We start from the raw sequence: 72089 nt of genomic DNA on the forward strand, positions 1-72089 counted from the left end.
AGTCAGAACAAGATCTTCCTCTTCTGAATCCATCTTGAGATTCATTGATTATATGTTCCATTATTACATTGAAGAGATTTTTTATTATAGGTGCATAGATTTTATAACCTGTATTTAGTATACTTATTCCCCTATAATTAGCACAATCATGTTTGTCTCCTTTTTTGTATATCGGATTAATTTAGGCGATTTTCCATTCTTCTGGAGTATAACCTGTTTTCCAACATATATTTATTAAATCTAAATAACGATATTTAAAAGAAATTGGTGCATATTTTATTAATTCGTTATTTATGTTATCTATGCCAGGAGCTTTTTTGTTTCTACAGTTTCTAATTGATGTTTCTAATTCTTCAAATGTTATAGGGTCTATATGTTCATCAATTTCTGTTAAATTTATTTCATCCTCTACATTATTCTCTTCTGTCCAAAGTTCTTGATAATGTTTTATCCATGTCTTTCCAGGTATTAAGTTTAACTTTAGGTTGTCTTTTTTCTGTTTATTTATATATTTCAAAATTTTATAGGCTTTATCTTGTCTCCCATGTACATCATGCTCTATATCGCTAATCTACTTGTCCCAACTTTGTTAAAAGAATAAAGACAAATGTGTAAAGCTTTACAATTTTAATTATAAAAAGATATAATGTGATGGGAATTTAACCCGACATTCTGTTCTTGTAAGACAAGAGTCGAACCTTTCTGCTGAACAGCATTAGCTGAATTATCATACAGCTGGAAAGGACATTTTAATGTTGCCATGCCCCCCAGTTTTAATCTACATTAAAATTTAGATCTTCTCTCAAAGTATGTGTGTGTTTGTGTGTGTGTCTAATGCCTACCCACTTCACTTGCGTGATTCGAGTGACGCATACTGCGGGTAGATGGCAGGACTTGTGACCCATTTTCAATTTGCACATCACTTCGGTGGGCCACGTTATACATTATATGTATCTGTGAAGAGTTACGTCGTGTACTAGGGTGAGTGTATGTTAAATGTTCTGGTAGGGAATGGGTGGGGATGATAATGGTGAGGAAGGGAGAAGGGGAATCCCGATGTCGGCACGTAGCCTACTCCTGTCCAATAGCACCAAGGGGATCGCCAGAGCTTAACGTCCCCGTCCGACAGACGAATCACTATCAATAGTGGCGTATATCATGCCTTCTCTTCATATGAACTGCAGAGAGATTTGGGATTTAACCCAGGCATATTGGTGCACAATTTAGTGATTAGAAGTTGTGCACTGCCATCTCTTCTAGTCCCGAGATAGAAATTTTAACAAGAACATTTCTGACCCACCGGGAATCGAACCCGGACCGGCTAGTCTGGAGGCAGACGCGCTACTACAGAGCTAACTCGGAGGAATCCTCTCTCAAACTAAGAGTCAAAGTTTCACAACTATACAGAACAACCGGTAATATAACTATTTTATAAATTCTAACTTTCAGTTTTTTGAAAGCACACTAGATGACAAAAGCTTCTCAACCCATATTTATTCTGCGTTTAATTTCCTCTCGAGTGTCATTTATACTTATTATTGTTCATCGAAGATATTTGAATGTTTCCATCTCTTCAAAGTATAAATTTTCCATTTTTATATTTCCATTTCGCACTATGTTCTGGTCACGAGACATAATGATACTTTGTCTTCTCAGGATATACTTCGAACCTATCTCTTTACATCATATATCATATTTAAACTTAAACTACCATCTAAATACTCCTTACGTGTTTCAGTACTGCAAAAAATGTGAAGGAATCCGTGGAAATGAGTTGCTATGGTCCCTAATGTTATTTTCTACTACTTTATGATTATGATGTTTTATCTGCTTTCCTTCCTCAACTATGTATGTAGCCCGGTTTTTCTTGAGGGTTCTTGCAATAACTGAGTTGCTTATATACAGGACATAATTTTATTTTTACTAACATTTTTAATATCAACCTGGCTATACCTTTGGATTAAAGGTCTAGAACCGGAAACACCGCTTGCTCCCCCTTCCAAGACTGGAGTTCGATGATACTGGCGTAAAATAAAAATCACTTTACTAGGTATAGGAGGGAAGAAAAGTAGTTCATCCATTTATGTAAACTAGGAAATATCGCAATTTGGAGTTTGATAATTTTCATTAGGTTTATGTTTAATCAAAATACAGTACAGTATTAACACTTAGTTTTTTTACTCACGAATTGAGCTATCCATTCGGACGTATTCATTTTGCAGTGTATATTGTACTGTTACACCACATTAGTGTACAATATAGAGAATGAAGTTAAATTGAAAAATAATCATAATATGGATATTTATACACATTTTTGAAAATGGAGGCCGTTCATTTCAGTTCTTTTGTCCATATTATCGCACTATAGACTATTGTACCTAATTCCAATTACCAGTTTCGTCCTTCGTATCAGTAACTCAAGTTGAAATAATTCTGTACCTACTCTATAAAAGAGTACCTTACGTACTGTAAATTTAATCTTCTTCTGCCCGATCCGAAAAGATGAAATTACTCAGAAATGCTATCTACTGTCCGTTCAAGTGGTTTTGTCGCAGGGTTGTAGAAAGGGGGAGGGGTTCACGTGACAATTATCTACTTAACGAGGCCCTTTTATTATTACTTAACGAGGACCATTCTTGCAAAACTTGCTAACTGCAAAATTTGCAAAATTGAGATTTTGGTGGATTCGTTAACATAAGGCACGCCTCTACATGATGTTAAAGGCATCTTAGTAAAATTGAATTATTTCTCTTCATTGTGTGTCAAAGTGTAATCATTGCACCTATAACCTACTTGTCTCCATTCTGTTTTTTGTGTCTCCTATAAAATTTAGTTTTTTCATTTAGCAAGTTCTGCAAAAACGGTCCTCGATTCATTCCTAACAGAGATTAATGTTTTCAGAAAATAGCTAAGACAGCCCAGCTACTAGACTTTACAGAGGGGCGAACAGAAGCAGGTGGGGGAAACCGGGATGCGGCGTAGGCAAACGGACGACAGTACCTGTGCGAAAATATGATTCAATATTGAAAGCTCTTTCGTCACTGGAAAACGCGAACATATTTCTGGAACGTACTATACTCACTAACTCAGTACTGCATACGCGGCCTTGGTCTGTGTGGTGGACGGTTGGCAGTTTACTAGTAGAGGGGGTGGGAGTGAAGTACATTAAAAAATTGAGGTATAATAATAATTGAAGTAAAAATAAAATGATGTTCCTGTATAAACAATACAATTGATGAAAAAGGTTTTGCATACTCTGTCTGATTCAAAATAATAAGCAAAGTTTTGTCCCCGAGAGCTTTCTGGTTTTGGAAATCTGTATTTAGGAATTATTATGAGTCACATCATTAGCTATGTTCGTAAATATGATCATATTACCCCATCCCTGGAAGCAATAGGTTGGCTTAAACTAGATAAGAAAAGAAATTTACATTCACTTCTCTTTCTCTTCGAAATCTTGAAATCTTCTATTCCTTCGTACCTGTCGTCTCGCTTCACTTACCTTTCTTCCCACCACAATCTGAACACACGCTCTCGCCATGAAACAATACTAACAATACCATCCCATCGCACCTCCTCATACTCATCCTCTTTCACAATAGCCCTGCCAAGACTCTGGAATTCGTTACCTGCTAGCATCAGGGACTGTCGAAATAAAATTCAATTCAAACGCAAACTTACTAGGCACTTGGTCAGTAATTGAGACTCGTTCAGACATGGTTTCTTGTAAATAGTTCTTTTAATCTACCACAAAATATCTCAATATCCGGTAATTTCATCACTATAGAATTTTGTTATTGTAGGTTTAATTTGTAATTTAGTAAATACAAAAATATTCTTTGTTCTTAACTTCTATGATAAAATGTCTAGCTTTCATTAATCAGGTATTCTTGTCGTACTTTAATTTTTATTGTAATTGTAATTGTAAATTTAATATTAATTGTAATCTTATTGTTCATGTTATAGTTGTAATCCCCTGGTAGAGGGGCAGAGAAGGCCTGACGGCCTTATCTCTACCAGGTTAAATAAATAAATCTAATCTAATCTAATCTAGCTATGAAGTCCAGGCTCCTGTTTTTCGTCTTCTATAACCAAAAATTCTTCTCGTTGCTCTGGTGTTATTTTTTGAGTTCATTCTATCCTACAACTTCTAAAGTTACAGTCTTACTTCAACCACTATTAAAAATACTTCCAATATAATACTACGACATTTCAACATGTAGCCTATTGAATTGAAGATTGTGTAATTTTCGTTAAACATACCTTGTGTAGCACTACGGCAATTCAACTTGTAGAAGAATTGAATTGAGAAGTGTCCAATTTTCTTTAAATACTCTATCATATTATGTGCTCTGGTGTCAGCTTTTCACGAGCAGCACTGTGGTAATGATATGAAGGGATTTCTGAAAACTTAATCATTCCATGACAATAACTAAAAAATGACGATTTTTGAGTTAACGCACATTGAACTGAGCCGACGAATTGGCAGCATAAATATACGGAATTTGAAATTTGTATTTTTTATTGATTTTCTGTAAAGAAACTTGCGTGTCCGCGAATATTTCTTCTCCATGTACGTACAGTGAGTAACAGAAATATTCGGGCATCCGTGAACTAACAATTCAATTTAAATATCCAAATCTTGTCAATTCTAAGAGTTCTAGTATTAAATTTAAAAAGTTATTTATGGATTTTATAAAAATTGGAAGATTGTAAATTTAAATTTATATACTATAATTGCCAATTATATTGTATAATTTTTAATTATAATTGTATTGTATAATTATTAATTTCAATTCAGGAATCCGCCCCTGAGCACGAGTTCTACTCTTGCAAGGGCGAGCTAAAGTTTCTCTGTATATTTTATAAATTATGTTACAATTATTAGCAAAATAATAATAATAATCATCATCATCATCATCCTTCACGAATTAGGTCTCTGTAGACCTGTTTCGGCCCCATCTAGCAGTCTTCTTAAAGGTCTTCCTGTTCGACGATGTCCTCTAGGTTTATATTGCATCATAATTTTTGGGATTCTTGAATTTTCCATTCTTCTTACATGATCTAGCCAATTGAATTTGTATCTGCTGATTTTTTCTTCTGCTGACTCTACTTCTAATTGTTCTAAAATTTCTTCATTCCTTTTTCGGTCTAAAAGAGTATATCCTGCTGTCCTCCTGAAAAATTTCATTTCCGTTGCTTTGATTCTGTTCATGTCTTTTTTCTTTAATGGCCAAATCTCGCTTCCGTATAAAGGGTTGGGTAATGCTAGTATTTTATATATTTATATTCTAATAGATTTTTGTACTAATTTAGCTTTTAATGTGCTGTTTATTATTCCTAGAATTTGTGTAAATTTGGTAATTTTCTTGTTCACATCTTTTTCATTTTGATAAGATATTTCACAACCCAGATAATTGAAATTTTGCACTTGTTCGAGGCATTGGTTATTGTGTATTATCTTACTTCTGACTGGGTCGTGTCCTAAAAATGCCATTACTTTTGATTTTTGTGCGGAAATTTCCATCCCAAAGTCTTTTAATAGCAAAATAATAAATAAATAAATAAATAAATAAATAAATAAATAAATAAATAAATAAGCAAATAAGTGACATATATTTACATATAAATATATAGAAATAAGCTTTTCTAATTTTTTCCCTAAAAGTATCGCATTTCATGTAAACATTTTCAACAGAACAATTCCAATTAACTTAATTTTCTTATAATTATTAAAACATAAAAGGAAACATTTGATTTCTAATACTAACAAAAATATTCGGACACTTTTTGAAAACAAAGAATACTATTCCAGCTCGCTATTATTAGTACATTGTAGGACCACCCTTCTGTTTAATAACCTCTTTCAATCGGCGTGGCATGCTATGTACTAATTTTTTTGTTATGTCTATAGGAATTTTCACCCATTATTCTTGAAGTCTTGCTTTTAGCTCTTCTTTAGAAGAAATAGCCCTTGATCCAACCCTCCTGTCAAGTTCTTCCCATAAATGTTCAATAGGGTTCAAATCCGGCGATTGTGGAGGAGGATGAAGCACTTTAGGGCATTTGTAGAGCAGAAATTCTTGTACAATAAAGGAGTTATGCTTGTGATCGTTGTTCAGGTAAAACATAAATTCCTTTTCAATTCCAAGCTTTTCTGCACTTTTCACTAAATTATGTTGCAGGAGGTGTAGATAGTCTTCCTTCTTCATGATATCCTCGATGAACACCAATTCACCAACCCCAGAAGTTGACATGCACCCCCATATCATCATATTTCCTCTACCATGTTTAACAGTAGCTCACAAATTCTTGGTTTTCATTTCCTCCTTAGGCTTTCTCCAGACCATTTGTCTAGCATCGCTGCCAAAAACATTGAATTTGCTCTCATCAGAAAAAAGAGCCTTTTCCCACCAATCTTCGCCTTTATTTTCATATTCCTTAGCAAACTGAAGTCGTTTACGTCTGTTCCTTTCGCAAACATAAGGCTTTTTTCGTGCTATTCTTCCGTTGTAGCCCCGTTTATGTATTGCCCTCTTAATTGTTTGGGCATGCACTTTTTTTCCCGTAGCCGATTCAATTTCAGAAGCTAACTTCGGGGCACTTATACGAGGGTTCTTTTTAATTTGTCTGATAATAAGAGATTCTTCTCTGTCTGTGAGGACTTCTCGGCGACCTGTTTGCTTTCTCAGCTCTATTCTGTCCTCGATTTTATATCTTATAATTATGTCAGACACTGTACTTCTCTTCATCTGAAGTAAATCTGCAATGTTTCGAATGGTTCTCCCTTTTTCGTGATGGAATATCACTAACTGCCTCTGATTAAATGTTGTTTGCTTACCTTTACGCCCCATTTTGTGTTCCGTCTTGCTGAAACGACAGCAGAAGTAAGACTAAGTACTCTCGCATGTTATTGAAACTCGGTACCTCCACCTACTGTGTAATGTAAGTTATCAACAGGGGTGTACAGAATAGGACTAACACGACTGTCCGAATATTTTTGTTACGCAGTAAATTGTATATTTGTTTATTTTTATATAAATACTAGCTTAAATTACCCGGCGTTGCCCGGGTTTTAAATTTCGGTCTATTTCTAAATAAACTGTTTGTTAGACTTATCGGAGACCTCGGCAAGGGAACTATATAAAACCAAAACGAACCATATTTACTTACGTTTTCTCCTCCCTAGTGACGAATATTAAAGAAAGTGCCACTAATATCCAAAGAAACTGACTAATCGAAATAATTCCATCTCACCTATGAATAGAGTTTTAACAACATTAAGACCTTTTGCTACAGGGATATTAAGATATTTAACATTGTGATTGATGATAATATTTATCGTACACGGCATTATGCATTATTAAGCCTTTCTGCCCACAATATATTTAATTTCCTTCAAGGCCAAACTACAATCTGTAACGGATGGATTCTATCAAATACATGGATTTTTTGCAGTAACGGAGACTATATTCATCAGAATTCACTCTCCTGGAGAAGGCAATGTAGAACACTACCACAACAGAAAATCATATTTTTCTATAAACGGCCAAGTTATTAGCGACTATAACTTATTAATAAGAGACGGGTTAACAGTAACTGTAAAATAGGCTCTATATTATTATTGCAATATTATAATATTATAATATTATCACAAATATTACTATAACTTATAATAATTGCTTAAAATCGAATGGCTATAATAGCAATACGTGGGATAAAAACATTATCTTCTTTCGTTTTTCCAGTTAATATTGCCACTCATATTACGTTTCGCATGAGTTTTTGACACAAATTCTTGTTAGTGCATAATTTTGGTGAGTCAATATTTCGCAATAGTAGGTCTACTATGGCTATTCATTATTAAATAAATTATGTGGTAGCAGTCCTTGTAGTTTGAAAGAATTCTAGAATTCAATTGGATAAAACAGTCTGCTCACTATCTACAAAACTGCATCGAGGAATTCATAATACGGTCCTGGACTGCGTAAAGATACTTATTGCATGAATTATCTAGTTTTAGCCTTCATGATGTGTAACAACAATGTAATTTAATTTCGTGTTAAAATTTCCAAGGCGTCGTGAAAGTCTATGTTGAATACAACAGACAATAATAAAGAACAATTGACTGTAGAAGATTTTGCATTTTAATATAGTACATGAATATTTGATCTATTTATTTTTATTTTTTATATATTTAATTAATTTAACTTCCATTTGCACAATTTTAATGTAGCCTATGTTCTTCTCCTGGTTATGAAGGTTAAATGTGCAAACTTTGGCACATATCGGTCAAAGCGTGTAGATTTGTATAGAGAACATAAACATACATACACATACATACATAATACATACATACATTTAATTTTATATATTAAGATATTAACATACCATTTCATTAGCAAGCTCTTTTTATGTCCATATTATGCAAATTGGTTTATTTGACGTAACCGCAAGCGTAATTTCTGCGTTTTTGCAAACATGTTTAGTAACATACACATAAACATTTGGAATATTAAGTGTCCGAATAATTCGTTATTTACTGTATATTATTGCTGCTATTACTACCATTGCTATTACCATCTCTCGTTAACACTATTACGACCTGCAACTATCACCACTAACAATGCCAATACGATTACCATAACCATCAGCTCAATCACATGCATCATACGCATTAATTAGTATCATTACCATCTACTTGAGCACAACATACCGCTATAAGCACAACCACCTGTAGCATTAACACTGTCATCATCTCTAGACTATAAAACCTTCTGCAGCTAGGACTATTGTCTGCAGTTATCACACTGATATTATGAAAATAAGATAAGCTACTTCAATTCAGTGTCAATCAAATCTGTAACATGACTGGAAGTTCCTAAGTTCGCTTTCTTGAGGGAAGATAATATACAGGGTTAGTTAAAAGTCCCGCACCACTTAAATAACTTTTGAAGCATGTGGTTCAGTGACATGAAACTTGGTATGTGGAGATAACCATATACAGTAGAACTTGGTTATAACGACATCCAAGGGACCTTAAAAATTATGTTGTTATAAACGAGTGTCGTAGTAACCGAGATTCATATTATCAATCTAGTGAGGTGGAAAACGAAAAATAACAAACTTAATTAGGCTTATTTTAGATTTATGTATTCACTTTTAAGTCTACCATGAACATAATGAACTACACGTACAATTATAAATACAGTATTCTGTATTAAAACAGTTTGTTCCGTACTCACATTACTTCTTTATTTAGGAGTCAAGTAATCAGGCATTTTACCCTGTTGTCTCCTATTTGCCCAATACACACTTTCTAAATTACGTTCTACGAGTATGTTCATAATTTCAGTTACAATTTCACTGCCCCCTCCTCTAGCTTCGATCCATTCTATTCAAATGCAGCAACAGTTTTATCCTTGCTCTTCCAAATCATTTGGACTGTGAAATTAACTAGGCCAAACTCACGACACAAGTACGCTTTTTTAATTCCATTCTCAATTTGATGAATTACTTTAACTTTTTCTTCCAATGTTAAAACTCTTCTTTTAGTTGCCATACTGCGTCCATTTAGTGAAACTTCCTATCGAAATTGATCGAAAGCAAGTACCGTTAATACCACATGAATTCGGGATGGTTACAATGGGGTGGGGAATCTGCCTGCATTTCAGGGGTATATGGCAGAAGGGGACAGTGAAGAATATGCCAGGTTACCAGATTTCAACAAAATATGTATATCTTAAAATACTTTGGTTCTAGAAAATCGTATTCCAAACCGAGGTTGAAAATGACGTTATATGCGAGGCAGACGCATATACGTTTGTTGTATTGAGCAAGGTAGAAAAGTTTATGTCTTATGGGGAATTAGTTGGGACCACAGAATATTTGACGTTATAGGCGAGGTGACGCACAAAACGAGGTCGCTATAACCAAGTTCTACTGTACTAAGAACTCAATAATGGTATTACCGAGTTTTTCCTACTTCCGGTTTAACCGGAAGTAACTCCAACTCTCTTATTTTAAATGGAACACCCAATATATATTTTTTATTTTTGAATAAGCTTCATTAAGAGCTTTTCAAAAAGTACCCACACTTGATACTTCTGTACAAATTCAGTGTTGCTAAATAAAAATGGAAGTGGTGCAAGATATTCCTAAAGCCTGGTTAAATCATTCCTTAAATGGTTTCTATGATCGAGTGACACATTGTAAAGCAGCTGAGGGCTACCAATTTGAACACATAATTTAGAAGGTGAGTTAGCTTTGTTTTGCTTTTGTTAAGGTAGGAGTATAAGGTGCTTAGGAAAATATTTGGGGCTAAGAGGGATGAAGTTACGGGAGAATGGAGAAAGTTACACAACGCAGAACTGCACGCATTGTATTCTTCACCTGACATAATTAGGAACATTAAATCCAGACGTTTGAGATGGGCAGGGCATGTAGCACGTATGGGCGAATCCAGGAATGCATATAGAGTGTTAGTTGGGAGACCGGAGGGAAAAAGACCTTTGGGGAGGCCGAGACGTAGATGGGAGGATAATATTAAAGTGGATTTGAGGGAGGTGGGATATTATGATAGGGACTGGATTAATCTTGCACAGGATAGGGACCGATGGAGGGCTTATGTGAGGGCGGCAATGCACCTTTGGGTTCCTTAAAAGCCATTTGTAAGTAAGTAAGGTAGGAGTATTTTATTATTTTAATATTCGATACACTTTTCTGTTTTATAAACTTAGCAACACTGAATTTGTACAGAAGTATCGAGTGTGGGTACTTTTTGAAAAGCTCTTAATGAGCACTATTCAAAAAATATATATTGGGTGTTCCATTTAAAATAAGATAGTTGGAGTTACTTCCGGTTGAACCGGAAGTAGAAAAAACTCGGTAATACCATTATTGAGTTCTTAGCATATGGTTATCCTCACATACCAAGTTCATATCATTGAACCGTATCCTTCAATAGTAATATGCGTTATAAGAGCGGTATGTTGAAGTTTTCATGTTCGAGGAAAATTTTGAAAAAGCGAAACGTAGTTGAGCTTTTTCAATTTCCGAGAATTGAAAGAAAACATACCGCTCGTGTATCGTACATTATTTTGTGCGAAGATCGTTTATTACATACCTGAAAGAGGAATTTCTAATTAGTTGCAATGAAATCTCCATCTTGGTTTCTGTTCAGTGACGGCAAATTTGCAAAACAAAAATATCTATCTTCAACATTGTTGCTTTAAAATGTTTTCTGTGTTTACTATGCTCCAGCAGGCCGTGATATACGTCTGTCTTTTTTTTCCCCCAGTCTATAAATGCGAACTTAAAACAAACGGTAAGGTTATGTAATGATTTATTTTTTATTTTAATATTTTAACAATATTATTTATATAACATATTGCAGTAATAACATCGGCAGGTTTGTTGATTTTTTCACGGCTTCCTTAATGTTACTTGCATCACGAACTCAGTAACTTTAGTGGAGTTGTAGAGTTTACTTAATTTTTGCAAATATTTAAAAACAATAATTAACAGTGCAATTTAGGTGAAATGGCAGTGGTAAGTTTCCAATTTATAATTATTACTATATTGAACGTCTCTAAAAAATAATGTGTTAAAAGCCTAAAGCAGTAAAATCAATATGTCACTTAAGTGGCAAGAAGAGGGAAATTGTTATGTGTGTTAGGTTGGGAATACTGAATGTGGAATTTTAGACTTACCGCGGATTGGTTTTGTGCGGAAAGCAAGCAAATACGGACGATCTCGCACAAAAGTTATTTTGGTGGTGCGTTTATTATTTTAATATTCGATACACTTTTCTGTTTTCTTGACTTAGTAACATTGAATTTGTACAGAAGTATCAAGTGTGGGTAATTTTTGAAAAGCTCTTAATGAGTACTGTTCAAAAATATAATATATTATGAACAACAAGTATTTTTCTCCCCACATATTAATTTTGAATATCACAGATATTATTCTGTAGGACAAATTAATAAAAATATATATAACAAGTGTTTAATTATCCACGCATAATGCGCAAACTAGACCTTTCTATGACTCATGGTTTCCAAGTAATATACAGTAGGCTACATATAAACGTGGATATTGGCGATGCGTGTGATACACACTGCCTCTCCTCACCTCAGCAAGCATATTCTTGCTTTAATTAATCACACTATATTCACGTTAATTGATGTGCAAGTCGCGAAAAATAGCGTTCCTCTTTTCATAACCATGCGCTAAGCAGCTGCGAGCTTACACAACGCAAGCTGTGACGTCAACAGCAGTGGTGCACAAAATTCCTTCGCTCGTATATTGATAATCATTTGATAATTTGAGTTGCGGTTTTAGTGCTGTCATCAATCCCTGTCATCTACAACTTTTCTGTTCAGTGTCCCTTTAATGCAAATAAGGTGAAAGACAGTGAAAAGAAAACTATACCTCGGAACAGAACTTCGATCTGAAGTAGAAACATTCTACAGGGACATAATTTTATTTTTACTTGCATTTTTATTGTACCTGCATTTCTGAATGTACTTCACTCTCACCTCTTCACTAATGTCCTTGCTCCCGTCAGACACACAAACTTACGGCCGCTGTTGCATTCGAAGTCTTCAAGCAGTGAAGTAAACACTGCAGTGTATAGTGTGTTTCAGAAATATGGTTGCGTTTTCTATAGAAGAAAGAACCTATATTAATAATATCGTACTAAAAATTATATTCAAGAAACGATAAATTAAATTTCAGAGAATATGCTTCAAAATGTTTTTAATAATATGCGTAAAGAATTGAAGCCTGCATTGTAATGAACGGCAACAATTTTCAGCAACTTGTTTAAAAATTCAGATTAGCTTATTTTTAATTGAGGTGGCTAGAAGCAAAGGAATTCTGGTGACATTTGTAATAACATGAGTGAAGTGCATCCAGTGTAAGTTAAAGTATCTAAAATTTTAGTGGCAAAGGGATATTTTAATCGCATCACACGTTAAAATTTAAATAAAAATTTCGCCGGTTTTACGAAAGCTTAAATATGTAAACCCCATTTTCTCTAAAGTAACTTAAGTGCACTTACAGCCCTTTACTTATGACCCCCTCAATTTAAATGCACTCTCTATATTGTATGTTAACATCAATAATTAATATGCTAAATAAAGTAGACATTACATAACGAACATAGCCGCCTAAAAAGTTGAGTTTTTGAAAAAAAAAATGTTACTACTCTACTGTATTTTGATAAATTCCGTAAAAGTGATGATCAAACTGAAAATTGTAATATCGCATTTCCCTACAACATAAATGGATACACTACTTTTCTCTCCTCCTATACCTAGTAAAATGATTTGTTTACATATTGCACTATTAACATCAAACTCCTGTAATGGAAGGGGGAAACAGTGTTTCCGAGTATAGCCAGGTTAATGTTAAAAATGTTGGTAAAAATAAAGTAATGTCCCTGTATTTTCTAAGCTATTATACATAGGTTGGATAAAAAGTAATGGCAACACTGCTGTCACGTGACGATGGTGCGTTCGAGAGCTGCCACCTGTGTGGACATGAACAAGGACTGTTAGATGAGTTAGTGTAGTGTGTAGAACGTTCATTTTCGTAGGGATAGTGCGAGCGCCCTAAGACCATCCTTACAAAACTAGAGCAACTTTCCTGGATCAAAATTGAAGTGACACGAGGTCGTAGTGCACAAGAATGTTTTCAGGGACTGCGTGAAGCATGTGGTGATGCAGCGGTGCCATATCGCACAGTTGCACGATGGGTTAAAGCGTTCCGGGAAGGCCTTGTTGCACCGGTACCAAAGGGAAGGTGACGACTTTCTTGGACGAATCGTCGCTATGGACGAAACCTGGACTCGCTCGTATGAACCTAATTTGAAACGCCAATCAAATGAATGGAAGCATCCCGGTTCTCCTCGTCCAAAGAAGTGGGCCCTACACAAAGCGTATGACATTGATGGGGTAATACTGCACCACTCTGTACCTCCAAGGCAGACGGAAAACGCGGACTACTGGAACATCCACCCAAGCCCCTACAGTCTCGGCTGCGCGAAACGAGGAAACCGGGGCAAATTGAACGCTGCGCTTGCCGCCATATTGTTGGAGAGCAGACAAATAATAGCAGTGCGTAAATCGCGCAATTTAACGCTGTGATGATCTAAAATTGACATATTATGGCCATTTTCGACGTTTAACGTAAAATTAGGACGAAATAAACATATTCAAAGTTTCATTGATATGTGTTAGAACATTAAAGAAAAGAAAATACGTATGCAGCAATTTATAGAAAACATACTGATACATCCATAAATAGGCCTACACAATACACATTAGAGATTGTATAATTTTACGATAATCAGCAAATTGTTAGGTTTCAGAGAATCTAAAATTATATTAACATATTAACTCTTAGATCACAAGACATAAATATATGCACCTTGATTACACAAGTTCTTATTATAATCAAATTCCTAAGTGAAATAAATATGCGATAATCAGTATAGACTTGTTAAGTTTTAGAGAATCAAAAATAAATCATATTACCGGTACTTTTAGACCACAGGACATAGGTAATCTGGCAAAATATAATTTGCGAAGGTAGCCAAATTACATCGAATTCATTCTTCAATTAATAAAGGGAATGCTATCAATTATAAAATGTATTGGTACCTAATACATTGCAAACAATAGGTAACGTGAAGGTGAAGACCTAAAAACTAAACAATCACTTTATGCAAGATAAAAAAACCACATACTTTTTATGTGTGGATTTTTTACATATTGTATTTTTATTTTGAATAAATAAAATAGATATATTATCATTGCTTGAGGAGTGATGGTACATAATTTTTATGCACATATGCAATATCAATAAGATGCCATTCCTTGCTTTTGTTAATAAAATATATCCGGCAAAATGTAAAAGAGTTATTTATAGGTGAACTCTGAATCATAAATTCACAAAGGAGGCTTAGCTATTATAGCTATTTATTTCTTATCTGTATATTTATTTATCCGTATATGGATCTTGAATGAAAGTTTATTATATTGCAGATAAATTCATTTACATAATAAAAACAAAAAGTTATCTTTCCACTAATGTTTTAACATCTGATGTGTAAGTCTAAATAATTCACTCAGTGGGATTTCTCTACAGTCTGATATACCTGTACTAACAATTAAGTATTCTTTATTGTCGTAAACTACTGATTGATTTTTAATGATATTGATATTGTAACAACAGAGATAATATTATATCGTACCTTTTGCAAACAGCTTGGAAAATTAAACAGGGATGGTATTATCGCCGCGCTCTCATGGTTAACATTCGGCAGGTCTTTGAGCGGCCTCATGCGTTCGGCAGGTCTTTGAAATTTAATTGTATTATTGTTTTCAATTTCTTGTGTCGCCGCTCCAATCACTCGCCTCAATTTCAATAATGCAACCAATAAGCTGCTTCAATTATTATTAAATGACACTTACTTGTCCAATCCACGTAGACTAAACCCGAGGTTGCAATGTCTTGTGCTGAGGACGAACATTAAGGTATGTGATTAAAATTATTTATTATTAAGAGTTAAGAAAGCCAGCGTACTCGTATATGAAATAATAATAATAATAATAATAATAATAATAATAATAATAATAATAATAGCCATTTAACAATGTAACAAACTAGTGCTTATTCTTATCGAGGAAGTAGACGTGACAACGTGACGCTTAGAGTGAAACCTACAGAGCAACGATCGGTCGGCAAAATTATTTTTTTAAACCACACCGCACGTTATTGTAGATGCCGACATGTTAAGCACGAGTCCGCGGCGATAATATATCATCTTTCAAAATTCTATTGCCATTACTTTCACACTATTCACTAAAAACACCCGAGACAAAACAAAGGACAAGTATGACAATCGTGTTTACCGCTCTATTTCTACCAGTAGCATGGCGGCGTAAACATGCGCAGACTGGTTTCAATTTTGGTCAGCACACCAGCGCTCTGTGTGAGTCTAGTATACTATTATAACGTCTTTGCATCCACCGTACTCACCCGATATGATCCATGCGATTACGATCTTTTCACCAAAGTGAAAGAACCCATGCGAGGAACCCGGTACAATACCAGAGATGAACTTATCCGTGCTTTAGGGCGGTCAATACGGAACATCAACAAAGATGGGCGCGCTGATGGTGTACGACGCCTTCCAAACATTTGGCAAAAGGTAATAAATAAGGGGGGCGACTATATAGAAGGTACGTAAATGTTGTACCACTGTGAATAAAGCCATGTCAGAAATATCGAACTGTTGCCATTACTTTTTATCCAACCCAAGTACATAAATTAAGTTTCACAAAACACTTGTTGGTACCTTACCAGATTAGTATTGATATCTAGCAATTTTGATAGTTTTTGAATTGTAATTGTAATTTAAAATACTGAAGTAAAGCGACGTAGCTTCATAGGCTAACACGTCGTGCCTGGATTTATCTTATCATGAGCAAAAAAATTTTGCATGTACATTTTTGCCAGAGTATGGGACCGGTGCTCACCCAGCATCGTGTTGAATTTGAAGTACAAGAAGAAGTGAAATCCAATTTCGCAACCCAGCTTCGTGAATCATAGTCTTCACCAAGCGTTACCCCAGTACTGGCTGAATGATCATCCAATTATTGTGAGGTTTTGGACGTGAGGACAACAGTGGTCTGGTTGGCCTTGGCCCTCCATGGGTTGTCGCGGAAAGGATTTTTTAATAGTGAAGCTGAAAAACATGCTTCCCCAATTAGTTTATTAATTTAAATTTTTATTTACGTATTCATGAAGTATGGAAAGAATTCAAATTTAAGCCTTCATTGAATTAAGCAATACGTTTAAAATCCAGCATTTTGATAGCCTTATATGTTACGATGAAAGAGTAATGGAACGGAGAAAAATTCTCTCCGGCGCCGGGATTTGAACCCGGGTTTTCAACTCTACGTGCTGATGCTTTATCCACTAAGCCACACCGGATACCCATTCCGGCGTCGGGCAGAATCGTCTCAGTTTAAGTTACAACTCTTGGGTTCCCTCTAGTGACCACCCTCTGCATTACGTCATAGATGTCTATGAACGTAGGACTGAAGTCCACACATGTGCTGAGGTGCACTCGTTATGAGTGACTAGTTGGCCGGGATCCGACGGAATAAGCGCCGTCTTAAATCACGAAGTATTTTTACGCATATCATATATATTATATATTATAATATATATAATATATACCTTTATATGTTTCCTCGCGAAATACATTTTATTAGAGTTCGTTATTCTTTGTGTACAAAAATGTTTCGTAACCTAAGTTGAGCGCCACATCAAAGCTCACCTCATGTAAATATGATGCTCGTTCGAAATTCAGCTTTGGTAGACTATACGTTATTTTACCTCTCTTGAAGTCATTTTACTTGCTTCACAACTTGAATACCGCACTCGTTCTTGTGTAAGCTTATGTATAACATTCAGCCTCTGCCTGGTCCGTTCTTGCAGGGAGAGAAAACGTTAAGCACGCAACCTGTCTGAAATACTAGTCGTACACATTAACATATATATGTCTGAAGTGATAAATGGTGTACATATACAGGGACATCATTTTATTTTTACTAACATTTTTAATATTAACCTGGCTATACCTTTCTATTAACGATTGAAACAGGAAACACCGTTTGCTACCCCTTCCACGACGGAGCTCGATGATACTGGCGTAAAATAAAAATCACTTTACTAGGTATGGTAGGGAAGAAAAGTAGTTCATCCATTTATGTAAACTAGGAAATATCGCAATTTTGAGTTTGATAATTTTCATTAGGTTTTTGTTTAATCAAAATACAGTACTGTATTAACACTTAGTGTTTTACACACGAATTGAGCTATCCATTCGGAAGTATTAATTATGCAGTGTATATTGTACTGTTACAGCACATTAGCGTACCAGGCTATATAGAGAATGAAGTTAAATTGAAAAATAATTATAATATGGATATTTAAACACATTTTAGAAAATGGTGGCCGTTCGATACAGGCTTCAGTTCTTTTGTGCATATTATCGCACTATAGACTATTGTACCTAATTCCAATTACCAGTTTCGTCCTTCGTACGAGTAACTCATGTTGAAATAATTCTGTACCTACTCTATAAAAGAGAGAGAAATGCTATCTACTGTCCGTTCAAGTGGTTTTGTCGCAGGGTTGTAGAAAGGGGGGGGGGATTCACATGACAGTTAATTACTTAAGCAGGCCCTTTTATTTAAGTTATTTTAAACACTTGAATAATATTACGTAGACTTCTAATTCCTAACAGAAATTAATGTTTTCAGAAGAGAGCTAAGATAGCCCAGCTACTATACTGCGAACAGAAGCAGGTGGGCGAAACCGGGATGCGACATAGGGAAACGGACGACAGTACCCGTACAAAAATATGATTCAATATTGAAAGCTCTTTCGTCACTGGAAAACGCGAACATATTTCTGAAACGTACTATACTCAGTAACTCAGTACTGCTTACGCGCCCTCGGCTCCGAGTCGTGAACGGTTGGAAGTTTACTAGTAGAAGGGGTGGGAGTGAAGTACATTCCAAAACTCAGGTACAATAAAAATTGAAGTAAAAATAAAATGATGTCACTGTATTCATCATAGTGAGACAAAAGTTTGACTAATTAATCCTGAGAATGGCTAAGGAATGATTAACATAAAGAAGGAAAATTGTTACATTAAAATAATAAAGAAAGTATTCTCTGCAAAAGTAATATTTGAAGAAAGATCATATTCTAGAGATGAAAAACAGAATTTTTTACAAACGACGTTTAAAGCAGTCAATATTTGACAGCTCCTTTACACTATAGAAACTAGAATACGATATTTTTACAACTTATATTATCATGTACAGTGTAGGCTTACATTGATCAAACATATTTACAATATTCTACACTATTTATAAAATAATAAGGCTACAGTATTATACAATAAAATACCCTGCATCGTAGTACATAATAGTGTAAATAACGTTTGTGCGAGATCATGCGTATTTGCTTGGTTTCCGCACAAAACCAATCCGCGGAAAGTCTAAAATTCCACATGCAGTATTCCCAACCGAACACACATAACAATTTCCCTCTTCTTACCGCTTAAGTGACATATTGATTTTACTGCTTTAGGCTTTTAACATATTATTTTTAGAGACGTTCAATATAGTAATAATTATAAATTGGAAACTGACCACTGCAATTTCACCTAAATTGCACTGTTAATTATTGTTTTTAAATATTTGCAAAAATTAAGTAAACTCTACAACTCCACTAAAGTTACTGAGTTCGTGATGCAAGTAACATTAAGGAAGCCGTGGAAAAATCAACAAACTTGCCGATGTTATTACTTCAATATGTTATATAAATAATATTGTAAAAAATATTAAAATGAAAAATAAATCATTACATAACCTTACTGTTTGTTTTAAGTTCGCATTTATAGATTGGGGGAAAAAAAAGACAGACGTATACCACGGCCTGCTGGAGTATAGTAAACACAGAAAACATTTTAAAGCAACAATGTTGAAGATAGATATTTTTGTTTTGCAAATTTTCCGTCATTGAACAGAAACCAAGATGGAGATTTCATTACAACTAATTAGAAAATCCTCTTTCAGGTATGTAATAAATGATCTTCGCACAAAATAATGTACGATACACGAGCGGTATGTTTTCTTTCAATTCTCGGAAATTAAAAAGCTCAACTACGTTTCGCTTTTTCAAACTTTTCCTCGAACATGAAAACTTCAACATACCACTCTTGTAACGCATATTACTATTGATCAATGTAGGCATACATTCTTTAAGATAGTGAAAATAGCGTATCCTACTCTTCATAGATAAATAATTTAAATTGCAAATACTACTGCAATTATTAAAGTGATCTGAATTTTGTTTGCCCAACTTGACCAAACAGGAATCGCGCAAGTAATCACTCACCAACTCACTGTCTTGCTAGAGGCACGCGCGTCGTCCACTTAAAACCTCCTGCAATACTTAATCTTGTAGTCTCGTGGGACAAAGTACGATCCCTAGTCATTACTTTACGAAGTAAAGGGATGAGTTGCTGGCACTCAAACAAGTGTTGAATAAGATATAATAATAATAACGAAATATGAATAAAGTTAATATATAATAACTCCATTCCTAATGTAACAGATATATCAATAATAACATAAAGATATATGTATAAATCCCACATATTAAATAATTTCGTACTTCCATCATTAAGGTAAATCCGTTATAAATGTGTGACAGTACGTATAGAATGTACCTCCGACTATGAACAAGAAAATCTATAGAATAAGTGGGATAGTAGAATTAACGAAGACGTTGCAGCACTAAGATTAGTACATCAAGGACTTGTCTTAGCAAAACAAGCTTTGGGGACACAACAAATTCAGTATCGCTCGTCAGGTTACTAAGGAAAGTACAACAGAAGAGCATCTTGAACGATAGTACCAGTAAGTGAAAATTTATGAGCGAAACCTACCGGACCATCGCATTCAATCGACTGAATTCCTGTGCAGCTGTAACGTTCCATCGTTGATTTGAGTTGTCCTTCCTTCCCTGGTATCCATGCATCACATTCCTCGACTGCACAGCTAACTGCACCGCGGTCATAAGGGGCTGCAATGGTCCATCGTTGAATGGTGTAGCTCTGCCTGGTTGCCATGCACCATCCCCTTCGACTAAAAAAAAGTATGAAAGTAACTATTTAACCATTGTATGAGAGCCGGAGAAGAGTGAATGAGAAAGTTAATCTGTTTTGCAACTTCGAAATAAGAGATCGAAGGAATATAAACCACAGCAAAAGTTACTTACTTATCCATACTACAGGTGACAAAGTACAGGATCGGTCATGCTCCAAGAGTAGCTTCCCGTCTTCACAGAGGTTACCCGAACAGCAATAGCCAGTCAATAGCCAGAGACAGCCAGTCAATAGCCAGAGACAGCCAGTCAATAGCTAGAGACAGCCAGTCAATAGCTAGAGACAGCCAGTCAATAGCCAGACAGCCAGTCAATAGCCAGAGAGAGCCAGTCAATAGCCAGGGACAGCCAGTCAATAGCCAGAGACTGCCAGTCAATAGCCTGACTGCCAGTCAATAGCCTGACTCAGCCAGTCAATAGCCAGAGACAGCCAGTCAATAGCCAGAGACAGCCAGTCTATAGCAAGACTCAGCCAGTCAATAGCCAGAGACTGCCAGTCAATAGCCAGACTCAGCCAGTGAATAGCCAGAGACTGCCAGTCAATAGCCAGACTCAGCCAGTCAATAACCAGAGACAGCCAGTCAATAGCCAGAGACAGCAAGTCAATAGCCAGAGACAGCAAGTCAATAGCCAGAGACTGCCAGTCAATAGCCTGACTCAGCCAGTCAATAGCCTGAGACAGCCAGTCAATAGCCAGAGACAGCCAGTCTATAGCCAGACTCAGCCAGTCAATAGCCAGAGACTGCCAGTCAATAGCCAGACTCAGCCAGTCAATAGCCAAAGACTGCCAGCCAATAGCCAGAGACAGCCTGTCAATAGCCAGAGACTGCCAGACAATAGCCAGACTCAGCCAGTCAATAGCCAGAGACTGCCAGCCAATAGCCAGACTAAGCCAGCCAATAGCCAGAGACAGCCAGTCAATAGCCAGAGACAGCCAGTCAATAGCTAGAGACAGCCAGTCAATAGCCAGAGATTGCCAGTCAATAGCCAGACAGCCAGTCAATAGCCAGAGACTGCCAGTCAATAGCCAGACTCAGCCAGTCAATAGCCAGAGACAGCCAGTCAATAGCCAGAGACAGCCAGTCAATAGCCAGAGACAGCCAGCCAATAGCCAGAGACTGCCAGTCAATAGCCAGACTCAGCCAGTCAATAGCCAGAGACTGCCAGTCGATAGCCAGACTCAGCCAGTCAATAGCCAGAGACAGCCAGTCAATAGCCAGACTCAGCCAGTCAATAGCCAGAGACTGCCAGTCAATAGCCAGACTCAGCCAGTCAATAGCCAGAGACTGCCAGTCAATAGCCAGAGTCAGCCAGTCAATAGCCAGAGACAGCCAGCCAATAGCCAGACTCAGCCAGTCAATAGCCAGAGACTGCCAGCCAATAGCCAGACTAAGCCAGCCAATAGCCAGAGACAGCCAGTCAATAGCCAGAGACAGCCAGTCAATAGCCAGAGATTGCCAGTCAATAGCCAGATAGCCAGTCAATAGCCAGACTCAGCCAGTCAATAGCCAGAGAAAGCCAGGCAATAGCCAGAGACAGCCAGTCAATAGCCAGAGACAGCCAGTCAATAGCCAGAGACTGCCAGTCAATAGCCAGACTCAGCCAGTCAATAGCCAGAGACTGCCATTCAATAGCCAGATTGCCAGTCAATAGCCGGACTCAGCCAGTCAATAGCCAGAGACAGCCAGTCAATAGCCATTGACAGCCAGTCAATAGCCAGACTCAGCCAGTCAATAGCCAGAGACTGCCAGTCAATAGCCAGACTCAGCCAGTCAATAGCCAGAGACAGCCCGTCAATAGCCAGACTCAGCCAGTCAATAGCCAGAGACTGTCAGTCAATAGCCAGAGACAGCCAGTCAATAGCTAGAGACAGCCAGTCAATAGCCAGACAGCCAGTCAATAGCTAGAGACAGGCAGTCAATAGCAAGAGACAGCCAGTCAATAGCTAGAGACAGCCAGTCAATAGCCAGACAGCCAGTCAATAGCCAGAGAGAGCCAGTCAATAGCCAGAGACAGCCAGTCAATAGCCAGAGACAGCCAGTCAATAGCCAGAGACTGCCAGTCAATAGCCAGACTCAGCCTGTCAATAGCCAGAGACAGCCAGTCAATAGCCAGAGACAGCCAGTCAATAGCCAGACTCAGCCAGTCAATAGCCAGAGACTTCCAGTCAATAGCCAGACAGCCAGTCAATAGCCAGAGACTGCCAGTCAATAGCCAGATTCAGCCAGTCAATAGCCAGAGACTGCCAGTCAATAGCCAGAGACAGCCAGTCAATAGCCAGATTCAGCCAGTCAATAGCCAGAGACAGCCAGTCAATAGCCAGAGACAGCCAGTCAATAGCCAGAGACAGCCAGTCAATAGCCAGAGACAGCGAGTCAATAGCCAGAGACAGCCAGTCTATAGCCAGAGACTGCCAGTCAATAGCCAGACTCAGCCTGTCAATAGCCAGAGACAGCCTGTCAATAGCCAGAGACTGCCAGTCAATAGCCAGACTCAGCCTGTCAATAGCCAGAGACAGCCAGTCAATAGCCAGAGACAGCCAGTCAATAGCCAGAGACAGCGAGTCAATAGCCAGAGACAGCGAGTCAATAGCCAGAGACAACCAGTCTATAGCCAGAGACTGCCAGTCAATAGCCAGACTCAGCCAGTCAATAGCCAGACTCAGCCAGTCAATAGCCAGAGACTGCCAGTCAATAGCCAGAGACAGCCAGTCTATAGCCAGACTCAGCCAGTCAATAGCCAGAGACAGCCAGTCAATAGCCAGAGACAGCCAGTCAATAGCCAGAGACAGCGAGTCAATAGCCAGAGACAGCGAGTCAATAGCCAGAGACAGCCACTCTATAGCCAGAGACTGCCAGTCAATAGCCAGATTGCCAGTCAATAGCCGGACTCAGCCAGTCAATAGCCAGAGACAGCCAGTCACTAGCCATTGACAGCCAGTCAATAGCCAGAGACAGCCAGTCAATAGCCAGACTCAGCCAGTCAATAGCCAGAGACTGTCAGTCAATAGCCAGAGACAGCCAGTCAATAGCTAGAGACAGCCAGTCAATAGCCAGACAGCCAGTCAATAGCTAGAGACAGCCAGTCAATAGCCAGAGACAGCCAGTCCATAGCTAGAGACAGCCAGTCAATAGCCAGACAGCCAGTCAATAGCCAGAGAGAGCCAGTCAATAGCCAGAGACAGCCAGTCAATAGCCAGAGACAGCCAGTCAATAGCCAGAGACAGCCAGTCAATAGCCAGAGACAGCGAGTCAATAGCCAGAGACAGCCATCAATAGCCAGAGACTGCCAGTCAATAGCCAGACTCAGCCTGTCAATAGCCAGAGACAGCCAGTCAATAGCCAGAGACAGCCAGTCAATAGCCAGACTCAGCCAGTCAATAGCCAGAGACTGCCAGTCAATAGCCAGACAGCCAGTCAATAGCCAGAGACTGCCAGTCAATAGCCAGACTCAGCCAGTCAATAGCCAGAGACTGCCAGGCAATAGCCAGAGACAGCCAGTCAATAGCCAGACTCAGCCAGTCAATAGCCAGAGACAGCCAGTCAATAGCCAGAGACAGCCAGTCAATAGCCAGAGACAGCGAGTCAATAGCCAGAGACAGCCAGTCTATAGCCAGAGACTGCCAGTCAATATCCAGACTCAGCCTGTCAATAGCCAGAGACAGCCAGTCAATAGCCAGAGACAGCCTGTCAATAGCCAGAGACTGCCAGTCAATAGCCAGACTCAGCCTGTCAATAGCCAGAGACAGCAAGTCAATAGCCAGAGACAGCGAGTCAATAGCCAGAGACAGCGAGTCAATAGCCAGAGACAGCCAGTCTATAGCCAGAGACTGCCAGTCAATAGCCAGACTCAGCCTGTCAATAGCCAGAGACAGCCAGTCAATAGCCAGAGACTGCCAGTCAATAGCCAGACAGCCAGTCAATAGCCAGAGACAGCCAGTCAATAGCCAGACTCAGCCAGTCAATAGCCAGACTCAGCCAGTCAATAGCCAGAGACTGCCAGTCAATAGCCAGACAGCCAGTCAATAGCCAGAGACTGCCAGTCAATAGCCAGACTCAGCCAGTCAATAGCCAGACTCAGACAGTCAATAGCCAGAGACAGCCAGTCAATAGCCAGACTCAGCCAGTCAATAGCCAGAGACTGCCAGTCAATAGCCAGACTCAGCCAGTCAATAGCCAGAGAGTGCCAGTCAATAGCCAGACAGCCAGTCAATAGCCAGAGACAGCCAGTCAATAGCCAGACTCAGCCAGTCAATAGCCAGAGACAGCCAGTCAATAGCCAGACTCAGCCAGTCAATAGCCAGAGACTGCCAGTCAATAGCCAGACAGCCAGTCAATAGCCAGAGACAGCCAGCCAGACTCAGCCAGTTAATAGCCAGAGACTGCCGGTCAATAGTCAGACAGCCAGTCAATAGCCAGATACAGCCAGTCAATAGCCAGACTCAGCCAGTCAATAGCCAGACTCAGCCAGTCAATAGCCAGAGACTGCCAGTCAATAGCCAGACTCAGCCAGTCAATAGCCAGACCCAGCCAGTCAATAGCCAGACAGCCAGTCAATAGCCAGAGACAGCCAGTCAATAGCCAGACAGCCAGTCAATAGCCAGAGACAGCCAGTCAATAGCCAGACTCAGCCAGTCAATAGCCAGAGACAGCCAGTCAATAGCCAGATTCAGCCAGTCAATAGCCAGAAACTGCCAGTCAATAGCCAGACAGCCAGTCAATAGCCAGAGACAGCCAGCCAGACTCAGCCAGTTAATAGCCAGAGACTGCCAGTCAATAGTCAGACAGCCAGTCAATAGCCAGATACAGCCAGTCAATAGCCAGACTCAGCCAGTCAATATCCAGACTCAGCCAGTCAATAGCCAGAGACTGCCAGTCAATAGCCAGACTCAGCCAGTCAATAGCCAGACCCAGCCAGTCAATAGCCAGAGACAGCCAGTCAATAGCCTGACTCAGCCAGTCAATAGCCAGAGACTGCCAGTCAATAGCCAGACTCAGCCAGTCAATAGCCAGAGACAGCCAGTCAATAGCCAGAGACTGCCAGTCTATAGCCAGACACTCCCAGTCAATAGCCAGACTCAGCCAGTCAATAGCCAGAGACTGCCTGTCTATAGCCAGAGACTGCCAGTCAATAGCCAGACTCAGCCAGTCAATAGCCAGAGACTGCCAGTCAATAGCCAGAGACAGCCAGTCAATAGCCAGACTCAGCCAGTCAATAGCCAGAGACAGCCAGTCAATAGCCAGAGACTGCCAGTCAATAGCCAGACTCAGCCAGTCAATAGCCAGAGACTGCCAGTCAATAGCCAGACTCAGCCAGTCAATAGCCAGAGACTGCCAGTCTATAGCCAGAGACTGCCAGTCAATAGCCAGACTCAGCCAGTCAATAGCCAGAGACAGCCAGTCAATAGCCAGAGACAGCCAGTCAATAGCCAGAGACAGCGAGTCAATAGCCAGAGACAGCGAGTCAATAGCCAGAGACAGCCAGTCTATAGCCAGAGACTGCCAGTCAATAGCCAGACTCAGCCTGTCAATAGCCAGAGACAGCCAGTCAATAGCCAGAGACTGCCAGTCAATAGCCAGACAGCCAGTCAATAGCCAGAGACAGCCAGTCAATAGCCAGACTCAGCCAGTCAATAGCCAGACTCAGCCAGTCAATAGCCAGAGACTGCCAGTCAATAGCCAGACAGCCAGTCAATAGCCAGAGACAGCCAGTCAATAGCCAGACTCAGCCAGTCAATAGCCAGAGACAGCCAGTCAATAGCCAGACTCAGCCAGTCAATAGCCAGAGACTGCCAGTCAATAGCCAGACAGCCAGTCAATAGCCAGAGACAGCCAGCCAGACTCAGCCAGTTAATAGCCAGAGACTGCCAGTCAATAGCCAGACAGCCAGTCAATAGCCAGATACAGCCAGTCAATAGCCAGACTCAGCCAGTCAATAGCCAGACTCAGCCAGTCAATAGCCAGAGACTGCCAGTCAATAGCCAGACTCAGCCAGTCAATAGCCAGACTCAGCCAGTCAATAGCCAGAGACAGCCAGTCAATAGCCAGACTCAGCCAGTCAATAGCCAGAGACTGCCAGTCAATAGCCAGACTCAGCCAGTCAATAGCCAGAGACTGCCAGTCAATAGCCAGACAGCCAGTCAATATCCAGAGACAGCCAGTCAATAGCCAGACTCAGCCAGTCAATAGCCAGAGACAGCCAGTCAATAGCCAGACTCAGCCAGTCAATAGCCAGAGACTGCCAGTCATTAGCCAGACAGCCAGTCAATAGCCAGAGACAGCCAGCCAGACTCAGCCAGTTAATAGCCAGAGACTGCCAGTCAATAGCCAGACAGCCAGTCAATAGCCAGAGACAGCCAGTCAATAGCCAGAGACAGCCAGTCAATAGCCAGACTTAGCCAGTCAATAGCCAGAGACTGCCAGTCAATAGCCAGACTCAGCCAGTCAATAGCCAGACTCAGCCAGTCAATAGCCAGAGACAGCCAGTCAATAGCCAGACTCAGCCAGTCAATAGCCAGAGACTGCCAGTCAATAGCCAGACTCAGCCAGTCAATAGCCAGAGACTGCCAGTCAATAGCCAGACTGCCAGTCAATAGCCAGAGACAGCCAGTCAATAGCCAGACTCAGCCAGTCAATAGCCAGAGACAGCCAGTCAATAGCCAGACTCAGCCAGTCAATAGCCAGAGACTGCCAGTCAATAGCCAGACAGCCAGTCAATAGCCAGAGACAGCCAGCCAGACTCAGCCAGTTAATAGCAAGAGTCTGCCAGTCAATAGCCAGACAGCCAGTCAATAGCCAGATACAGCCAGTCAATAGCCAGACTCAGCCAGTCAATAGCCAGAGACTGCCAGTCAATAGCCAGGGACAGCCAGTCAATAGCCAGAGACAGCCAGTCAATAGCCAGAGACAGCCAGTCAATAGCCAGAGACTGCCAGTCAATAGCCAGACAGCCAGTCAATAGCCAGAGACTTGCCAGTCAATAGCCAGACTCAGCCAGTCAATAGCCAGACTCAGCCAGTCAATAGCCAGACTCAGCCAGTCAATAGCTAGAGACTGCCAGTCAATAGCCAGACTCAGCCAGTCAATAGCCAGACTCAGCCAGTCAATAGCCAGAGACAGCCAGTCAATAGCCAGAGACAGCCAGTCAATAGCCAGACTCAGCCAGTCAATAGCCAGAGACTTGCCAGTCAATAGCCAGAGAGCCAGTCAATAGCCAGAGACAGCCAGCCAGACTCAGCCAGTTAATAGCCAGAGACTGCCAGTCAATAGCCAGACAGCCAGTCAATAGCCAGATACAGCCAGTCAATAGCCAGACTCAGCCAGTCAATAGCCAGACTCAGCCAGTCAATGGCCAGAGACTGCCAGTCAATAGCTAGACTCAGCCAGTCAATAGCCAGACTCAGCCAGTCAATAGCCAGACTCAGCCAGTCAATAGCCAGAGACAGCCAGTCAATAGCCAGACTCAGCCAGTCAATAGCCAGAGACAGCCAGTCAATAGCCAGAGACAGCCAGTCAATAGCCAGACTCAGCCAGTCAATAGCCAGACTCAGCCAGTCAATAGCCAGAGACTGCCAGTCAATAGCCAGACAGCCAGACAATAGCCAGAGACTGCCAGTCAATAGCCAGACAGCCAGTCAATAGCCAGACAGCCAGTCAATAGCCAGAGACTGCCAGTCAATAGCCAGACAGCCAGTCAATAGCCAGAGACAGCCAGTCAATAGCCAGAGACAGCCAGTCAATAGCCAGACTCAGCCAGTCGATATCCAGACAGTACCATGGAGTTGCCACTACGTCGTCAGATCTGAAAAGAAGGGAGAGTGGAAATTAGTTTCAAATTCTTAATATTCGCAAAACTTTGTTCCCGTAATAATATTTTGATTGTGCTATTATAGCAATGCATGATGTGAATTATAAAAGTAAACATATATCAGGTTGATAATTGTTGCTATTACAATAATTATTTATTCCTGTTATTAATAGTTTTACCTGAAGAGCGATACTGAACGCACCGTGTCGAGAGCTTGGCTTGCTTCAGCTGCTTCTGAAACAGCACTGTCATCCACTACCGGCTGATCTATATGTGAAAGCATTAAGGCCTCTATTTCTAAAATTTCTAGAACATCAGTATCGATAATCTCATCGTGTCAGATGCCATTTTTATCACTAACAGTGTCTGTATTTGAATTGGTAATTAGTGTTAAGTTTATTCATTTCCCACATTGAGCGGAAGAGAAGGCCTTATGGTTTTAATTCTGCCAGGCAAAATAAAACTACCTCCATTATCACTACTACATTCACTTTTCCACATGTTCAGTATATCTCACGTAGTTCTACCATTGTTATAAATGTGAAACTTCATATTTTCTTTGCTTTGTTTTTGTGAGCCGACGTCAGTCATGCGATATTTTTTCGTTCGTCTCATGGCTTCATATGATTATGCACTATCTAACCAGGGGAGACCAAGTTTATTTATTTATTATTTTACTAATAATTGTAACATAATAGTACATTATGCAACGAGCCTATAATGATAGTAATTAAGAATCGAATATGGATGTTTATGAAACGAGCGCAAGCGAGTTTCATTATTTTCATACGAGCTTCTTAATTACCATAATAGGCGAGTTTCATACCACTTTTTATGCTCGACCATATTTCTAACTTGAAATTACCGGTATTCAGATGTATACATTTTATTTGTAACTGACAAGATCGGAAGTAATTAGAACTCCTAGATATTTAAAAGAATCTACTTCCTCATATTTCTGTCCATTTATTATAATATCTTTATTACAAATGCCACTTGGTCTTATGTTTCTCATATATTTAGTTTTCTCTTTATTAATTTTTAACCCCATGTGCTCTGCTTCTGTTTGAATTTGGGTTACTATTTCATTTAGCACTCCAAGAGATCTACTCATGACCACAATATCATCTGCATAGGCCATGCACTGTCTGGTCCTATTAAATATGGTACCATTAAAATTTATATCAATGTTCCTAATGACTTTTTCAAGGCCGATATTAAACAGAATTGTAGATAAGGAGTCTCCTTGCCTCACCCCATTTACTGTTAAGAATTTATCAGATAGTTTTGTTTGTATCTTTACCTTATTATATGTTTTGGAGAGGGTTATTTTTGTTAAATTTACCAATTTGGTAGGGATACCAAATTCTCTCATAGCCTCCAGAATTTTAAATCGATTCATGTTATCAAAAGATTTTGTCTTTAGTGTAGATATTTTAAACCCATATTTTTTACAGCTGGTATTGAACTGATGTAACATTCTTTGCAGATCATCTTCGCATTCTGTTACCAATATTACATCATCAGCATAACATACCATTTTATTTCTCTACTTCCCATTTTATATCCTTTCTGAGTCTTTGTTTCTTTAATTATTTCTTCCATTACCGTAATAAAAAGTAAAGGACTCAATGAGTCTCCCTGACGAACACCTTTGTTAACACCTATTGCATTTGTTAGGTGATCGTTTACTTTGATCCTTACTGTATTGTCTGAATATATATTTAAAATAAGAGCAATCAGCCCATCTAGTACATTGTTTTTAGTTAAGATTTTTAAAATGGTATTTAACTGCAAAGAGTCAAATGCTTTTTCTAAATCGATACACATCTTTCCTATTATTAACATTAATTTCTCTGCATCTTTTTTTGTTTAGATTTATTTAGCCGGTCAGTATCTACAGTAGAAATCGTCTCTCTTTTCCAGTCGTTCATTTTACGTAATAGATAAATCGAAACCTGATACGCAGAGTTCCAGTACCCAGCATTCGTAAAGAGAACAAACTCCCGTGCAATAACTCCCGATACGATGTAAACAACTGGATACGTTAGAAGTGACTAGTGACGTAGACCGTTGCTTCAACCAAGAAATTCATGGTTGTAACTCGTGTAGAAGCGCCTCTGATAGGAATATTGAAAAAATATTTTTTATGACAGCTGTGTAAGAATATACAAAGCATTATTCCATTAAAAACTCGATTTTGAAAAATTGTAACATAGACCGTTATTCGGCCGAACGCTTCAATTGTACAATATTTTTTGACAAGTTTCAACTGTACTGTCAATATCCATCACAGTTTCACATCACAAGTAAGTTAAGAGAAAGTGAACTATTCGGGTTCGATTTCCTGAGAGGATATCAATGCAATACGGTATTTTCTATGCAACGGTAGGCGAGGGTGATTATTCCTAACAAAATATCCTCATGTCATTTTATTAGAACGATTCACCTTGACAGTAGTGAAGTGTACTTGGCAAGTTACTAACGAATATAGAATGTCAATACAGTCAAACCTCTCCTTACGGACACCCCCAAGATACGGACACTCCTCATATACGGACAGATTTTTATGTCCCAACTGAAATAATATAGAAGTAATGATAAATTTAACTCTCGTTTACGGACACTCTCAGACACGGACACGGACAGCTGTTTCACAGTCCTAAGCTTGCTTTACCTCCTGACTGCGGACAGAACGTGGATTTCAAGACATAATGTGTTACAAAAATGGAAAATTTAACTTTGAGAACTGTACATGAATTCCTTAACATGAAAGAAGACAATAAGTGTCTCGTAGGCTACCATTAGCTCAGCCGGCTACCTCTTGTTAGCTGAAAGCGTGGATAAACAAAGTCATAAAATTGAACCTGTCTGATGGGTCCAAAGTTACCGCGATCGTGAAATTATATTCGACACATGATAGAGTTAGTAGGATTATTCTCTTCACTTCAATCAGTTGTTCTGTTTCGAGAGGCATGGCACCTAACGAAAAGGTTAAGTTGAAAACTATAAATTACAGTATTGCGTAACTGTAGACCTAGAATAAAATTGCATGGCACAATACTGTATTTCCCTTTTTCGGTTTTATGTGCTGTAGTTCAAAGTTGCAAAGAATTAAACTACAGTAATACCTTTCATTTAAAGCGTGAAGGGATACATAATGCATATTATAAATTTACTGTTAGATTGGGGAGCCTCCCTCCCAATTAAGGACACCTCCCACATGCGGACAGATTGTTACGTCCCTTTGATGTCCGTAAATGAGAGGTTTCACTGTATAAGCCATTGATATTAATTGTAAACATATCTATTAACATAAAAATAACGATTTCTGTAGACAGCAAAGCAGGGAGCAGAGAATCCAAATATCTTTTTGTTTTAAATTTGTGCAAATCATTTACATAAATCTAATTGAATCGTACAATTTATAACTGATGGGAATACGAGGGAACATAGGGTTAACTTATTTCGTGACACTGCAATTCATATTCATGTATTATATTTCAAACAATAATAAAAAAAAACAAGACACACATAAGTATATATTAGGCTATAATAAAATTATGTTAAAGGATAAAATCATTAAGAAAGATTTAAAACATATAACTACGTAATCTTGTCATCTTTATGGCACCGTTTACTTTAAATATGGACGCCTCATAAAGTTTACATTTGCTTATAGTTTCTATTTCCACTATTTCCAATCGTATGCGTAACACTAATCTAACATAAATAATGCTGCCGTTAAGTTATGTCTTCCAACACTTGTTTGTTTTCCAGCAAATCACTTCGAATTCTTATAAACTTATTCTTAAATATTAAATTTACTCGTTCCAATCTTGTTGTATCTCAAATAGATTCTCTTTTGATATTATGAATGGTAAACTTATTCAGTGGTTTGAAGCACTGCACATTTGAAGAGAGGAAATAATGTATCTTGACTTTCCGCGGGACCTTCTCACTGTTGTCATCTCACATTTATCTGTCAAAGCCATAAAACTTAAAAAATTAGTGTTGTTGAAACAATAGGTGCTTGAAATAAACTCTTGTATTGAACTTGGCTTGAAACTTTGAAAATTTTCATAAAACTGCTGGAAATAAAAATTCAGAGCAGCAGAGACTGGTGTCCCGAAGAACTCTACTCCAAATAACACTTACCTCAAGTTCTGTTTGGTCGCCAATTTTCACTTAAATCCTCCAGAATCTGGACGTGCATCTGCAGCTTGGAAAGTCGATGACTTACCTATTCGGATATTGGTACGCCAACAATCACATAATAAAATAATGTAAGAGGCTGAAATTAAAGACTATGCAAATCTGGATAAAATTACAAATAAGGAAGCAAGTAATCTTAATGCTTTCACATAAAACGGCAACTCTTTGCAATTGAATTAGTATATCATTTAAACAACTGATGAAGTCGATGGTTCTGGGACATCGAAACAATCGAAATTGATTTCTCAGAGATTTTTATAAACAAACTCAAATTCTCTCGTCATAATTTACTTCCTATAAAAGTTCATCTTATAAAGAAATGAAAAGAAGAAACACATGCATGCTCGCTAATACACCATTTTTAACATTTAAAATACATCTTAATTACAAAAAATATAATACACTAGAACAATGGTTCCCAAACTTCTTTGATCTCGGATCCCTTTCGATTCTAATAAAGATTCACGGATCCTCAAATTAAATTAAATGCTAGATTAATACAGATATAAATATAATATGCCTCCATATTTATATTCTGTACGTATTTAACATCGACAGTATGTTTACAACCAGGCCTACATTAATTAACACGCATAGCCATGAGTTCACAAACATGAAGTAGTATTGTGACTTTTTATTTTTACTTTGCCACCACACACCCGTCAATTTTTTTTTATTTTATTAGGTTATTTTACGACGCTGTATCAACATCTAGGTTATTTAGCGTCTGAATGAAATTAAGGTGATAATGCCGGTGAAATGAGTCCGGGGTCCAGCATTACCCAGCATTTGCTCGTATTGGATTGAGGGAAAACCTCAACCAGCTAATTTGCCCCGACCGGGATTCGAACCCGGGCCACCTGATTTCGCGGCCAGACGCGCTGACCGTTACTCCACAGATGTGGACCACACCCGTCAACAATGTGACTTTTTATTTCTTAATAATTCACCCTACAACAATGGGTATTCCACTCAACACAGCAGTCGACTCGACGACAATGACAATACACGTGTATTATTGAGAAGTACAACATTGCACTCCTAATTTCAATTAATGTTCACAATGCACTATGTGCAGAACAATTCACAGTTGGCTTGCCTTGGCTAGTTCTTCCAACTCATTGTTCAAGTTCACTGCACATCGAACTCACGTCTTCCGGACGCGTCTCTCTCACCTTGACTCTGCCACAGTTACAGACTCACTCGAGTTCACTGCAGGTCGAACTCAAGTCCTCCGGATACGTTGCACTCGCCTGGACGCTGCCACAGTTACAGACTCACTCAAGTTCACTGCACATCGAACTCAGGTCCACCTTGCTCGCTGCTGAAGACTGAAAACTAACTTGTAGACTGATTCACGACTGACTGACTCCCTGTCGGCACTCATGGGTTATCTATTAAACCACATGTTCTTGAGTCTTCGATTCGTGTGCCTTTCAGAATCGTTGAGAGAACTCTGCTTTGAGATGCTTCCTTTGCTCTTCCCGCTCCGCGCCGTCGCCCAAGTTCTCCTCCCCTTGCTTCTTACCTCGCTATAGTGCCTATCGAAGCTCGAGTGCCCGTTTCCCCGCGCCTTCCTTCTCGCTAGATGCGCGCGCAACCCCCTGACCGGACCAGAATGTTCCAGACGGGTGCCACAGTATTAAATCTGCGTGTATTTTTTTCAGTACTTTCATGCATTTTTATAAAAAAAAATACCTTCCAATTCCTAATGTGGAGAATGGTGTTATTTCCTCGTCTCACAACTTTCTTTCAAGTTGGGGGAGATGGAAGAAAGTTGAATTCTCAGATCTGAGAATTTGTGGCATCCAGGTGATGACGGAATTTTTATTTTGTTGCTGCATATCGTGAAAATCCTACGTCACACAGTAGTCTAAAATCCATATTTAGGAGGAAAGAGTGATGGAACGGAGAAAAATTCTCTCCGGCGCCGGAATTTGAACCCGGGTTTTCAGCTCTACGTGCTGATGCTTTATCCACTAAGCCACGCCGGATACAACCCCGACGCCGGTTAGAATCGTCTCAGATTAAGCTCCATCTCTTGGGTTCCCTCTAGTGGCCGCCCTCTCCACTACGTCATAGATGTCTATGAACGCAGGACCGAAGTCCATACATGTGTTGAGGTGCACTCGAATGAGTGACTGGTTGGCCGGGATCCGACGGTATGGGCGCCGTCTTAAATCACAAAGTGATTTATTACGCATATCATATATATTTTGATGTACCGAAGTACATATGATATTTCCATGCAGATATTCTGCGTCATCATATGATGAAAGAGTGATGGAACGGAGAAAAATTCTCTCCGGCGCCGTTCCATCACTCTTTCATCATATGATGACGCAGAATATCTGCATGGAAATATCATATGTACTTCGGTACATCAAAATATACATATTTAGGAGGACAAATGTAGAAAAATGACATGTAAAAAGAATGAAATTAAAACCTTAAATTATTTTTCCTATATAACTGAGTAACACTAAATTGATTATCTTAATCAGCGGAGGTGGCTGCATAGCGAGATAAGAGGCCGGTAACATGCCACATTTCGCCACCCAGCATTCTTACTCAGCAAGCGCCGCGAGTCTGCCGTTTTCCTTGTGCTGTAACTCTGTTGTAAGTAGTCGATTCCATTCATATGTGGTACCAACGTGTCAAGTAGTTCTTTGGGTATGTAACACTGTTTTTGCTACATTTAATGTTATTGTAGTATGTCAAATTAGCATTAATGGACACGGGACAAAATATAAATATAACCATTGAGTGCACAATTTACTAAGGTAGAGAAAAAATAACCCCCTTTGGTTCGTCCAAAAATGATTTTTTTTTCACTTCCTCCAGTATTTACCTCTATTTTAAATCTAGTCTTAAGGTGCGCAGATTTGCGAAAGTAATAATTTATGAGCACTATTCTTTCGAGGTGCAGTAGTGCAATTTTTCTCGGTTGCAGTTATTTCAATATCTGTGAACCGAATCTGCTTCCGCAGTACAATTCAGGTAATTCAAGATGACAGCTTGTTAATTATGTATCAAATAGCCTGAGCTTCCTGAGTGCCCAATACCTAAAATGTTACATTTCCCCCCATAAGTTAATTTATCGTTGGAGAGGAAGAGGAGAAGGAATATGCGTTGGCTTAGTGAGCTACTTATTAAGTTAGGTTCTCATCGTGATAGTAATGAAAATTTATAGAAAACTTACTTCTGAAAAAAGTCATGGCTGCCCAGGAAGGCTTTTCCATTACAGCAAGTATGAGGTCGAAACAAAGACAATCCAGAGAATTAGAGCTTGTATACAAAACAGGTTTTCTACCTGTAACTACTTTATAAAGTTTTATAAAAATCTGTTAAGACAGAAGAAAAGTTACAAATTTTCTCTAAATGCATCCCCCTGTAAGGGGCACTTCTGCTTATCCCAACGTAAACAGACTTTATGCACAAAACAAATGCACTAAGTGTAATTCTGCATAAAATTTCATAAAATCTGTTAGATAGGACAAAAGTTACTAATTTTGTTTAATTGCGCCCCCCCCTATAAGGGGTAGTTCCCCTTATACCAACGTAACGAGAGCTTGTATACAAAACATATATGCTACCTGCAACTACTGTGTAAAATTTCATAAAAATATGTTAAATAGGAGAAAAGTTACTAATTTTGTCTAATTGCACCCCTATAGGGGGTAGTTTCCCATTACACCAACGTAATCAGAGCTTGTATACAAAACATATATGCTACTTGTAAATGCTTTGTAATATTTCATAAAAATCTGTTATATAGGAGAAAAGTTACTAATTTTGTCTAATTGCGCCTCCCCCTATAAGCGGTGGTTCCCCTTATACCAACGTAACGAGAGCTTGTATACAAAACATATATCTACCTGTAACTACTGTGTAGAATTCCATAAAAATCTGTTAAATACGAGAAAAGTTACTAATTTTGTCTAATTGCGCCCCCTATAAGGGGTGGTTCCCCTTATACCAACGTAACGAGAGCTTGTATACAAAACATATATCCTACCTGTAACTACTGTGTAGAATTTCATAAAAATCTGTTAAATACGAGAAAAGTTACTAATTTTGTCTTATTGCCCCCCCTATAAGGGGTGGTTCCCCTTATACCAACGTAACGAGAGCTTGTATACAAAACATATATCCTACCTGTAACTACTGTGTAGAATTCCATAAAAATCTGTTAAATACGAGAAAAGTTACTAATTTTGTCTAATTGCGCCCCCTATAAGGAGTGGTTCCCCTTATACCAACGTAACGAGAGCTTGTATGCAAAACATATATCCTACCTGTAACTACTGTGTAGAATTTCATAAAAATCTGTTAAATACGAGAAAAGTTACTAATTTTGTCTTATTGCGCCCCCTATAAGGGGTGGTTCCCCTTATACCAACGTAACGAGAGCTTGTATACAAAACATATATCCTACCTGTAACTACTGTGTAGAATTCCATAAAAATCTGTTAAATACGAGAAAAGTTACTAATTTTGTCTAATTGCGCCCCCTATAAGGGGTGGTTCCCCTTATACCAACGTAACGAGAGCTTGTATACAAAACATATATCCTACCTGTAACTACTGTGTAGAATTCCATAAAAATCTGTTAAATACGAGAAAAGTTACTAATTTTGTCTAATTGCGCCCCCTATAAGGGGTGGTTCCCCTTACACCAACGTAACGAGAGCTTGTATACAAAACATATATGCTACCTGTAACTGCTGTGTAAAATTTCATAAAAATCTGTTAGGTAGCTGAAAAGTTATTAATATGTCCCGCTAAATTTGCATTCTAGACCATTGTGCGTCGCATAGATATGTTGTTGGAAATGGGAGAACTCTTGTCACTGCACATTTAGAAATTTACTATCTTCCTGAATTCGGTGACAGAACGTTTGTAAATCTCTGCTTCATCATATTTTCATTGTTTGGTTGATTCACCCGTTTCTAAATTAGCAGCACTTGGGTGTGATACATGACTAGGCGACCGACTGGTTTCTGAATTTGTAGAACTGTCATTTTTATTGTTTTTATTAGCCATCGATCATGGAGATGACACTTTATAATATGGAAATTAAGGTTATTCGTAATATTAAATTAATATTATTATGTTCGGAGTCAAAGACACTTGATTATTAACACTCAGTTTAACACGAACACCTCACATAAGCCTGCTCGTATTGAATGAATAAAAACAGGTTTAAAAATAAAAGTAGCAGCTGCAGAACACGTGCACAACAATGTACGAAATTCGTTTCTTTTTAAAAATACGTGTAAGAATTTATTGCTGATTAAATAACATTGTAAATCAAATTTATCTTACAATTAAGACATTAAGTCCCCGAGTACATTTACAAAAACTTATTCTAACACTGTTAGTCTCTGTAAACATACACACACAAGCAGATAAGAAGTAAAGGCTGGTTCACAATAAACGGGGAACGGAAATAATGTTAAAATAAATGTATTGGCTTGACTCTGATCTCCTGTCCTTAAATACTAATAAAACTACCTATATTCCATTTTCTTTAACAAAGGAAGGTTTACCTCCACCTATGAATAATTATCACTTAGTAATACATAATATTTCATGTAATGAATTAACAAATAATTATTGTAATTGCCCACATCTAACACCTTCCACACAAGTCAAATATTTAGGAATTATTATAGATCAGCATTTACGTTGAGATAAACAAATTGATTTTATGTGTACAAGTATAAGAAAGACAATTTATAAATTCATAATACTTCGAAATTTTATCACTAAGGAGGTATTGAAATTTAGCTTTAGTACAATCATTAATACAATATGGTATAATAAATTGGGGTGGAGTAGCACCATCTGTACTTAATCCATTAAATTTATTACACAGAAGATTAATGAAAATTTGTCTAACCAAAAATATGGATTACCCAACGAATTTAATTTATACAGATTTCAAAGTATTAACTATTGAAGAAATTTATAAATATAGTTTAGTAACTTACTACCACAGAAATCAAATAAAACATAAATCTAATCGACATGAATATCGTACTCGAAGACAAAAGTCTACTTTTCCATTAATTGGCCTAAATGTCATACAAGTGCAGCTCTTAAACATGGTGCTAGTTTCGGCCCAAGACTTTATAAAAAATTACAAACCATTTTGCAAATTTGAAATATTTTAAGATTGAAACTTTTGAAATAGAAATTTACAAAATTATTTATGCTATATAATATTAACAAATGTGTGTATTTTTTGCCTTTTATTTCTGTCGATTATATTCATGTTTTTTTTATCACTGGCTTCTGTCTGATTGTGAATTTATATTAAATTTGTTTTTTCTCTCTTTTTTCTCTTTTTTTCGCTCTTGTGTGTTATTTATTGGTTTAAATTAAGTTACTTGCTGTATTTAGTAAACTGTCTTTGTAAATTTTATGCTAACGGTATATTATTGGCTAAGACCACACCGTACACGAGCCTGGCTCTTTCGGTAGTGGCTAGAAACATTTTTGTTCTATAATTTTAATTTGTGCTCACTAGCTAGCTAGTTAAATAAGTTCAATAAATGAATACATTTAAATTATTCTTATTTGCCCGAAACTTCCAAACTCGCTGGGTCTGCTGTGCTGTCGTTTTCGCCGTAGAATCTATAGGCCCATGGTGTTCCGAGGCGAAGTTGTTAACTTCTGATATCGGCAAGTATTTGTCAGCACTTAACGGTGACTCTCGGTCTACGTCTTTCCTCCGCCAAAGAATTAGTATTGCCATTCAACGAGGGAACGCTATAAGTGTTATGGGGACTTTTACAGAATCTAAATCGTTGGAAGAAATATTTTATTTCGTGTAGAGCCGTAGACAGTTTTTCGCACCCTTTAGTTTTGTTGCTAATTTCTAGTTTGTCACTCAATTGTTTCATTTTAATTTCAAAATTGAATTAAAGTTTATTTTGGATAAGACAGTTTGATATGTTTTTAGATAATATTGTTCTAAATTAAAACATTAAGTGAAATCGTTAAGTAGGATAAAATCACTCTGTGAACTATTATTGTTACAATATTTTGTTAGTGGTATTTACATTACCTCTAATTTGTCATGAGAATATCCATTTGATCATAATAGTCTTAGCTGTAGTATAATTATGTACGTGTATCTATGTTCTCTTAATGTTATTTATAAATAAACTTTAAATGTATTGTGAGCATTTACAATAGTTTAAGTACATTTATTTTAACAATATTTCCGTTCTCGTTGTCGTTTCCATTCCCGGTTTATTGTGGACCAGCCTTAGCTAATAACTCGCCACCCTCGTTAAGCAGACAAACATTTTCAGTGGAATAGAAAAAAGAAAGTCGTGTTTTTTACAACAGCTCGAAGGCCAGCTTACTGAAGGGCGAGATCTGGCCATCTATCCTTGCCGATATACTAACTTCCACAAATACAGTCGCGTACTACTGTACAATCGCATCGGGAAAAGTGTAGTGTTATACGTTATTTATTTCCAAATATATATATATATATATATATATATATATATATATATATATATATATATATATAATCAACCGCGGGTCCCCTGATAAGTGTTGGCGGATCCCCAGGATCCGCGGAGCACACTTTGGCAACCACTGCACTATAATACAATGGGTGTATGTCGATTATGGAATCTCACTAGGTAGTGATTTTCGGTCATTTCTGTTTGTTAATTGAACTTTAACAATAATTAGTACGGTAATACACACGGCTGTCTGTACTGCTATAATAAAATAAGAATCCTGAACTTGTAAATCAGAATTTGTTGAGGGAAAAACTTTAATTGTTGTAGAAAAGTTATCAAAGGAAGGAAATAATTTTACCATCTATGACAAATAAATTGAAAATGAAGAAACATAATGACAGAAATAACAAAATAAAATTCAAAATTCTCAATAATAAAGAACAAACATTGAAAAATAGGAAGCAGCACAGATGAAGTTAAAAATAACTGTATTATGGCTCAGAATTTAGCCATAAAAGAAACCTTATTACAAGAGAAAAATTGAAATAGTTAAGGAGAGAATCTTAAAATGATTTGACAAAACGCTCGCCAACAATGGCAATACATTCATTTACATTTTACAGCCTCGTTAATTTATCTTGGATAGCTTAGATTCAGATAGAGGATAGAGGCGACGGCCTCCAGATATGGAGGGTAGCTGTGAATATATTGAATAAGCAGTCGTGGACAGCCGATGGGGTGGTCCTCCAGCTTGGGGGTTGGGCGAAGGGCTAACAACCCATCACCGTAAAAAAACAGCTTGTTACGAATCCCTACAATAAGACCTTTGGGGAGGCCGAGACGTAGATGGGAGGATAATATTAAAATGAATTTGAGGGAGGTGGGATATGATGATAGAAACTGGATTAATCTTGCACAGGATAGGGACCGATGGCGGGCTTATGTGAGGGCGGCAATGAACCTTCGTGTTCCTTAAAAGGCATTTGTAAGTAAGTGAGCTTAGATTCAGATGGTGTGACCAACATCTATTAATGGGAAACATAATTATCTTAAGAACTAGAACCATTCCATTTTTAATTATTTTGTGATCATTGATGTTGATGATAATGATTACTGCGGCGATAAGTTAAATCTGGAAAAACAATTTTTCAATACCTACGTTCCTACATTCTTTAAAGCGTCCTGTTCTTTAATCCCTGCTCTTCTTTCTACTGAATATGCATCTTATAGCTCTCGGAATGTCTTACCGCTTCATCTCTATGTCCGGTAGCATTAAAAATCATGGGCGAAGAACTCTCCGTCATGCTTCGGTGAGAAATTAATTTGCGTCATTCATGTTAATTTTTAATTTTGATGAATCCATTGAAACCCAAACTCACAAAACAATCAAAACCATGGCATCGTATCTCAGCTCCAACAATGTAATTATTCTAACAATATATGCATTCTAGAGCTTAATAATTGAATCGTTATTTTTTTAAAAGAGCCTAAGTCAAGGAAAGATACTTTGTGGGAAATTGAAAAAAAAAATCATTTTAAAGGAAACCCATATGGGTAAACATAATTCTGATAGTGTGTGTTGAAAGTCTAGGTTAGGTTTAATAGTATTTAAAGAAACTGTACGGTTTACATGAACAATTAATTAAGAAATATACGAAAATACGCTCTTTCAAAGAAAATGTCTTTTAGGACACAGATAAACAAAATGTAACATGGATATTAAATGACATTAGTGAAGCTCATACAACGCAAAAATCATTCATAATTAAAAGAAACATAGAAGATATTGGAAGTGGAAAGAGAAAACAGTTTTTGTGCGAGATCGTGCGAATTTGCTTGGTTTCCGCACAAAACCAACCCGCGGTAAGTCTAAAATTCCTCATTCAGTATTCCCAACCGAACACATATAACAATTTCCCTCTTCTTACCGCTTAAGTAACATATTCATTTTACTGCTTTAGGCTTTTAACATATTATTTTTAGAGACGTTCAATATAGTAATAATTATAAATTGGAAACTTACCACTGCAATTTCACCTAAATTGCACTGTTAATTATTGTTTTTAAATATTTGCAAAAATTAAGTAAACTCTACAACTCCACTAAAGTTACTGCATTCGTGATGCAAGTAACATTAAGGAAGCCGTGAAAAAATCAACAAAATTCCAGATGCCGATGTTATTACTGCAATATGTTATATAAATAATATTGTTAAAATATTAAAATGAAAAATAAATCATTACATAACCTTACCGTTTGTTTTAAGTTCGCATTTATAGACTGGGGGAAAAAAAAGACAGCCGTATATCATGGCCTGCTGGCGTATAGTAAACATAGAAAACATTTTATAGGAACAATGTTGAAGAAAATATTTTGGTTTTCCGAAGTTGCCGTCATTAAACAGAAACCAAGATGGAGATTTCATTGCAACTAATTAGAAATTCGTCTTTCAGGTATGTAATAAACGATCTTCGCACAAAATAATGTACGATACACGAGCGGTATGTTTGTTTCATGTTCTCGGAAATTAAAAAAGCTCAACTGCGTTTCGCTTTTTCAATCTTTTCCTCGAATATGAAAACGTCAACATACCGCTCTTGTAACGTATATTACTATTTCAGTCGCTGTTACAGTCCAGCTGAAAAGTTATTCATGCTATGACATGTATTCACTTGTTTTGTAACGCCTCATCTTGACCAAGTCTTGCATCTTTGTCTTATTATTGGCACATTTCTTGCTGGATGGCGAGTCTTGTTGATGGAGAGACGGATCCTCATTGAATCGCCGTGAAAAATGTGTGGCATTGTAACTCGTAATTGAACCCTTTGACGTAGCCAACTCTGTCATGGGAGTACACCAAGTAGGAAAGGCTACTAATTGCAAAATTGATTCTTTTATTCCTTGGTTTGTTTCTAGTTTCTTCAAAACCGCCATCTTCTTGTAATACTGATCCCACTAGTTTCTGAAGTTCAGGAAGAATTTTCTGTCTTCAATAGTACTTTCTATTGTGTGACAGTCCACTGTTGCCAACATACCGCCTACAATTTCGCTAACTTTCGGCAAAAAGTAGCTAAATCTCTCCAAAGTTTGTTAAAAAAATCCCCAGAAATGTCGCTAAAATTATTAATAAATATCACTAAATAAAAATAAGAAAAATATACATATGCGGAGAAAAATATCATTTCCTCGTCGTCACCCTCTTCTCCGGAGTCTGGTTGTGTTGTTGACGGCTGTGATGTTGAGGTGGAAGGTGTGGGAACAGCTGATTGTGAATACACTGCACTTGATCCAATCATTGACACTACACTTTCTACCAAATTGTAAGTGTGGAAATTTTCACCTAAGTGTTTGACCACAATATTTTTGTGAAATCTAACACTTTTTAAATATATATTAAAATATATTAAAACCAGCAAAATCTACAGTCTCATTTGCTTCACACGAACTGTCGGCACAAAATTCCAAAACTAAACTGCTTCGGGTCGGTTCGGAGTGGAAAATCTCCGCGTTGCGGGGAAGAACCGAGATTACATTAGGTGCAACTCACGACTCGTCACGTGACAAAGTTGCCACCGTTTATGAGTGTTGGAGCAGTAGAATTGAGAGAGAGACCTAACCCGTGAGAATCATCGAATCAGCCAGCATCTTTCACCCCTGATCATTGATCACTAGACCTCGGATTTTAGGTAAAAACCTATTTTGTTCCTCATGATATATACAAAAGAAAAGTTGTATATATACGAATTATGGAAATATATGTTCGAAAATGGTGGTCCTATACAACCTAAAAATACCTAATTTCACTTTAGAAACTTTTTTTACCTAATTTTACATTTTCCAATTTCTACAGTTAGTAATATAGAAACGCTGTGTAATTCTGTATGCCAGTCGTGCCTTGTCTTGCCCATGCCATGAATCGCGTAGCTGAGACGATACGGCTTGAATATCCACAAGTGAATAAGCTGGTTTTCACAATTAAAAAAATTTTTTATTAAAGCACCTACGAGGATTCAATTATTTCGAGAGCAACTTCCCAATGTGCCACTTCCACCAGAACCTATTCTTACCCGATGGGGAACGCGGTTACAGGCCGTGGAATATTACAGCAAGCATTTGGAGGACATTAAGAACTTTGTTTTGAAATTGGGGGAGGATGCAGTGAGCATTAATTCAGCTAAAAAACTTCTGCAGGACCCAACAATTGCCCGGGATATTGCATTCACCAAATCACATTATATATTTCTGGTCCCCATTATTAATGCTCTAGAATCTTCAGGCAAACCGGTCTACACGCAATTGGGATTGATAGAAGAGGTGACAGAAAAAATCAACTTGGTTCCTGGTTATGTTGGTGAAAAAGTTTCTGAGAAACTCAAATCAGTGCTTCAAAAAAACCCAGGACTGACACTTCTCCGCACAGTTGCTGACATCTTGGCTGGCAAAACACCTGAACATGAATGTGCTGTTCCCTTGCATCTAATACGAGCATTTAAATATGCTCTCGTGTCATCAGTTGATGTGGAACGCTCATTTTCGGCATATAAGATGGTGTTATCTGAGAAGCGATGCAGTTTCTCAATGGAAAACTTAGAAAAGGTATTAGTTGTTTACTCTGTCTCTAATATGGACATGTACAATGAAATAATGTCAAATGTTTCCGCTAATTTGTAATGGGAAATGAAATGCCATTTTTTGTTCACCTATTTTTGTAATTTTAGAACCTATTTTGATTTGTGATAGAACGTATTTTAGGTACCTAATTTAAGATTTTTAGGACCTAAAAGTCCGAGGTCTATTGGTCACATATATGAGATCAGGGCTTTCACGTATGGGTCATTAAACGACTCAGTCATGCTCCCATGCCTCTTCTAAAACTAAGAGGTGCATGACTTCAGTTGAATGTTTTCAATTAAAAGAAAGAAAAAAGTGGAAGAATATAAAAATCAGCAGAAAAGTCGCTAATCGTATTTTACAAAATTTGCCACCGAGACTGATTCAAAATTCCCTAGATTTAGCGACTTATCGCAAAATATGGCAACACTGTGACAGTCCCACTCAAACAGCATTACCAACTGTATTTTTAAAACTGTCTTCCGCCTGTTTAAAACAAATACAGTAGCGTGCAAATTAATCCGAAGAACGTAATTACTTATGCAAAAACACTCAAACGGGATAAAAAAAAAGGAGCTAAGACATACCTCAGTAATCTATGTGGCCTCCCTTGTTCCTAATAATAGCTCTCAGACGATTAGGCATGGATTCCACTAATTTCCCACAAATATTCTTCATTTCTTCATCGCGAAACCATACACCAATGAGGGCAGAAATCATCTTCTCCTTTGAAGAACAATCCATTTTTTGCATTCTTTTTTTGCAAATTGACCACAAGTTCTCAATGGGGTTGATGTCGGGTGAGTTGCCTGGCCAGGGGAGTACCTGAATATTCTTCTTGTTGAAGAATTCTGTAGTTTCTCGAGACGTATGGCAAGGTGCCAGGTCTTGTTGGAACACACCTCTGCCATCCGGAAATGATTTTTGCAGCTGGGGTACGATTCTGGTTTCCAATAAGTGAATATATTTGTCAGAATTCTTCATTCCCTTGATAGGTATTAATGCTCCAGGCCCTTCATGTGTAAAACAACCCCAAAACATTACTTTAGGGGGGTATTTGGGTGCTTGTTGGAGATGAGCTGCTGTTACTTTTTCGGATCCTTTCCGTACGTAAGAAACACGGTGGCCGTGGACCTCGAAATGAGACTCATCGGAAAAAAGTACATTCTTCCAATCGTTCACTGTCCAGTGTTGATGTAATTTTGCCCACATTAAGCGTTTTTTGCACATAACAGGGGTTAGCAGTTGCTTCTTAATAGGCTTAAGAGCTCTTCGTCCAGCTTCCAAAAGCCTACGCCGCACTGTTGTGACGTGAATATTCGCCCCAGTCGTAGCCATTAACTCGCGGGTTAAGTTGACAGCAGTTAGTCTAGGATTTAATTTATTTTTCCTGACAATTAAACGATCATCTGCAGGTGAAGTCTTCCTTTTCCGGCCACAGTTTCCTTTTTTCTGGGCTGTGATGTATCCAGTCTCCCTGTATCGTTTTATGATCGAATTAACAGTAGCCAAACCGATGTGACATTCTGCAGCAATTTGCCACTGTGTCATAGAAGAATGCTCTGCTAATGTTATAATTTTAGACCGTTTTCGTGGAGTTGTATCCATTTGTGAAGACGACAGAATGTACAAAGGATTGCAGTATTAAGTTTTCAACACAACTGAAATTCTTGTAAGTACAAAACGACAGGCAAAATGTCACATATTATAAAAAAAATAATAACGACAGACCAACAATGGAATTACACGTACTATAGATGTCAATTAAAGCGGTATGAGCACCTGTAAGGCCAACAATGACAGAAAATGTAAAAATATGTTGTGTTCGGATTAATTTGCACGCTACTGTAATTCATACAAGTCAAGTGATACATTACTTGACGCCCTTTTACAACCAAAGGATGTGTCTACCCACACAGATTATAAAACGCTCGAAACATGAAAATGGTAAAAAATAATAGTGACTTAGTCTACCCCTTTTAAAAAATACCGATTCAATTATATATTTTAAAGCAGTGTTTCTCAACCGCCGGGTCCTGGCATCAATTATACTGGACCGCGAGATATTCTCTTGGAATTTGCCATTTTACTTTTCTAGCATTTTTCACGAATAAATATTTTATAGTAGAAACATTCTTAGGAGAATAATTTTTATGATTGCGTCGAAAAGCGCATATCAAAGAACGTCTCTATTCAAATTTACATGAGATAACAATCAGATATCTTCTTAGTTTTTCCACCACATATTGCTGTGAAACTGCATTTTCTGCCAAGGCTGTGCTTAAAACGAAACACAGGAGCCGTCTGCAATTATGTAACTCTCTCCGATTGGCTGTCACTTCAATTCATCCAGAATTATCAAGCTAACGGACAGAAAACAGCAACAAATGTCTCACTAGCCTCATTAAATTCTTAAAAATTCTCAGGTGTAATAAAGAATAATAGCTATTTATGCTACTTGTGACGTAAGTGCATCTTTATTGCGCGAGTGGAAAGATTTAAGCACGAGGCGTCAGAATTGGTCGAACAAATAATTTAATTTACAAGAATTTTTAAAATATCTCAAGACGCAATATTTCTAAACTAATTTGATACAACTTTCACAAAGACTGGTAATGAATTTATTGTAAGGAAATTGTTTAATAACGAAAGTCCAGACTCAAATAGTGTGAGAGATTTTAACTATAGAAGTTACTTTATTTGTAACTAGCCGTACCCGTGCGCTCCGCTGCACCCGTTATAAATAAATATAATTACATAATTAAAATAGGACATTTGATCCAGGGAACATTCGTGTTTGCTAGAAGGATAAATCGTTTATTATGTTACTTAATTTAAATTGAATTAAAAAATGAAAATGCGATCATTTTGATCCAGAGACCACTCATTTGGTCATAAAAATTAGTTTAGGAAATACAGGAAACGAATATACAGAATAGCCTATCAAGTTTTCTGTGCTTAATAATCTATTTTAATCTTACCTGTCCTCGATTCACTCAGAAGTTACTGTGATAACATTATAGCATTATGTCCATCTAGAGAAACTACACTTTCCAATGGTAAAATGATAATTAATTATACAAATCGGTTAATTTAGCTTCCGATATTACTTCATAGAAACGCAGAAACATTATCTGTAGGCTATCTTTCATAGCTTTCGATTGTTGCTGTCCAAGGCCCCTTATAGACGAAGTCGTTTTTTAATTCATTGCACGGCCTTAGATGGCAGTTATTTTAATTTTAAAACTCATTTATCTCATTACATATCAGTCCTATCAAAATTTTTCAAGGAATACAACTTATCGGAAATTATGTTTAAAAAAACTTTTGTTATGTAACATTTTTCACAAAAATCAATAATACGCGAGATATTTCGATTTATTTAATTCAGGCCTCCTTATAACCCCCCTTTTAAATAATGTATTTTGAATGCTATATGGCCTAAAATCTAAGTTACAACGAACTTAATTTATATTCCAATTTTCATCGAAATCCGTTCAGCCATTATCGCGTGAAAAGGTAACAAACATACAGACAGACAGACAGACAAACAAAAATTTCAAAAAAGCGATTTTCGGTTTCAGGGTGGTTAATTATATATGTTAGGACCGATTACTTTTGGAAAATCGAAAATTACCAGAAAAATTTCGGCTACAGATTTATTATTAGTATAGATGTTGTGGTGGTGATGGTGATGCTGATGGTGAGAACGACGACGACTACGATGATGGCGATGTAATTATAAGTTTTTAATACATACTGTTTTAGTTTCTTCAAAGTGTCCCGCGCTTTGCAACCACTAACCTTCCTGCTGCCTAATTTCCATCTTACGTACGTCACACGGATTGTTTATCACCTCATTTCCTTGTTACGGAACACAATCATTCAAAAAGAACCTTTCTTCAAACCCCGTTAGGAAAATAATATCAATTTAGAAGAATCCATGGAAACGCTACATAACAAAAGCACCAATAATAAATCATAGCACCGATTGTTAGCTCCAACATGATTATTCCAATATATTATGCAGTTATTGTTTCAGAAAAATTAAATTTTTATAATGTTATTTACAAGCCCATTTAAACGTACAGAATTTGGTTTGTACATGCAGTTTTCGAATTGCAACTGTATTGCAGAGATCTCTTGTAGTAAATGTATTCCGTTATTTTGAACAGTTAACTTCAAATGTCTCAACAATTGATCTGTACCAACTTTCATCTATCTAGTTCGTCTTCGTTTAACCCTTTGCCGCACAAATTAATTGTTTATGTTTTTAACTTCATGGATCATAACATTCATAACAAAGCTTCGATCAATTTTTTTCAACATTTTAACTCAGTACACAATTTCAAAAGATAGATGGCACCTCTATGTATACTCTAGAGATGGTTCCTTGGTGGAATATCTGTGCTATAAAATTTAGAAAGAAAGAAAACGGTGGTTCTTCTGAACAATCACTGCAAAGGGTTAAATGAGTACCCGTCTGCATTTACATAACCCGTTATCGGCTTTCGATAAATTTGCACATACCTCTGTTCGTGTGTTCGTTTTCAAACACGGTGTGACTTGCTCAAATCTTGTTTTTCATCTATGCATATGCACATGTAGAGATGGGAAAAGTTATTTTCTCGTAACAGTTCCAACTGTTCCAGTTCCATGAAAATACTAGGTTTCAAATAACAGTTCCAAAATAACAGTACCACCATATATTATATTATTACCTACGCCGAAGTTCGCTCCACAGCACCGGATCGAATCCCTCCTCCAGTGTTTTTCCCTTTGTGGCCTGACTCCATGTTGTTACCATAACAGATAAATTCTGTAGGATCAGAAATTAATTTTTACATTATATATATATATATATATATATATATATATATATAATTTAATGTGGAAACTGTACCAAAATAAAACACACCAGGAATGAACGAAACTCCTCCAGAGACGTTATATTTATGCACGACGCCAGTTCAGAATTAAAAGTTGGTATTGATTTTGTCCCTGAAAATTGTTAAAAGTAGCCAGATCTAGTGACAAAGTCGCTAAATTGATAATATTGCACCAACGGTTGTCATAATGTAGTTCCATACACGGCCGACTTGATGCTAGCTTCACACCAACTTTGAAAGCGAAGGGAGCATCAAGTCGGCCGTGTTTCATAACATCGAGTATATTGTAACATGTAACAGCAAGTATTTTGTATAACAGGTACAGTACCACTAGTATGTAATGTAACAGTGATGGTTTGGAACAGGCCGTTACGTTATTTTATAGTCATGACTCATAATGTAGTTCCATAACAGCAAGTTATTTTTTGTAACAGCAAGTATTTTTGTAACAGGAGTATTTAATGTAACAGTGGGAGAGCCACGTACTACTAGTACGTAATGTAACAGTGGTATTTAGGAACATGTGCGGACGCTAAATGATCACATACTTCCCTGTATGCCATGTGATGCAGTACGATGTCATAATGAGTCGAGATGTGAATTCCTGGAAATGAAATCTTTTCTAATGCTAAATTGAATTCGTAAATCAGGTTTGTTCGAAGCAGGAAATGTAATGTAATTTTAAATTATTTGTAAATTGGTCACGAAATCGAAATGCATCCCAGTGGTAAATAAAACCTAACCTATTCTTCCTCTTCTGCTTAGCTGAAGGTCACAGTAGTGTTCAATTTCTCAAAAAATGCGTAAATAAAAGCTATAACAATTTCGGCAGTGCTAAAATTCATATTAATAATGTACCGTCATGAAGAACAGGAATCTCATTGTAATGAAATATGAATATGTAAATATGTACCTTTTTTTAAACAAAAGAACTTCAATAATACAGTCATGTTTCAACAGATTTTAGTTTAATTTCAAGAATTGGTAATGAAACTAAAACTGTAAAATATTTTCATCTCCCTTGATAAAATTCACAATGTAGTTACTATAATACAGGCATTATGTTATTTGATAGAATCCTATACTTAATTAACATCATTTCCAAGATAATGTGTACATTTTTAAAAGACTATCTTCGTATCTTTACTATTTATCTTTTACTTTAGTTTCCAACATTTTTTTCAGTACGACGAAAGGATTCCCAATTCTGTTTTCAAACAGTGGCGCCAACTTATATGGGCTCGTGGAATCCGAGCCCACCCAATACAGTAATTTATCGTGTTGTGAGATTTGTTTAACTTAAGGCTCGTCAAATGTTTGAGCCCACCTACTGTTTTTCAAAAGTTGGCGTCACTGCTTTCAATAGTACCAAACATGTTCAGTTCTGTGGAACAGGCGCTGTCATAATGTAGTTCCAAAGTGAAACGAGTATTTGTAACCGCAAGTATTTCGTACTAGCTCCGAGCAACACTGTTATTTTGGAACATAGTGTTCCAAGGTGCTGTTACTTTTTGGAACAGTTCCAAACAAGTAACGGTTCCAAAATAACTGTTACGTTATTTTTTCCCCACCTCTATGCACAGGTCGCAAATTGGAAGTGTGTGTAAGGGTAGTTTTACAAAATTAACATATTCCCATTTGCAAAAATTAGGATAGAAGAAGATAAAAGATAAAATTTAACGGACCTATTTCGATTCTCATAATTTATTCGGAGTTGTTTGTTGTTGTCTGTAAACGCTAATTCACACTGGGATAGTTTACATGAGTCAAGTGCTTGGAGCAAGTCGACTTTCCTTCAACTTTCACCGTGTGATATGGTCGGGACAGTCAAGTTGTGACTTGGCGGCCAAGCAGAATTTGAGTTGACTACCAGTCAACTTTTGTGTCCACTTTCCCGTCACGTGACCAACTTGACTCCACCACTTCCCGCATGTGAATGCGACCTTGTAGCAACTTGGCAAGTAGAAAGTTTGTAGTTTTAGGCCTGTTATCGAAGTAAATTAATAATTATTAATAATGAGCGCCCCTAAGTGGAATTCCAATGATATCATAAAGTTTTTGGAAGTATATGGGAAGTATGAACTTGTATGGAATATACGTTACAAAGAATACCTCAATAAAAACAAGCGGGAATTATTATTCCAGAAACTATTCAGTGAACTCATGGAACAAGGTTTCCAAAACATAGATGTAGAAGTGGTAAAAAAAAAGATAAAAACCCTTAAAACAGGACTCATTCTGAGGTGTTTCCTGTATTCTGCAGGACCTTCTTCAGCTAATTCAACAAGGTATTAGATGCACCGTGCATAATTCTTCTACGAATCCATTTCTTAACCCATGTTCTCTTTTCCTTTTTTTCAAGAATATTTTGTAATTCATAAAATAACAAGGCGCAATTATACTTGTTTTTTTTTAAAGATGGGACATGACAGGAGCGTTGCGATCGGAAAAACAACTGAATGTCATATAGCGTGGTAGGCCTGTTGCTATGGTAACAACGGTTGAGTTGCCAAACTTATCATTCCCACGTGGTGAGTGCTTAATAGCTCTCTTGGCGACATTTATTGTGCACACAATGTTAGCATTGGTACGTTTCGTGTTTGATTCTCTGTCGATTTTTTGTATTTTTTTCTTACCTTCGCGTTAATTGTCAATGAATGTTTTAACGTCAGCCATCTTTACGTCAATTTATACCTTCCATCAGCTGGCAGCGTGGTAGTCCATATTGGCAACATGGCACTGTAGTTCCAAGCTCGGCCGCTTAACTGTCATGTCCCATCTTTAAAAAAAACAAGTATAGCTGCACTCATGCTAGAATATGTGCTGGTGGCATCTTCAGTTTCTCCAAACTAAAAATGCCAGTTCACTATTGATTTTTATTAACTATAACAGAATACAAGAATTCAAACACCACTACGAATACAACATTCAGCGCGCGCTTTTTTTCAAGCATGGTTTCAAGTTTAATGTCTCCCTGTGATCACAAATATAGCATCAAGTTTAGAGGCTTCAAGCACTTGACTCCTGTAAACTATCCCCGCGTGACTCGGGTTTAAGACATACCGACCACATGGCGAACGAATCCTCCTGTTTATCAATAAAGAGAGTTAAACTACTTGCATAATGCTGCAAGCCGGAAGACCACGTGTTCAATATCCTATGGGGTCATGGATTTCTCCATTGATCTCGTCCTTCCTGGCCTTGGGGTCTACTCAATCTCTAATAGATGAGTAGCGCCTAGTTCAGGCAGTAACATGATCTGCTGCCAGGAAGTAAAAGGAACTATAACAATGGCAAAGAAAACTTTAAATAGGAAAAGGAACATATTCTACGGACCTCTAGAAGAAGAAAGAAACTATAGAAGTGCTTTTTGTGGAGTGTGGCATTGTATGAGGCAGAAACGTGGACATTACGACGAAGTGATCAACACCTGTGCAGAAACGGTTAGTGCGTCTGGCCACGAAACCAGGTGGCCCGGGTTCGATTCCCGATCGCGGCGAGTTACCTGGTTGAGGTTTTTCCGGGGTATTCCCTCAACCCAATATGAGCAATTGATGGGTAACTTTCGGCGTTGGACCTCGGAATCATTTCCCCATCATTAATTCACATATTACCATCATCCATACAGTACCCCGGGTTAAGTTCACAGTGCGGCGTGATGTACTTGCATAAGAGCGCGGCCGTTCGGCTACCCAATTATTCACAGAATAGGAATGGTAGGCACAATAAGCCTCAGGCTGTAGTACAAGTCTTCGGGTCCCTTCTGCGTGCAAGAGAAAAAAACTTAGCTGATTTATATATCTGTGATAAAGAGTACTGTTACTTACGAAGAAATATTAAAATAGTAGTGGGAGGAGGAAATAAATAGGAGTATGACGAAATCGTTGCACAAAATGAATCTTTTCAGACCAGAAATTCAATTTATTTTACAAAGATCTTCTGCAATATATGTTGCGATAACTTCTACGTTTGCTGAAAATCAAACTCTGTAATATACAGGGACATCATTTTATTTTTACTAACATTTTTAATATTAACTTGCGTATACCTCTGGATCAACGCCGTTTGCTTCCACGACTGGAGTTCGATGATACTTGCGTAATATATATAAACAAACCACTTTACTAGGTATAGGAGGGAAGAAAAGTAGTACATCCATTTACGTAAACTAGGAAATATTGCGCTTTTGAGTTTGATCATTTTCATTAGGTTTTCGTTTAATCAAAATACAGTACAGTATTAACAGTGAGTGTTTTTACTCACGAACTGAGCTGTCCATGTGGACGTATTCATTATGCAGTGTATATTATACTGTCTACAGCACATTAGCGTACAATATAGAGAATGAAGTTAAATTGAAAAATAATCATAATATGGATATTTAAACACATTTTTTTAAATGGTGGCCGTTCATTTCTATACAGGCTTCAGTTCTAATGTGCATATTATCGCACTATAGACTATTGTACCTAATCCCAATTACCAGTTTCGTCCTTCGTACTAGTAACTCATGTTGAAATAATTCTGTACCTACTCTATAAAAGATTACCTTACGTATTGTAAATTCAGTCTTTACTTCTGTCCGATCCGAAAAGATAAAATTACTCACACATGCTATCTACTGTCCGTCCAAGTGGTTATGTCGTAGGATCGTAGAAAGGGAGGAAATCACGTGACAGTTAATTGTTTAACGAGGCCCTTTTATTTAAGTTATTTTAAACAGTTGTATAATATTACGTAGACATCCAATTCCTAACAGAAATTTATGCTTTCAGAAAAGAGCTAAGACAGCCCAGCCACTAGCTGGCGAATAGAAGCTGGTGGGGGAAACCGGGATACGACGTAGGCAAATAGACGACAGTACCTGTGCGAAAATGATTCAATATTGAAAGCTCTTTCGTCACTGGAAAACGTGAACGTATTTTTGGAACGTACTGTTTACTATGACCGTGAGGCTACTATGACTGTATATGCGGTCTTGGATCTGTGTGGAGGATGGTTGAACTTCATTAGTAGAAGGAGTGGGAGTGAAGTACATTAAAAAACTCAGGTACAATAAAAATTGAAGTAAAAATAAAATGATGTCCCTGTATAAAACTGTTTTTTACTTGAAAATAATTGTAAAAGCTTTCACTGTTAAACGAGCACGTGCTTCTGAATGCTTTGAAGTAATAACTCATTAATGGCTTGCCATAACAAGCAAGAAGTTGCTTAGAGTGCTGCGGTTCACTGGTGCCAATTGTTTTCGGCCTCCTTAACATGCTTATGTTACAGGTAACGATATTTTCTTTAACCCACTATACTCCAGTGTTCTCTTTATAATCTAAATGTATCATTACCAAAAAATATTGGGTATAACATGTGTCCCGGTTAGATGGAGGGTTTCTACCGTCACGTGGTCAACTGTTAGATTGTTGCCTAGCTAAAAAGTGAAAATAGGAGTACTTTAATTTGCCCCCCTCACGACGTATTCATTCGTAATGTTATTACCAAAGCTCGGAACTTGGGGACTTGTGTCTTTGTACGTGGCTAAGCGACCGGACTTCAATGCACAGAGGTACTGTAAGGTCTGCTATAAAAGTGGTTCCTGGCTGGAACAACATAATGATAATAATATGGTAGGTTGAAACAAGTAATTTTATAGCATATATATAAATAAACATGCAAATATATCAAATTTACAGTTCTGCTCTGTATATTTTATTACAGTGTATGACTACATACATTCGAATATTTTTCGAACCCATACCTTCTTCGTCTGTTAGTTAAACATGATTTGAAACGAAAGAAACTTATTTCCATGTCACATGAAGTGACGGGAGCAAAATTAATTTTTTTATTTCATTTATTTTAACTAGCTACCTACTGAATACAAATTACATTTATAAAACAAAAATGTTTCTAGCCACTACCGTAAGAGCCAGGTTCGTGTACGGTGTGGTCTTAGTCAATAATATAACATAAAATTTACAAGGACACTTTACTAAATAAAGTAGGTAACTTAATTCAAACCAATAAATACAACACAAGAGCAAGAATAAAGAAGAAAGAGAAAAAGAGAGAAAAATACACATTTAATATAAATTGACAATTCGAATATAGTAGACAGAAATAAAAGGTAAAAAAAAAATACATTTGTTAATATTATATTATATCGTGGATAATTTTACAAATTTATTTTTTAAAAACTTCAATTTTAAAAAATTTCAAATTTGGAAAATGGTTTGTAATTGTATTATAAAGTCTTAGGCCGAAATAAAGTATCAAATGTTTTCACTGTCACTGTTTCCTGTTCGATTTTCAGCAGTTGCTAGCTGATCTCGTATCTGAGAAAGATAAGTATCCTAAATTTGTCTCGAAAATAGTTTTCAATTTCTATGTCACTATTAGGGAAGGTTCCACTACGACTTGATCCATGGCTATGGACAAATTTTCCACCGATTTAAGGGACTGCAATGTATTTCAAGGAATGTCCGTTTCCAATCTCTAGTTTGTGTTTGACACAAGTTACAAAATATAAACTCTCCATTCGAAGAAAATAATGTATCTCCTCAGAATTCCTCCACGAAATTCTGTACCTAAATTTTAAGAAATATATTTTCAAACGTATACAATACCCATTCGAATAATATGTATTTTCTTATTTTCAAACAGACCGTTTACCTCTAATTAATTATCTGAATGTCATTGGCTTCGACACGACACAGTTTCCTCGTCAGCCTTCCTGTCATTCGATGTGACCACTTTGTTAGTACACACGACTGTCCCTGAGCACTTGCAGGGAGAGCTTTGTGTACGTTGTACCTGTAACCTTACTCATGCACACGACACACAAGTCCCCAAGTTCCGAGCTTTGGTTATTACCTTCTTGGTGCATCTCATAGCCTGTAGTATATGTGGAATTTAAAACAATGAAAAGAAAAATCTTGTCGCTTAATTTCGTTTCAAAAGTTTACTATTTTCTGTATTAAAATAAAATATTTCTGTATTAAAATAATTTATTTTATTTTAATACGTTAGTTACTACTCTATTTATATATGTATATATTTTTTTGTTTCAGACTTTTCTGCAATGCTATGGAGAGAAAAGTAAGTACATATGCTTTGATTTACTAGCGGATCTATAAAATATTTGTGAACGTGGTGTCTGGTCGTCTGTCCCAAGTGAAAGTTTTTCTACATCATATTCGCTCATCTAACTTTCAGTATGCATAATTTGTGATCTGTACTGTACTTCTCCAAATCCTCCGTTCAGCTCCAGTGTAAACTCTGTCTTAAACGTAGCAGTATTTACTTTCATTTCGAACGCACTGTAGCAAACCCTCGCTATCTCTTCAGCCACGTACTCTAATCAATGGCTCCTGAGAAAGTTATATCCTAGATCCAATCAAGATTAAGTGTCATCAGTTGTCACCAGAAGAGACTGTCCGTTTTGATCTTTACAAAAGCAGCATCACTCATCCAAAGCTCAAGTACTTAGGCGTAGTCACGACTGGTTTGTTTTGTTTCTCCATTGGTCAAATGCAAGGAGCTACCAATGACAGATAGTGCTCTGAATAAAGACTACGATTCAAATTAAAAAATCAGCGATTATATAACATTTTGTATTTATCATTGATTCATTAATATTCTTTCTTGGGGAAAACGTAACCCATGCTATTAAACGCAAAAAGGCGAGTTTGTAAAGTGGCACCAACTATCGAATGTCCATGCTACTAGAAGCTACTTTGCTTATATTATTGAGTGGAAACATTTTCGTGCCCAAAATATAAAATTCGATTCTATATGTCCTCTGATTCTTTCAATTTGTCTTAAGCAAAAGTTCTTAAGAGCATAAAGAATGTTTTTTATTTAGTTCGTGTGTAAATTTGCCATTTAAAAATTGCAGTGTATTAAATGTCCAAAATATAAAATTCTCATTCTATGTATCTTTTGATTCTTTCAATTTGTCTTAAGCAAAATTTCTTAGGAATATAAAAAGTGCTTTTTATTTAGTTTGTGTGTCATTTTTTCATTTAAATATTTACACTATATTAAATGCCCAAAATATAAAATTCTCATTCTATACAGAATATAATATACCCCGAGACATATTCTGATCTTCGCTGCACAAAGGTACTAGGTTACAGTAGCCACAGCACGGGGGACAAGTGTAACCTATGAATCGACAAATAAGTTTCACGTTCGTAAATCTCAACTCAATAACGTAGTTTTCCTTCCTTTTCACTATAGTTAGGTAAGGTATTGATGGTCACCTGTTCAAATTTTAGACAAATTTTAATTTCAATTTCAATTCAGTATGTTATTAAGGGGACACGCTACTGAGATTTCTAATCTCCACAATTTTAATTGTAAGTTTTTGAAATTTTAAAATCGAATAGATGTTGATGTGTTACATGTGCACAATTAATTTCAAAATTTTATGTTGAAAAATGTACTCGGAAAAAAATAAAATATAAAGAAAGTGTTTATAATTTTAGTAAAATATCTGGGTGTCATATAAAGATAATTTGTTTCTTAAGCTTTTAAAATGACGCTAAGGCTACCTACAATGAAACGGTGCATGGGTTTGTTCCTAGTCAATACAGTTCATCAGTAAAAAAAAAAAATAATAACTTTTAACATTGACCAAAATTGACAAAAACTCAGTAGCGTGTCCCCTTAAGTGTCAAAGTTGAACTATTACAATTATAGCTTCCGTTTACCCCTCTTTCCCTTATTCAGTTTGAATTCTTCAGAAAGAAACTACCGTAAAACAGTCTACTTATTTGGTTTATATTATCTGAGTATTATGTTTAATAACGGTAATGATACTGTATTGAAAACAAAATACATAGACAGGAGACAATAACCGAAACAATTAAAGATATTTCTCTTCGAGAAGAATTGCAAAAATGAAACTTTATTATAACACAATGGCAGTTCCCACATTATTGTAGGTTAGCAAGATCTGGACTCCCTTTTGAAAATAATAAATACACATTCATGCAGTAAAAATGACTTAACTCATATGTGTTTAGCGTACGAGAATACAATGAGAAATGAAGATATATTTTACAATAATTAATTATATAAACATTAAAATATGAAATTATACAATACGAAACAAATTAGATGGGCCACTTAAGTACTCATCTACCCACAATTTTTAATGTTGTTTAAAAATTTTTATTTATTTACTTTTTTATTTTTATTTCATCTGAAAGCTTGAACTTTCCAGTTTTAAAAAATACAGACTATAAGTTTTATCTCTATGATATTTGGTTCATTAATTAGCTCAGTTTTTATTGACAGGAAGCACTTTTTCTTTAAACCGGAAGTGCAGTTCTACAAGTGCAAATCCGTCATATTGTGTTAAATTTATATATTTTTCATGTAACAATTCGAATTTGGCTTTAGAATTTTACTGTATTATTTTTCATATAGTCAGAAAGCTGTGTGTTTAGTTTTATAATTTTTCATACCCTCAGGATTTTAGATGATTTTTCTCTATGTCCAGTTTTACAGCATTTTACAATACTAATGTTAACATAAAGTGCATTTAGAATTGAGATATTTTCATCATTCTTGCACCGAAAATGAAGCTGATTAACGTAGCTAAACTACAAGCAGTATCGTCTGTTTAAGAAAGTTAATTTAAAACTTCAAGATCTTAAATTTTTATTTTTATGTTTGAAATTTTCAGAAAACTAAAATGGCATTTTTCCTTAATGGGTTAAGATAGGGAGAAACTGTTTTCACAGTTTATTCTGTGTTCTTTTAGGAGTAAGACATTGAAATAAATTTTGTTGTAACTTAAAAACTGTGGGACAAGAACTAAAACAAATTTCAGTTTTCGCTTTAAAAATTGTCCCCCTGCCTTCCCAAAAATATTTGAGGGGTTTCTTTTCCTAAATCATGTATGAAATAATCAGGGAAAAAAAGAGTTCTTAATATTCGAATCAAAGCTGAAAATTTTTCTCCCGAGGGTAGATAAGTAGGCCTACCTTAATAAGAATGAGAGAAGAACGACTGCCACTGCTTAAACTTTTTTCAGCTACAGACCGACTGGGCGACGATATATGGGACGACCCGGAAGACGATAGACCGATTTGTGAAGTCCGAACAGTCAATATAATCGATCCCTCTAAGTACAATAATGATAATGATCTCGTAATATATTTTTGTTATCCATAGTTGTTTGTGAGATAAAATGAAGTAAATCTTTCTTGGTGATCTTGTCAGAGCTGTTTTCGCGTAAAAGATGCAATTAAGCAGGCTACCCTTCGTACACATCGTGTAACAGTCTAGAGTAAGCTTATTCCATTAGGAAAGTCCAGGATAACGGAGCGGGTTTGGAATTCACCGGGTTGCATCATCTGCTTGTCTATGCGGATGACGTGAATATGTTAGGAGAAAATCCACAAACGATTAGGGAAAACACGGGAATTTTACTGGAAGCAAGTAAAGAGAGAGGTTTGGAAGTAAATCCCGAAAAGACAAAGTATATGATTATGTCTCGTGACGAAAATATTGTACGAAATGGAAATATAAAAATTGGAAATTTGTCCTTTGAAGAGGTGGAAAAATTCAAATACCTGGGAGCAACAGTAAAAAATATAAATGATACTTGGGAGGAAATTAAACACAGAATAAATATGGGAAATGCTTGTTATTATTCGGTTGAGAAGCTTTTATCATCCAGTCTGCTGTGAAAAAATCTGAAAGTTAGAATTTATAAAACAGTTATATTATCGGGTGTTCTTTATGGTTGTGAAACTTGGACTCTCACTTTGAGAGAGTAACATAGGTTAAGGGTGTTTGAGAATAAGGTACTTAAGAAAATATTTGGGGCTAATAGGGATGAAGTTACAGGAGAATAGAGAAAGTTACGCAACACAGAACTATACACATTGTATTCTTCACCTGACATAATTAGGAACATTAAATCCATACGGGTCATTCGAGTTGCGTATTCTGAATTGAGTAGAAATACTTCTGATCATATTAAATTCTGCGCCCTCTCATTAATGAATTTACTTTTTTGAAGACAGAAACCCATGCGATTGTTTAGTTAAATACCACCTTTTAGAGCCTCAGTTAAGATAGCTTGGCTTGGCTTCTCGAAGGTTTGATCCTGAACAGGACCTTGATTGTCCAAGTCCGATAGGTGCCCTGGGTGGCTTGCGTGAATTCGGCGTTAACAGGTTGGACATCCTGCCTCAGCTCTAAGAGATCCAGGTCCCATCCTTATATTGACAAGTCCCATGGTCCGGAGCCCGAAGACCCGTACTTTCCCCAAGACTTCACCCCTTTTAACTATTTCGAATGATACATGAAATAAGGAGAGAATGGGGTGTGTTGGTTGAATAGGATGGAAACGGAAGTTTACCGAGAAAAACTCTCTAAAACATCTACTTTGTCTACCAGGAATTTCATCACTACCTAACCGAGAATCGAGCTCAGGCCACCTGGATGTTAGACTAGCGCACTTCCGTTTGAGCCACGGATCGGACAGTTGAGATAAAACAGCCTTCATCTCCATGTCATTTCATTGAGATCACAACGTTGTCCAGTCTCGGAAAAGTTATACCCATTGCTTCTTGTGCTGTTCCCATATTTTCTACTCTGTTTTCCTCTGTCTTTATAATCAATTTCTGTACCTCTTGAGAAGTTGTCCTGCAGAAATATCTGAAGATTGAACCGAAACATTGGCTCGTAGAAGTATTTTCTCCCAGAGAAAGAAATTGGTGAAGTTGGTTATTAAAGTTTGCCTCGAATCTTGTCAATCAGGAATAGTTTTTTTCTGTCCTTTGATCCTATTACACAGGACTCGCAGCTTTATTTGCCTTCTGAAGTAAACTACTCCAAAGTTTCATCAGTCCTGAAAGATACATCGCCCTCAGCAAGATACGAGCTCTTGAACTTCGTATTCAATGACCGTCATAATACAAAATAGGTCACAGAAAGCGTTATTAAGAATTTACGTAAGTTCGCAATACTGAAACGGAGAGCCACAGTTTGTCGTTATTACTAATGGAAGTAGGATTCGGAGGTAGTCTATAACTTAGTCTTTGCTTTTCACAGCTTTGGTAGAAGAACACCGATCTGCTTGATAATTTATTATAATGCATATTAATGAATTCAGTTAATCATGTTACTGCATAATGTAGAGCCTCCATTTTACAAGACATCTTGGCACCAGAGTAAGCCGGAGTTTAATCGAATCCTAAGCTAGTTTTTCCTTGGATAGCAGTACCGTAATGCAGCGGCTTGGCCATAATATGAATGTGAATTACGACACACAGCGGGAAGGAAGGTACAACGGCCTTGAGTCTTGACGGTAATCGGAAGGTTCGTTCCAACAAGCGGTTCATGCATCAGTTCCTGTACCATCTTATGCGCATGCGCTAGTTGAGCATCTGCTATGGGATTGAAACTGGACTGGACGCTGTTGGAACGCTTTCGCGTATCGATATGTACTAAATCCAGAGGTGCCATAACTGTGATCACCTTTGCTAAGAACGAGATGCTTAATTGTTTTCGTTTCGCAGCTAATTCTAATTGCAGAAAATAGAATTTCGATCATTTTCTATAAAAAGATGACTAAAGTATGGAAGGCAAGAATTCCGACAATTCATTGTCGTGTACTGGGGGATTCTCATCTAAAAATAGTTTTTTTTTAATTATTAATATATGTACGTTATTTATTATGATTTTAATCCAAGCTGCATGTTGAAATTGTAATTAACTATTTCAATATCTAAATAATTTCCATTCCCTTTCTTTTTGGCGAAAATTTAAATTAAATCTAGTTTTATTATTCGTCTGTACTGTCACTTTTCATCTTAACCTCAATGATGTGAACAGTCGATCATGTCTTTCTTCAGTATCCAGGAGACGTTGGTGAGCTTATGCGCGTCTCCTGTACCGGTACTCTTCCGTACATGCCTCAATCCGCGGACTATTTCTAACCGTTCCGAACCCGTGTCGAAAATTTGTTGGAACGCCCGACTGCAGTACATGTTTCCGGTTCAGGACTGCTTCGGATTGTGTTGGAACGCTTTTTCTGTACTGCGCATGCTCACGATGGTTACGGACAGTTCCTGACTGTTGTTGGAACGAACCTAGAGTTGTAGAGATAGAGCCGAGCCGTAACGGTGTGTCGGGTAAAACGAGTATTATAATGCTAAATAAATTTAAAATTAATGATGTTGACTTTGCGATGTTAGTATTTTTAGAAAATTATCAGTCATCAGAAGACGATGTAGAACGTTTGGAGGCAAGTGGCATTTACAAAGGCATGCTACAGAAGGTCAATATGAAATTTTAGTGCATCCTCAACTGCATTATAATTAGGGACCGGATTTTTATGTAATTACATATTATATTCCTTTCAACCTAAACGTATATAAATAACAAATCTTTGCGAATCTTGTAATTACCATTAATATATTAAAAATGTGATGCTATATATATTTACATATTTACCCCACATTACATGTTATGGCTTGGTATTACATAAATCTACATATTTAGGGGTTTTATTCATTTTTACTTCTCCAAAAGGAAAAAAAAAACTACTGCTGGGGAAGTTTACAATTTGAAATACACAGATTTAAAAAGCCTTTTTATACCTACCCAAGAAAGGATATATTTCGGGACGAAACATAACGTCCTTAGTTCCAGAAAGTAATAGAGGCACTCACACCATACCGCCCATTGTAAATATGAGTGAACAAAAGGCAACCTTTCTCATACAACTACCTTGTATTGGAAAAATCACTCAGAAAGTAGCGTTGCCTTCATGCGGTGGATGTTAAATGTTATGTTTTTTATTTAACGACGGTCACAACATCAGAGGTTATATCAGCGTCGCCGGATGTGCCGGAATTTTGTCCCGCAGGAGTTATTTTACATGCCAGTAAATCTACTGACACGAGCCTGTCGCATTTAAGCACACTTAAATGCCCTCGACCTGGCCCGGGATCGAACCCGCAACCTTGGGCATAGAAGGCCAGCGCTTCATGCGGTGGAGGGGATGAAGACGACATGATTTGTCTCGAACTATAATAATTGTTTTGCACTTGTCTTAACAAGCCGTTCCGATGTAATTTCCAACCTTACCCACCCTCTTCCTAATTCTTCCAGGGAAAATCCGTGTCAAGTCTGGCATGAGCCCCAATAAAGTAGCCGACTTTTCAAAAGAAGCTGGAGTAAAGCAACAAACTGGAAAGATGTTGAAAGATTAAAATAAATAGCTTTTCAGGTTATTGCTCGACCTCTTTACTTTAAATTTAGTTGACCTATACGGAAATAGGATTTTCTGAGCAATTAAAAAGTATGGTTCTCGGCTGGAATAATTCTATCCTGAATGAGACAGGAATGTCACTTTTCAAACAACAGTTTGTAAATGCCTATAGTTTGAGATTTTAGTAGGTACTTTGTTTCTTACAGGGAGCAGCTAAAATGCATGTGTCCCACATCTCCTCTTATTTTCTCCTAATCCAGTAAAGCGAAACAGTGCTTGCAGTACTGTTGTGTCATTCATTTCACTCAGTTCTCTAGTTTTAGTACTTGCAGTATAAAGTGCAAGTGAGCTCATCAACTGCTTTTAACTAACTAAAATGGCTCCTGTATCTTCAACCCTAACGACAAAAATAAAATCATGGATTGCGATGGACGAAGCTTTCACTACAGATGGAAAAATAGTAATGTGTTAAGTGTGCGGTAAAGAAAGTCGAGTGCTCTATGAAATCACAACTGGAGAGTCTTACCTATCCTATACCTGCCAGATATTGATATTAAATATTTTCATAATTTTACATATTTTTGTACATATTCAGCTTATTGTCTTACATAAATATGTACATATTTCACAACTTGATATTACATAAAAATCCGGTCCCTAATTATAATGAAGGAAAACTCGGGGAATATTTTCGTTTAACGCCAGTGTTTATTGTGGATGACTTTTTCCTCTTTCTTAGTGGTTATTCTTATTTAGTCAACTGTCCGAAAACAGGTCTGAATCTCACAAGTCATATCAAAAAGCACCACTTATGTGGCAACTAGACCAGGAACTAATGGGGTAGAGTGGCCAGTTCCTTTCCCCTTCATTGAATACAACTCCGATTAGCTACAGTCCGCATTTCATGAGAAGATCCGAACAAGGAATGCGAGTTTTTCCCCCACTCTTATAACCTACCCCCAACACGGAACCGGCCGGCCATTGACTGTGTCTTGTTTGTCCCAACCGACCAATGACAGCACCCCCATCCACCTGCACCTTCAAGAACGCGGAGTTACTGGCTTATTCTCTCCTCTTACCCCGCAAGGACCATACTCCCCTCGCAGGGATCCTGTCGTGAAATTTGGACAGTACATGTTACACTAGTCAGACTTCAGATGTATACAATAATTGTTCTCCCTCTGACACATATCGTCAAGTGAGATGTACTGCCTGATAATAGATGTACATATCAGCCAGAACCTCAATCAGAGGAAATTTGTAGTTATGCGTTTTACGAAAGTTATTCATATCACTTTCCTCCAACAGATTCTTATTTTTGAATGATGATACTACATTCTTCATTGTCAACCTGCATATTATCCTTCAACGTAGTCATAGTCCCTGTGATATTTGGGTTCTCACTATTCTAATTAGCTCTGGCTGATATGTACATCTATTATCAGGCAGTACATCTCACTTGACGATATGTGTCAGTGGAAGAACGATTGTTTGTATGCATCTGAAGTCTGATTAGTGTAATATCTAGCTAATCGGCGATTTTATGCAATGGAGGGGGAAAGGAACTGGCCACCCTACCCATTTTCTCCTAGCATAGTTGCCTTATGAGTAATGTCTTATTGAAGTGACGTATGAGGTTCAAACCTGTCTTCGGACATTTGACTAAGCAACAGCTATTCTAATCTTAATGTTTCAACATAAAATGAAAAATAAATGAATTTAATTTCTTCCTGTAACCACTACAGGTTGCCTTCGACAAAGAGTACCATGATACAATAGAGTAAATGCCTTGAGGCTTAGTGATATCTTGTTGTTAGAGTGAAAAATAACAATTTGAATTATATTGAAACACATGATGTTAAACGAAGTAACGTCAAGGAGATGCGAATTAGTCATGGTCCATATGTATGATGCCTGAAAATAGCTATTGATCCTTTGAGTGTTGCAATTGTTAGATCTCTTAAAATATCTTTATGCAGGCCAAAAGATTTACAGAAGTCGACTAGGAACTGGGGTATGGTCCCACGGGCTCCTATCATTAGTCCCGTAGTGACGATGGATTCCAGATGGTATTTGTCCTTATAAAAACTGACGGAAGGTTCATATATATTCCATATTATTAAGTACCTATTATTACACAATACAAATTTTGCTATAGCTGTGCTGCTGTGTAGTCCTTGTTCTTTGCATTATTTATCTCGCTATTCTTTAGAAAAATCTACTAATAGTTTGCAGGGCTGTATTTAATATTATTACCGCCCCAGTCCATTAAAAATTGCTGCCGCTTCAACATTAATATCCATGTACGAAATTTAATCAAACCAAATACAGAGAATTGACTAAATAGTATTGAAATTAAAACAGCAAGAAAAGAGGAGTTCACCGCTGTGGAGTAACTGTTAGCACACCTGACCGTGGAACGAGCGGGCCCGGGTTAAAATCCTGGTTAGAACAAGTTGAGGCTTTTCCAGGATTTTCTCTCAACTCGCCGAAAGCAAATGATGGGTAACTTTCAGTGCTGGACTCTGGATTCATTTCGCTGGCATTATCATCTTCATCTCATTCAGATGTTATGTAACTATAGTTACACAGCAAATTAAATTAATTAAGTATGACTTTAAATGCCAACAATGTTATTCTTATAGTACAGCAACTCCAGCGATCACCGTCCTACTTTTTTCTGAATCTGAACTCTTCAAATCTTTTCACCCCTTAACCAGTTACAATAGTCTCTCGTTGCATTGTTTATTGCACAGAATGCCGATCTTCTCTAATTTTACTTAATTCATTTTTACACTTATCACTGTCATTACTTTCATTACGTGGACACTGATTGATATCGCCATTATTTCACTTCCGCAATTAGTTGTAATGGAAGTCGTATCACTCACTGCTGAGGATGTAGTCTCATTGGTTTACGTTTCATTTTTATCAACCTGAAAAAAGCTCTATTTTATGTGCTACAACAAAAGCACATTCTGTTCCTATTCTAATTTATGTTTTTGACTTTTCTATATTCATCCCCACTTGCACCCTAACTTAATATACATGCTAGGTTCAAAAAGTTCCCGGAATTTGCTAGTATCATAGAAACAACGTACCTTAAACACTATTCTACAGCATTCCCTTCAAAATAGTTGCCTTCCGCAACAACACACTTTTGCCAACGCGTGTAGAGTTCCTGGAAGCCATTTTGTGAAACCCGTCTTAGTGCTCTCGTCGCGTTTGCGATAACCTCTTCAGCATTGAATCTCCGTCCTTTCAGATGACTTTTCAGACGGGGAAACAGAAAGTAATCAGGTGGTGAGAGATCAGGAGAGTATGGTGGGTGATCCAAAGCAGTTATGTTGTGCCTGGCAAGAAAATTCTTTACAATAATTGCGTGATGAGCAGGTGCATTGTCATGCATAAGGAACCAGTTGTTTTCTACCCACTTTTCTGGACGTTTCCTTCTCACTGCGTCCCGGAGGCGACGGAGGATTTCTACGTACAATTCTTTCGTTACAGTACGACCTTCTGGAATGAACTCTTGTCGAAGAGTCGAAGAAAACTTCCAACATAACTTTGCCTTTGGAAGTGTCCCTAGGAAATTTTTGCTTCCGAGGAGATGTTTTCCATTTCCACTCAGATGACTGTCGTTTAGGGACTGGATCGTACAAGTAGCACCAAGTTTCATCACCAGCAATAATTTTGTTTAAGAAATCACCATCTACATCAGCCATACTGATCATGCCCCAGCAAGAGTCATTCTTGTTTCTTTCTGTTCTGCCGACAACATTTTCGGAACTAACTTCTGAGACACGTAATGCATGTTGAGATGCTTGTGAAGAAAATTGTGTAGACTTCCGACTGATATTCCGACCTCTGCTGCTATCTCTTTTATGGTTTTACGTCGGTCGTCCCTCACAACATCAGGCACACGCTGAGCGATTGCTTCATTTGTTGCAGTTGTTGGTCGGCCGCTGCGTACGTCATCTTTGATGCTATCGCGGCCACCAGAAAAGCGTTTATGCCAGGCATACACTTGAGTTTTTTTCATTGCTGCTTCTCCATATGCTTCTTCCAATAATCTTAATGTCTCTGCAGGAGTTTCGTGTAACAAAAAAACAGAACTTGATGTTTGTTCGTTGCTCTGTGGACATAATTACAAAATGCGACGAACAAACAAAACACTATGATAAACAATTGCCTACAACTCAAAACCAACAATCGACATTATCAACAAACTTTAAGGAAATGACATCATGAATGCTACCAACAAAAGAAATATATAATATCCCTTGTTATATATTAATACGAAAAATGGTAGTAAAATTGCGGGAACTTTTTGAACCCAGTACTATAACTAATAACTTAGGACTGTTGTAATCTCAAAATTACAGCCGCCCATCTGTAAGCACGTCATAACTTGTGTATAATATAATACACTAGTTCATTTCAAATGCTAGGATTAAATGTTGAATTGCGAAAGAGATCGTTTGAATCCTGGTGTCAGTTACCTCATAAGGGGAAAGGTGTAGTCATCTATGAAGAATATCCAAGAGCCAATTCATGGGTCAGCACCAAAAAGAACTTGTCGTCTTCGGAAATAATTAATGCAATCAAGATGTCCTGCAAACTTACTGCAGTGCGCTCCGTTCCTGGCAGAGCTTTCAGCACGACCCGTTGCCTTCAACCAGGCTGCAGCGAGACAGAAACTCTTGGCCACGTGTTGGGCTTTTGTCGGAAAGGAGAGTTATTGCGTAACAACAGGCATCATAGAGTCCGTGGAGCTATCGCCTGTCTTCTTCGGAACAAGGGTTGGGAAGTTCATGAAGAGGTCCACTGCATATCCGAAGAAGACTCCCATATAAAAGCGGATATAATAGCAATAAACAGGCAACAACAAAAGGCTATTATCATAGATCCAACTATACGCATGGAGAGAGATCTAAAACAAGCTCATTAGGTTTATTAGGAAAAGAGGGCCATTTATGAACCTTGTATTCCCTACCTTAGTGCCAAGTATAACATCCCTCTCTTCAATTGGTCAGTGACAGGTTTATTTCTTGGTGCTCGGAGTTCTTTACCAAAATTTACATATAATTAAACAAAAACTATTATCAATATCATCTTTTGAAATTAAAAAAAAAAAATTCTCGCAAATTCTTAAAGTTTCCCAGCAGATTATACAGTTTCATTTATACCACTCAGAAGGCCTTAATTAAGGATATGCTAATTTTAAATAAAATCTTTTATTTATACGTATAATTTTATAGTCATATTCTAACTTTTTATTATATAATTGTTAATGAATGGTGCTTAAATTTACATTTTATTTTTATAACAATATTCATAACCCACAAACGATTAAGGAAAACACGGAAATTTTACTTGAAGCAAGTAAAGCGATCGGTTTGGAAGTAAATTCAGAAAAGACAAAGTATATGATTATGTCTCGTGACCAGAATATTGTACGAAATTGAAATATAAAAATTGGAGATTTATCCTTCGAAGAGGTGGAAAAATTCAAATATCTTGGAGCAACAGTAACAAATATTAATGGCACTCGGGAGGAAATTAAACGCAGAATAAATATGGGAAATGCGTGTTACTATTCGGTTGAGAAGCTTTTGTCATCTAGTCTGCTGTCAAAAAATCTGAAAGTTAGAATTTATAAAACAGTTATATTACCGGTTGTTCTGTATGGTTGTGAAACTTGGACTGTCACTCTGAGAGAGGAACATAGGTTAAGGGTGTTTGAGAATAAGGTACTTAGGAAAATACAGTATTTGGGGCTAAGAGGGATGAAGTTACAGGAGAATGGAGAAAGTTACACAACACAGAACTGCACGCATTGTATTCTTCACCTGACATAATTAGGAACATTAAATCCAGACGTTTGAGATGGGCAGGGCATGTAGCACGTATGGGCGAATCCAGAAATGCATATAGAGTGTTAGTTGGGAGACCGGAGGGAAAAAGACCTTTGGGGAGGCCGAGACGTAGATGGGAGGATAATATTAATGGATTTGAGGGAGGTGGGATATGATGATAGAGACTGGATTAATCTTGCACAGGATAGGGACCGATGGCGGGCTTATGTGAGGGCGGCAAGGAACCTTCGGGTTCCTTACAAGCCATTTGTAAGTAAGTAACAATATTCATATTTAATTGATTATATTTATTTGCTGTTAATTTCCGGATCCTCGTGGTCATGCTTAATTAAGGCCGGACGTGTTATTTTTCTCTCTATGTTAATAATAATTATTAATTCTTAATTTGTCACAATAATGAGTGCCATCTACTGGGTTTTCATTTCAAAGTGTGTCATGACGTCACTGTTGTTGGGTCACCGATTTGAAGCGAGTTTCAGCTTATATGTTAGAGAAGTTGCCTAATATTTAAGGCGTTCTTCAATCTGAACTTGAGAACGTGTACGGTATAACTTGAATGTCGTAGCAACAGATGGCGGTCTGTACGGTCTGTGTGCTACCATAACCTCTTTCGAACTGTGTTTTGCGCCGGCAAGTCGTACGCAGGGTATGTGTTATCATCGGTTGCGTACTGTAACATTCCACAACACAAATCAAATGCTCCGTGTCCATGTGACCGTCGAAGTTAATGTCAACAAGTACGTAAGTAATTGTCTTAACCCTCTCCCCATATCCCGATAGTAAGAAAAAATCACCTCAGTATATGTTTCGAAACAGTTCACATTCCTGCCACTACCGGCGTTACCGTACGTATCGGTAAGTAATCTTCTGAATGAACGCCGTACTTGCTAGGCAACTTCTCTGGCAGATAAGTAATACACCTCTGCGGAAGTGTAGGAAGATTGAATTCTCTAGGCTCATCGACTAGCCACGTGACGGCATACAGCGAGCCATGACACACTTTGAACTGAACACCCAGTAGTTGTTACATAAGGAGTCACGTCATAATTCCCATTTGAATTGCATTAGCGACTGTACTGCCATCTCGTGTTCGTTTACGGCGGACGGGTGGCGATCCTGGCGGTTGTTCTCTTCAAAGTGCAACCGATTTTAACATAGCGATGAGTTATCTATTACATATATGATCTAGCGTTTTAGTAACGCTATTTAATGTCATACGGCCGCTAAATTACGCTACCGCAACCCGAGGATATCCAAGCTTTATCACAGCAGCGATGGCAACCTATATTGACATAAACTAAATTCCCGTGAAAGACGTGACATTATCAATTAACTGGTCTACAAGTCAGTTTTGTTCGGGAATTGTATTTATAATGTCTCAGAAAAGTAAAGTATACACAAACAATTAATCAGCGAATTTATTTGTTTGAATGTTTCGCGAAGAACAATAATTATAGAAGATAGTGCCTTCGGAAATTTAGGAGTACATTTTCAGACACAAGTCCTAAAACGTTTCGCGTTTGAATTTGATAAAGCGGCGTACAATGGGTTCAGTATGGCACAAACCAAGGGTGAAGAAGATATGTTTTAAATCAAGATAAAGTTGTTTTTCAAGTAGAAGTGTAAGTTCGAAGAATCTTTTAGCCGTGTAGCGAAGCCAACCAGTATATCCATGGGATCAGCCTTCAGAGACGAGTCTTTAAATTTCGATCATAAAGTACGGTTTGTGCAAGAACTTCAACAGACAGATTTCGTCGCAAGAATACGGTTTTATAATTGGTATCTTAAAAACATTTACAATGGATTTCTCGATCCACAGCTTATGTTTGTCTCACGAGGCGTCGTTTCATCACGTCAATTTTGAATATGTGATATAACTCGCATATCATACGAGAAAAATATCATTGGATTCCATTGTAGTGGGGTTGTGTGGTGTACAGCAAGAGTTCGGCGAATAAATAATTGGACCAGAAGTTCTTAATGACCGAGTGAATTCAGAACACGTTGTGGGTATAATGTTATTTCCATTTTTAATGAACTAACAGGAAAGAGTGTAGCCTCTGGATATTTGCAATAATCCGGTGTCACATCGCATACTGCTGATGTTTCGATGAACACTACACGTCCAGTCTTCACTGACTCATAATTTTATTATTTGTAGAACTTTTTCCTCCTGTACTCTGATCTGAATTATTATTAGTACTCAATGGTA

The sequence above is a fragment of the Periplaneta americana genome, chromosome 8 (genome assembly GCF_040183065.1).
Source record: "Periplaneta americana isolate PAMFEO1 chromosome 8, P.americana_PAMFEO1_priV1, whole genome shotgun sequence".
NCBI classification, from domain to species: domain Eukaryota; kingdom Metazoa; phylum Arthropoda; class Insecta; order Blattodea; family Blattidae; genus Periplaneta; species Periplaneta americana.